The 72089-nt window shown below is 35.9% G+C and overlaps 4 protein-coding genes across 15 annotated transcripts; 3 read left to right on the top strand and 1 right to left on the bottom strand.

Moving 5' to 3' along the window:
• The first annotated feature begins 2810 nt into the window (after positions 1-2810).
• Positions 2811-4556, top strand: LOC135147168 (uncharacterized). The gene is made up of 2 exons (XM_064080021.1): positions 2811-3449; positions 3507-4556. The coding sequence occupies exons 1-2, from the start codon at positions 2811-2813 to the stop codon at positions 4554-4556; spliced, it is 1689 nt and encodes a 562-aa protein (XP_063936091.1).
• Positions 4557-21603: 17047 nt separating this feature from the next.
• Positions 21604-29115, top strand: LOC108227873 (serine/threonine-protein kinase STY46-like). Of its 2 annotated transcripts, none has more exons than XM_064079382.1 (16): positions 21604-22139; positions 22348-22462; positions 22585-22655; positions 22811-22924; positions 23043-23097; positions 23485-23595; positions 23920-23970; positions 24218-24393; positions 24469-24576; positions 25285-25358; positions 25459-25670; positions 25920-26015; positions 27725-27805; positions 27897-27950; positions 28096-28230; positions 28818-29115. In XM_064079382.1, the coding sequence occupies exons 1-16, from the start codon at positions 21895-21897 to the stop codon at positions 28896-28898; spliced, it is 1779 nt and encodes a 592-aa protein (XP_063935452.1). In that variant the 5' UTR covers positions 21604-21894; the 3' UTR covers positions 28899-29115. The 2 variants fall into 2 exon arrangements, with proteins under 2 accessions (XP_063935452.1, XP_017258733.1); XM_017403244.2 differs by having other exon boundaries at positions 21612-22139; positions 25495-25670.
• A 155-nt stretch (positions 29116-29270) lies between these two features.
• On the top strand, positions 29271-33661 carry LOC108227872 (mechanosensitive ion channel protein 6-like). 3 transcript variants are annotated; one of them, XM_017403241.2, is made up of 5 exons: positions 29271-32142; positions 32264-32387; positions 32462-32755; positions 32829-33031; positions 33107-33661. In XM_017403241.2, exons 1-5 carry the CDS (start codon positions 30419-30421, stop codon positions 33390-33392), a joined length of 2631 nt encoding a protein of 876 aa, XP_017258730.1. In that variant the 5' UTR covers positions 29271-30418; the 3' UTR covers positions 33393-33661. The 3 variants fall into 3 exon arrangements, with proteins under 3 accessions (XP_017258730.1, XP_017258731.1, XP_017258729.1); XM_017403242.2 differs by having other exon boundaries at positions 32462-32789; positions 32873-33031; positions 33107-33245; XM_017403240.2 differs by having other exon boundaries at positions 32829-33661.
• LOC108227874 (pentatricopeptide repeat-containing protein At2g17033) lies at positions 33041-37601 on the bottom strand. 9 transcript variants are annotated; one of them, XM_064079390.1, is made up of 6 exons: positions 37435-37601; positions 35703-36048; positions 34328-35624; positions 34158-34235; positions 33952-34068; positions 33041-33411 (listed from the first exon to the last, which is right to left on the bottom strand). In XM_064079390.1, the coding sequence occupies exons 2-3, from the start codon at positions 35991-35993 to the stop codon at positions 34557-34559; spliced, it is 1359 nt and encodes a 452-aa protein (XP_063935460.1). In that variant the 5' UTR covers positions 35994-36048; positions 37435-37601; the 3' UTR covers positions 33041-33411; positions 33952-34068; positions 34158-34235; positions 34328-34556. The 9 variants fall into 9 exon arrangements, with proteins under 9 accessions (XP_063935460.1, XP_063935459.1, XP_063935458.1 ...); XM_064079389.1 differs by having other exon boundaries at positions 34321-35624; XM_064079388.1 differs by lacking the exon at positions 33952-34068.
• Positions 37602-72089: the final 34488 nt, after the last annotated feature.

Consider the following 72089-nt stretch of genomic DNA (forward strand, 5'->3'; position numbering starts at 1 on the left):
TAGCCTGATGCTGATGCTGCAAAACACCTGACATTCCTACCAGAATGTAACATCGCGACATCTCATCAGCCTTTATCCACCGCTTATAATACTCTTTCTCCTCATCAGGAGCATCAGCAGCGGGCTGCTCAGGCTTGGGTTCATAAGTGCAAAACTTGTACTCAGCAATCAACACAATGTCCAAATTATGTTTCCATTCAATATAGTTAGGTCTGGTAAGTTTGTTATCCTTAAGTATGGTAAATAGTGGATTAAAGCCCATATTATCCTGAGAATCATGCATGAAAAAATCACATTACACATAAAGAAGGGTGCATTAAAAATTAAGACCTATTGGTTCCTCTAACAATTATTAAAATTAAATGCACTAACGTTTAAACACCCTAAATTTCTGGTACGTCACGATGGGTGACATGTATACCATCTAAATTTGTTTAAACGTTACTTCGGTGCTATTACTAAACAATAAGCCACGTTGGGGTGGTCTATATTATTTTTCATAGCTAACTGTATACCATCATCAAATCTTAAATTATCCGAAACTTATGGAACTTGGTACGCCACGATGGGCGGCATGTATACGTTCCAATATTCTTTGAATAGAATACTTCAATTCAATATTCGTGTCTGGTTTGATTTTTAGGCAGTGGAGGAGTCACATCGGTCTCACTTAATACCCATAAGCCTTAGAAATCGCCCCAAATCAGAGATAAAGAGAATTTGTATCTATTCGTATTAATTTAAGAAGTTTGTTCCAGTAATATCTATAACATTCTAGACACCATAAATTACATGCCACGATGGGTGACATATACATAATTTATATTCTTCTTTATGTTAAATTACATACAAACAATGATGGAGACCATGGGATTTAATATCATATTAACTCCCTCTCCCACTTAGAATTACTTTGAGTATTTTAATCTAGATGCCTCGCCCTATGTTAGTTCTTTGAAGTCCACATGCATACTATCAGGATCATAGCAACACAAAAACACATAACATGGTAGCATACTATCATGATTAAAGCATTAATGAAAAAATCCCTATGTCCATGTCATTCTAGCATGCGAAGGGTTAGTATCACATGGAATAACAACAAAGACAAGAAACACATAACAAAAATAATCAAGAATTATGTAAATCATAATAAAACACATCCACTATTATGGCCCCGGAAAAATCAGCTTCGAATTCATCCTTCGAAAGATTCCAGAAAACTTCGAGAGCCCGTTTGGAGGCCTAAACGGCCTCAGAATGCCTCGAAAAATTCCGAAACAGCCTCAAAAACATCTCAACCAGGCTAGCCCATGTCTCGTTCTGCCGTCTCCGAAAAGTGCCGTCTCCGAAAAATCCACATGTCTCGTTCTGCCGTCTTCGAAAAGTGCTCGTTCGCCCAAATCGGACATCGTATGCAAAAGTTACGGCCAAAACAGTGCAGCACCCCCGAAATCAAATAGCAGCAGCGGAAGATCTCTGTTTCTTGCAGCCCCGTTGATCAAACAATTACATACAAATTGTACAGACGAAACAGCTTATTCTATTACATCAGATCATAATCTAAAACAATTACAAATTGAATTACAAGATTAAACTATCACGATCAACCCTCTTGATTTACAACAGCCACGATAAACCACGTGGAATCTGTTAGGAATACATGATGCTTGGTGATACAAAGTATTTTATTCTTACTTAGAATAAAATTGCATGTAGCTGATCAATTGATGGTATGCTAAGGCAGTATCAATTGATCAGATTAACCCATCAACGGATGATGAGGTACTGTAACAAAGCTGGAGTATCTTAGCAGTTGATGTAATAATAATGTGTATTTTTAGATTAGAAGTTGATCTATCAATGGATGTTTAGATATGGTGACATAATTGTAAATATGAGAAGTCATGTAATCTATCCAAGTGAAGTGAAGATCGATCGCTAATTAAGAAGTATCAATGGCTAATTTGGAGGAAACTATCAATCGCTACATCAACTCCATTATCCCATAATTCAATGAAGACTATCAGCTGCTATTTTAGAATATTATCAATCGATAATATTAGCAATTGACTATCAGCAATTGACAGCTACAAGTCAGGTAAAAGACAAAGAGCACATGGGTTGATGTGACAAATGCTGCACCAGCTTTGGAAGCTAAAACAAAAGCAGTTTAGTCAAATATTGAGAACCTCGAAGCCTACCATTTCTGACAAAGCAACAAGAATTTCAAGCTGCCAAATGCAGTATCAAGTCCAAGAAATTCTATATTTGTACTAGCTAGAAAGTGAGTAGGAAAATACTTTTGCAGACTAGTTTTGTTTGTAGTAGTATATATTCACTTTGTAATTTACATTTCAAAGTATCCAAACACCAAGAACTGAAGAGCAAAGCATTAGAGAAAGTTAGCAAGAAATTGTAAGCTTCTGCTCTTCATTCTTTTGTAAGCAGCCAAGTATTTTTACTTGGAAGGTTCTTAATATAAAAATCTCTCAGGTGGATCAAACAATCCACCTGAAATTTTTAAGACCCTTGTTCTTTAAATTTCTATTTTAGCTTTTATGTTCTTTTGTAGTTTGAATATAATCTGTTGTGCAAAAGTTGTTGAAGTTTTTGTAGATTGTATTCGACCCCCCCTTCTACAATCTAACTTATTGTTTGTATTGTCTAAATAACAATTGGTATCAGAGCGAGGTTTCTAACATACAAGAAGTTTCAGATCCTAAAGACAATCAACAATGGGAAGAAGAGATAAAGGAGTCAAGATTCCAATGCTGGTCAAAGAACACTACTTTCATTGGAAAGTAAAAATGAGGATGCATCTTCTCTCCTTTGATCCTAGCTACATCAACTGTATTGAAAATGGACCACATGTTCCAGTCAAAATCAATACTGCCCTGAGACTTGATGGAAGTGAAGCAGAAGATGTTGAAGTGCCTAAAAATCCTTCTGAGTTTACTGAAGAAGATGAGAAAGAAGTGCACAAGGATAACAAGGCTATGAACATTCTTTTTAATGGTATTGATGATGATATGTTTGATAGTGTTATCAACTGCCCTATTGCAAAAAAAGTGTGGGATACTATTCAAACTCTATGTGAAGGCACTGATCAAGTTATGGAAAACAAGATGCAGCTGTTTGTCCAACAATATGAGAGCTTTCATTCTAAATCTGGGGAATCTCTAAATGATTTATTTAACAGATTTCAAAAACTATTAAATGGATTTAAGTTGTATGGTAGAATCTATATGGTCAAGGACTCAAATCTCAAATTCTTGAGAGCCTTGCCTAGAGATTGGAAACCTATGACTGTTGCTTTAAGACAAGCTCAGAATTTTAATGAATACTCTCTTGACAAACTCTATGGTATTCTTAAGACTTATGAGCTTGAAATACAGCAAGATGAAGAACTGGAAAAGAACTCCAAGAGGGAGAAAACTGTGGCTCTTGTAGCAGAATAGGAAGAGGAAGAGGAGAAGGCATTAAAGTCTGTGATTGCTGGAAAGGCCTCAAACAACTCTGCTTGTGAAGAAAAGAAGGATGATGGAAAAAAGAAAGCAAAAATCATCGAAGAAGATGAAGAATCTTCAGCTCAAGATGAGCTAGATGACCTTGATGATCATCTAGCATTTCTTGCCAGAAAATTCTCCAAGCTCAAGTTCAAACAAAATGCTGTCAGCTCTAGACTATTCAACAGAGGAAATCAATCCAAACCATCTGGTATGGTTGATAGATCAAAATTCAAGTGTTTCAATTGTGGTCTACCTGGACACTTCTCTAATGAGTGCAGAAGACCTTCTGCTGAAAAGAAAGGATCTTCCTCAGAAAATGTGGATTACAGAAGAAAGTATTTTGATCTACTCAAGCAAAGCAAGGAGAAGGCACTCATAACTGAGGATGGTGACTGGGCTGCTGATGAAGGAGATTCTGACAATGAGGAACATGTCAATCTTCCCTTGATGGCAATTGGAGATGAAGCTGATTCTTCCACCACCAGCAATGGACAGGTAAAAACCACCAACACATCTGATCTGTCTAAGTCTAAATGCAAACAAATCATTGATGACATGTCTAATGAAATCTATAATCTTAGAGTCTCTCTTAAATCTCTAACAAAAGAAAATGTTAGAATTAAAGGGACTAATGATTTGCTTGCCGAAAGAAATGGAAAGCTTCAGACTGAATTAACCCAAATGGATAAAATCAAAAAGTCTTCTGAGCTTGCCAAAGATGAGTTGCTGGCCGTTCTGAAAAGAGAGGAAATTCTCAAGAAGCAACTGGAAAGGGAACAAGAGATATTTGCTAAATGGAAAGATTCTAGGAATGCTCTTAAGAACATGTGCTCCACACAAGTTCTTGAGGAATCATGTAAAAATTCCTGGAGAAGGGACAAAAAATTGTTAGATGAATCTGATCTCTTAGTGGATAGTGATCATCCATTGATAGATACTCAATCAACGGATGAAAGCTATCCATTGAAGAATCAAACAGCAGTTGATGACAACAAACTCAGGAAGTTGGATAAGAGTATGGGCCCATCAATAAAAATTTTGTGAAGGAATCTGGTAGTTCTAAGAAAATTGAAAGGGAAGGAATTGGTCACAGTGAAGTAAGAATGGAAGCTGGAAAAGGAAAGAAGAAGAGCTCAAGGAATGGCAAAGTTGGGATCAACAAAAAGAATGATTACACACCTGACAAAAATGCTGTTAGAAAAACTTGCTCTAAATGTGGTAGTGTTAATCATCTTGCTGTTAACTGCAAGAATGCTCTATCTGATCATTGCATGCCTAATCCTATGATGAATGCTCACATGTCTTATATGCCCATGTTTCCTCATGCTCCCATTCAATATGCTAATATGCCTTTCATGCCTAATCCATTATTTGGTGCATTCAACATGTCTGCTGTGCCCAATCCTCATGATAACATGAATCATGCTTATGTAAATCAATTTTCTGTGAACTCTACCAATGTTGGTTCCTCTAACTCTACTGTGATGCCTAAAGTTAAGAAGATTAATTCTGAGGATGAAGTTGTTTCCAAACCCTCTAAATCCAAGGAAATTAATTCTTCTAAACCAAAGGTTATGTCTAACAAAACTGGACCCAAGACTGCTTGGGTACCAAAATCAACTTAAATTGTTTTGAATCTGTGCAGGGAGGAAGAAAGAATCTTTGGTATCTTGATAGTGGTTGCTCAAGGCATATGACTGGAGATTCTACCCTGCTCAGCAAGTTTGAGGAAAGGGGCTGGCCCAAGTATAACTTTTGGAGATGACAACAAAGGATTTACTCTAGGATATGGCATAATTTCAAAAGGGAATGTCATCATTGACAATGTTGCATTAGTGAAAGGGCTTAAGCACAATTTGCTTAGCATCAGTCAACTATGTGACAGAGGACATCAAGTTTGGTTCTCAACAGAAGCCTGTGTTATCTCTGATAAGAAAGATAACAAAGTGGTTTTAACTGGAAATAGGAAGGGAAATGTCTACATAGTTGATTTCATCTCTACCAATGCAAATTCTCTCACTTGCTTGTTCAGCAAAGCAACTTTGGATGACATCTGGCTATATGGCATAAGAAATTGTCCCATTTGAATTTCAAGGCCATGAATGACCTTGTGAGAAAAGATCTTGTTATAGGACTGCCAAAGTTGGAATTTTCCAAGGATGGTCTCTGTGATGCTTGTCAAATTGGAAAGCAAAGAAAGTCCTCTTTCAAAATCAAACTGAAATCCTCAATTGATAGACCTCTACAGCTTCTTCATATGGATTTGTTTGGACCAGTCAATATCATGTCCATTTCAAAGAAGAAATACTGTCTTGTGATTGTGGATGATTTTACAAGATTTACTTGGACTTATTTTCTTCATACCAAGGATGAAGCAAGTGAAATCATCATCAATCATATTAAGATAGTTGACAATATTGATCCAGGAAGAAAAGTCTCAAGGATCAGAATTGATAATGGAAATGAGTTCAAAAACTCCATTATGAAGAGTTTCTATGAAGATAAAGGCATTCTCCATTAGTTCTCTGCTGCAAGAACCCCTCAACAAAATGGTGTAGTTGAAAGGAAGAACAAAACTCTTATTGAAGCTGCTAGAACAATGCTTGAAGAATCAAAGTTGCCAACTTACTTTTGGGCTGAAGCTGTTAACAGAGCATGTTACACTCAAAATATCTCTCTTATAAATCAAGCACAAGGAATGACCCCCTATCAATTGTTTAAAGGGAAGAAGCCAACATTGAACTTTCTGCATGTCTTTGGATGCAAGTGTTTTGTGTTAAGAAATCAAGGTGAGAATCTTGGTAAATTTGAAGCAAAGGCAGATGAAGGAATATTTGTTGGATATGTTGTTGGAAAAGCCTATAGAGTTTATAATCTAAGATTAAACATTGTTATAGAATCTGTCCATGTGATGTTTGATGACAAGAAAATTCAAGGCTTAGATGATGAAGGATTTCATGATGTTCTTCAATTTGAAAATGAAACTGAAGGAGTAATAGAACTGGAAAATGATGATGATGACTGTGTTGAAAACATGAATTCTGGTGTTGTTCCCTCATCAACTGGTAATAATTTACCAAATACTAGAACATCAGTTGATGTAACTCAGTCTACATCAATGGCTAATGATTTATCCAATACTAGCTCATCAATGGCTAGTAGTTCAAGGTCCATACACTTAGGGGGAGCTTCTCAAAATAAAACTGACTTTACAAATGAAGCCAGTTCATCCGTATCAAATCTTCCCCCACAAAGAAAATGGACAAGAGATCACCCCTTTGAGCTTATTATTGGAGATGCTGCTGCTGGTGTCAAAACAAGGAGAGCAACTATGGATGAATGTCTATACAGTAGCTTTCTATCACAGGAAGAACCTAAAAAGGTTGAAGAAGCCCTTCTTGATCCTGACTGGATTCTAGCTATGCAAGAGGAGCTAAATCAGTTTGAAAGGAACAAAGTACGGAAGCTGGTACCGAAGCCAAAAGATAGAGCAATTGTTGGTACAAGATGGGTATTCAGAAACAAGATGGATGAAAATGGTATGGTGACAAGGAACAAAGCAAGACTGGTTGCTAAGGGCTATTATCAAGAAGAAGGAATAGATTATGATGAAACATTTGCCCCTGTAGCCAGACTTGAAGCAATCAGAATTTTTCTTGCCTATGTTGCTCACGCCAATTTCAAAGTCTATCAGATGGATGTCAAGAGTGCCTTTCTGAATGGTGAGCTTGAAGAAGAAGTCTATGTAAGTCAGCCACCTAGTTTTGAAGATCCAAATTTTCCATAATTTGTATATCTTCTCTTGAAAGCTCTCTATGGACTGAAGCAAGCACCTAGAGCCTGGTATGACACTTTATCACAGTTTCTTCTTGAGAATCACTTCACAAGAGGTACTGTAGATAAAACTTTATTTTATAGAAATGTTAATGGTTCCAGTATACTTGTTCAGATTTATGTGGATGACATAATATTTGGATCTACAGATGAGAAACTTTGCAAAAAGTTTGCCAAGCTAATGCAAAGTAAATATGAAATGAGCATGATGGGAGAATTGACTTACTTTCTTGGTTTGCAAGTCAAACAAGTCAGTGATGGCATATTTATCAGTCAAACTAAATATGTCTATGACTTATTGAAAAAGTTTGATCTTATAAAATGCTCAACTGCTAAAACTCCCATGGCCACTGCCACTAAACTTGAATTGAATACTAAGGAAAAGAAAGTGGACATTTCAAGTTATAGAGGCATGGTTGGCTCACTTTTATATTTAACAGCCAGTAGACCTGATATAATGTTTGCCACTTGTCTTTGTGCTAGATTCCAAGCTAATCCTAGGGAATCTCATTTGATAGCAATTTAAAGGATTTTCAGATATCTCAAGGGTACTCCAAATCTTGGCATTTGGTATCCTAGAGATTCTGGTTTTGACTTAATTGGTTTTTTAGATGCTGATTATGCAGGGTGTAGAATTGACAGAAAAAGCACCACTGGCACGTGTCAATTTCTAGGAAATAAGCTGGTTTCTTGGTTTAGCAAAAAGCAGAACTCAGTTTCTAAATCAACTGCAGAAGCTGAATATATAGCAGCTGGAAGTTGTTGTGCACAGATTTTATGGATGAAAAATCAATTAGTGGATTATGGATTGAAAATCTCCAAAATCCCGATTTTCTGTGACAACACAAGTGCTATTGCCATAACTGAGAATCCAGTGCAGCACTCAAGAACAAAGCACATTGACATCAGGTATCATTTCATTAGGGAACATGTGATGAATGGAACAATTGAGCTCCATTTTGTTCCCAGTGAAAAGCAACTAGTAGATATTTTTACCAAACCACTTGATGAATCTACATTCTCAAGATTAGTAAGTGAACTTGGTATGTTAAATTTCTCTAGTTAATTTTTACTTTATTTAATGCAGCCTGTGATATGTGACATATAGGATATTGTGTTATCTTAATCTGAATGACCACTATCGATCGCTATTTTAGCAATTGATAGTGTGTCACATATCACTAGATAAGTGAATGAAATTTGGACATATCAATGGCTCTTTTATTTAGCCGTTGATATATTAAAATATCAACCGCCAGTTCCAAATTAATTATCGATCGATATATACATACACGTGTGTATATATCGGATGATGACGCTTGGCTACTTCTGAACGGTTACTTCATTTACTTTTTACTGAGAGTATAAATAGTTTGCCTTTAATTTTATTTCACTTTACATCTGAATTTGCAAACTCTTAACTCTCTTCTCTCTCTAATCTCTCTCGAGCCCTAATCCTCTCTTCAAGTTCTCTCATCAAATGGCACCTATAGTGAAAGTTACAAGTGCTACTGGGTTCATCTACAAGCAAAATAATCATGTGGCGTATGTCGACAAGACGGGCAACAAGACTGCAGCCTTTCATACTGTAATGGACTTCATTAAAGAATGCAAGTTCTCGTATGATATGCTTCATGCTCCAACTATCTTCTGTGAAATTGTGGAGCAAATGTGGACCTCTGCCAGGTATGATTCTGGAACTAAAACCCTCACTGTTATGATCAATGATATTAATTATAACATAAATGGTGAGACTGTTAGGGTTGCTCTTAAACTTCCTAGAAATTCCACTGATAAAATGCCTACTGATGATGAGATTGTTAGGATGCTTAGAGATATGCATTATAATGGTGATTTGTCTAACTTAGGACAAATTCTTAGGCGCCATATGCGCAAAGAATGGAGTTTTCTTTGTGATTCCTTTATTAAGGTGTTTTCTGGTAAAGTATCTAATTATGATGCCTTTACTATGTCTATCCAAACTATGTTCCATATGCTCTTAACTGATGAATATTTCAATATTGGTGACTTAGTTTTATTTGAGATTGTAGCTAAGTTAGGTCCTCATGAGGACAGACCTAGGAATATTTATTTTGCTAGATTCTTGATGATTATTGCTAACCATCTTGTCAAGAACTTAGCAATAGCACAGCCAGACAACACTTTAGATTGCTGGGTGCAAAGCAAGAGGGTGTGCAGTGATTTGATGAGGATACTTGCTAATGATCAAGTACCCTTGTCATTACCATCACTGATGCGGGTACCTTCTGTTCCTACTACTCCCTCCAGTCTTCAAACTTCTTCTACTTTTAGTGCAGCAATGGAAGTTGAGAACCCACAACTTCCTACCCAAGCTGTCAAACCCAAGAAAGTTTCTAAATCTAAATCTAAGAAAGCCACCTCTGGTGTCTCCCAAAAGACACCAGTTGTAACAACTACCACACAACCTGAGGGAAATGTGAAGGAGGTATGTGGTGAGGGGAGGGGTGAACATCAAAGAAGCCCCCAGGATAAGGAAGGTGAGGTAAGTGAGATCCAGCCAAGCCATCCCACATCTTCTCAAAAAGATGTGGTGATTAATATGGAAATTAACACATCTCTGGTGACATCTTCCCAAAAAGATGTCACTATTGAAAAGAGCTCTCCTCCAAGAGCACAGAACAAAAGGGGAAGGGACACAGACCAAACACCTCCCAAAACTTTTTCCAGGAGAACCAAAAAGAGGGCACTTGACACATACACCTCTGTACAGTCCAAAATCACAGATTTTGTGACAGTACAAAAGCTTTCTCAAATTCAGTTTGATGTGGCTCCAGCAAATGTGGAGTCACAGCCCCCTCAAGTTGAAACACTTTTTCCAAGCACAGACTTCCAAATGGAGGAAGTTGATTTACTGTACAACTTCCCCCACCCAAATTCTCCAACTCTGCATTTGGAGAAGCCAATCTCTAAAATTGATGATCATCCTTCACAGGATTTGTTGGGTCATCAATCTGTTCCTTCTCTGACAACTAGTGAAGTTGTGGAATTACCAAATCCCTCACTCTTCACAGACTCTCTAGTTGTCACTGCTAATGCATCAACTGCTAATCTTTTCACATCATCGATCGGTATCTCTCACCAATCGATAAGTGCAGTTTTGTCAACGGATGTGCTTAACAACAATCAGTCGTTGATGAATGACAATGTAGCATCAATGGCTATTCCTCAGCCATTGATAGAAGAATTTCCACTAGCAGATGCCACTCAATTAGATCATCTTGCTGTCACAAGAGCTGCTAGTGAAGAACTTATCATTGTTACTGCACTCTTAGGATTGAGAGAAAGTGAGCTAGAGGAGAGGCTGTCTTGCAGACAGGCAAAAGGAGAGGCTGTGAGTGAGGGGCTGGGAATTTCTTCCTCCCAGGCAAAATGAGAGCTTGTGTGTTCCACCTTAGAAGGTGAAGGTGAGCATGTGGTGAGCCAGGGTGAGACCCTGATGCAAGAAAATAGAGAAAATGAGAGAAATGCAGGTACAAGAGACATAAGGTTGGAACCTGCTGTGGACCTCTTGGATGCTTCTCACTTTGTTCATCCAGTGTCAGCCTATCAAGTTATGGCTGGCCAATCCAATGTCCAAGCAGAGGAGACTTTGGGGTTGCTTCACACATCTGAAGCATTGGAGAGAGCACAACTTGCACATGCTGCTGTTCCTAAGGGCATGCTCTCTACACAGGGTGATTCCAAGTATGATGACTCCCTTGCTGATGAAGATGATGATGAAGAAGAAGAAGTAGCTGGGCCTTCTGAAATGCCAGATTGGGTGTTTAGTCAAAGCTTTAATTTTGGTGACACCAAGATGGAAATTCTAAGGCAGTACAAGAGAGCTATGGAGTGGGCAGAAGATGCAGATCCCATCAAGAAAACCCTGTCTATGTTTGTGAAGGATAACTTGAGACTTCATAAATCTCATCTTACTCAGCTCAGGCAAGAGATTGGGGATCTTCACAATGCTGTGTCTGATGTCAAAGAAGATAACAAGAAAAATCTGGAAGCTAGAATTTCTTATGACATCATGGCCAACATCAGATCCAAGCTGCATCAAGAGTCTCCCATGGCCGCTTCCATTGATGCTCTAGACAAGAGAGTCTCAGATGTTGAGTGTCAGCTTAATCAAGTGCTCATCAATCAACACACTCAACAGAAGTTACTTCTCACTCTCCTCCAAGCTCAGAACATTCCTATTCCCAGTGATGTGCTTGCTGATTCCAAAAAGGGGGAGAAGTCTACAAAAGCTACTATCTCTACTACTGCTCCAACTTCAACCTCAATTCTGCCACCACAGGTTTCCACTACACCACCATCATCAACTCCATCTACACTTGTCATTACAACCTCTACAGCTCTGCCATCAACCATTCCTGAAAATCCCACAACTCTTCCTCTACTCTCCAAAGATCAAGTGCCTACAACTAAGGAGGAGCAACTTGCTCTAGTCCCAAAATCTAAGGCTCCTCCAACTTCAAAGAAGAAGATGCCACCTAAGAAAGCCAAGACTGTCATAGTCAAAAGTATAAGATGTCAAGGTGAGTCATCTGAAGTCAATGAGTGTAGACCTTGTCTGATTGATCCTCCATCTCCAAGAAAGCCACATGGTAAGAACAAGTTAGCTGAAGATTTTCCTATGCCAAAATCAGACAAGTCTAAGCTACTTGGTCTTGCCATTCATATGGGTAAATTTGGCAAGAAGTTAGATGAAACCGAGGAGGAAAAGAGAGAAAGAGAGAAGGCTGAGAAGGAAAGAACTGAACAAGAAGCCAAAGATATTGCAGAAGGGAAGCCTGTCAAGCCAAAGCTATTTGTTGGCAAATTAGATCAAGACTCTGTGTGGAGATCTGAATTTGCTTACATTACAAGGAACAATGAAATTATTTGTGTGCCTCCTGGACACCCCTTGTATGCTAAGGCCAAAGAAGAACAAGAGGACCCAAGGGCCTTCTGCAAATGAAGATGCAGATTTTGAAAAATTTGCTGCAGAACTTTTACAAGAACTGGATGAAGAAATTGGTGATTTGGCTGATGATGAGTCCAACATTGCTATTCAGCAACAAATTCTGGATGAAGCCAAGAAGAATCTGGAGAAGAAAGCTAGAAAGAAGTCTAGGGCTGGTGTGAAGAAAAATGTACCAAATCTGACTGTGGTGCATGAAGAAGAAAAAGTCAAGTCTCCAAGACAGGATCCACACCCTACTTCTACTGTTCAACCAGAACCAATCATAAATCCAGAAGAGCTAAGCTAGTAGAGTTTGACATCTCATGCATGAACTTTCCAAAAATATTTGTGACTAGAGAGGATGAGCTGGCAGATTCTTTGAGGCCAAAGAAAAGTAAAACTGGGAGCAAGGCCAAACATATGCCTGGTAACATCAAGAAGAAAGGAGGTAATCCAAAAAGGCATGATCCAGTTGGACCTGTTCAGGTCAAGTCTCCCTCAAGAGAAGTAGTGATTCCTCCTGTGCCAGAGATTGTCAAGGTCCCTAAATCTACTTATGCTTATGCATTTCATATCATTGAACAACCTCCAATTGAGCTGTATCTGAATGAATTGCTAAGTGTAAAGGCCTTGACAAGGACTAAGAAACTTCCAGAAAGGTTGGAATTCCACTACTCATCTCAAGCAAGAATTGCATGGCCACTAGAAAGGATCTTGGATCAAGACTACAATGATTTGAAGACAGTGTACTTGAAGCTGGACAACAGAACCTCATATTCACAAGGAATCAGGAGTGAAATTCTTAAAAGAATTGAAGATATAAAGAAGAAATGGAATGAACTCTCTGATCTCGCTTTAAGGTTGTCTCCTCCTGACATTGGTGATGACTTTCAGAGATGATCAAGGCATTAAGAGATTTTTCAGATTAAAGGATCATGCTAGAAATGCTGATGTAGACATCTTGAGGGCAATGCAGAACAAGCTCAATTCTAAGATCACAGAAGAGGCCAAGTTCATTGAAGATCTAGAGAGGGAGATAAACAAGAAACTGGCCAGACAGAAGAAAAGGAAACCATGAACATCTGCTCAGACTAGAGGAGCAAAAATCCAATCATTGTAAAACTCTTATCTTTCAGCAATTAAAATTTTTTGCTTAATGCAAAGATATATGTTTTCTTTATTGTGTGTTTTGTAATCATCAAGCACCTCAAATTTATATCTGAAATTCTTACAGATATAAATAGGGGGAGATTGTTAGGAATATGTGATGCTTGATGATACAAAGTATTTTATTTTTACTTAGAATAAAATTGCATGTAGCTGATCAATTGATGGCATGCTAATGCAGTATCAACCCATCAACGGATGATGAGGTACTGTAACAAAGCTGGAGTATCTTAGCAGTTGATGTAATAATAATGTGTACTTTTAGATTAGCATTTGATCTATCAATGGATGTTTAGATAGGGTGACATAATTGTAAATATGAGAAGTCATGTAATCTATCCAAGTGAAGTGAAGATCGATCGCTAATTAAGAAGTATCAATGGCTAATTTGGAGGAAACTATCAATCGCTACATCAACTCCATTATCCCATAATTCAATGAAGACTATCACCTGCTATTTTAGAATATTATCAATTGATAATATTAGCAATTGACTATCAGCAATTGACAGCTACAAGTCAGGTAAAAGACAAAGAGCACATGGGTTGATGTGACAGATGCTGCACCAGCTTTGGAAGCTAAACCAAAAGCAGTTTAGTCAAATATTGAGAACCTCGAAGCCTATCATTTCTGGCAAAGCAACAAGAATTTCAAGCTGCCAAATGCAGTATCAAGTCCAAGAAATTCTATATTTGTACTAGCTAGAAAGTGAGTAGGAAAACACTTTTGCAGACTAGTTTTGTTTGTAGTAGTATATATTCACTTTGTAATTTACATTTCAAAGTATCCAAACACCAAGAACTGAAGAGCAAAGCATTAGAGAAAGTTAGCAAGAAATTGTAAGCTTCTGCTCTTCATTCTTTTGTAAGCAGCCAAGTATTTTTACTTGGAAGGTTCTTAATATAAAAATCTCTTAGGTGGATCAAACAATCCACCTGAAATTTTTAAGACCCTTGTTCTTTAAATTTCTGTTTTATCTTTTATGTTCTTTTGTAGTTTGAATATTATCTGTTGTGCAAAAGTTGTTGAAGTTTTTGTAGATTGTATTCAACCCCCCTTCTACAATCTAACTTATTGTTTGTATTGTCTAAATAACAAAATCCAAACATAATAGAATTAAAACACGGCCATAATAGTAGATAACAACCTACATCACAGAACCACTACATACATGCATATATAATCAGGACATGGACTACATATCATAAATCGTAGAACCGCAACCTCGCTCTGATGCCATTGTAGGAACAATCAGACCTTGGCCCTGCGTTTTATGATACTGATTAAAAGTTCGAACAGAATATTAACCTTAATCGCTACGGCGCAAAGGATTCAAATCCACATCTTCTACTGTATTCCCTGATTCTCCTTGGACGAAGTGTGTCCTTCGATCTCCCAAGGTGTGCCTCTCCTTAAAGCTCCGAAGAACCCAAAACCCTAGCTGTCTCCTTGAGAAAAACGTCTGCCTCTCTCAAACTCTAGGATGAATTCGTTTTGGTGTGTTTTTCAGCTTTAGAAGAACGAGAATATATATAGGCTACAGTAGGGATCATGGACCATTAGGTCAGGCCTTCCAATGACATTCCGGGCCAGGCCCAATGTCATTAAATATTAATTCAATCCACTAAAGAATTAATATTTGCACTACATTTCCTAATTCCGTAAATTAATTATTTAATTCGGCTCCCATATTAATTGCTTATAAATTCTCCATGTTTAAGATATCGCATGTCCATTAATTAAATTAATTTCTGACAATTAATTTAATCAATATCTTTTATCCTTGATCATCCACTCAACCTTATAATTATGCAAGAACAAATCTGCCTGCAGGACTAAAGCATGATTATATTTATGAGCTTTCAAGTGGGCATCATCACCCGAATATATTTTTCGGACACGGTTTCCTTCTATAGTCAATATCCCACTCCGTATATAATGTCATTGCCCAATACATAAATTCGTAATTTAAAATAAATTACTTAACTTATTAGTCAAGGCATGTGCATTAAATACAAGTGTCAACCACTATATCCGGATTAAGAACCTAAACAATAATAACATCGTAGAATCTTAATTCTTTATTGTCAAAATAAAAGAAACAATTATTCTACTATTTTGATCCCGTTCAATATACACAAAGTATATAAGTATTATTCAATAGTCAAGATAAACTATTTCCAAATAATACTTCAGTCGTTCCAATGGTTTGTCTAACACCATTTAGACTGTGAACCTTTATTATATTATATAAGGAACTCGACAATCTAATCTTCTGCTATCCCATTTGATACTAGATTGTCTACAATATATAATATACAGACAATGTGAAAACATGCATTCAAGATTCTCAAATAATTGTTATATATTTCAAACGAATATTTCAGTATAACCCTAACACAAGCAATATCAGAGTTTACGATGATCCGAGTTCGAAGGCGCCTGATTTCTAGGAGCAGATCCGGATTAAACAAGGATGATAAACTTAAGGAGACTGCACAACTAAGGACAGCAGGAGATAGCTACTGATTGATAGATTTTAGGAAGCAAATCAGTATGAAATTAATCAGAAGATATCATGTAATTGTGTATATAAACACCTCTTAGGGTTTACTCTAGATGAGTAGAGCATTGAGTACATTATTCTTTGTAACGTAGCAGCTCTTAGTGATAAGAATATAAATCACTAAAAGATTATTTGTATGCTACTGTGATCAAGTGTTTTTGAAGTTAATAAGAGTTACATTAAATTATTCTCTTGTTCGTCAAAATTGTTTTGATTGTGTTCATTATATATAATTATATAGTGTTTATATTCGGCCTAACAGGGTCCGTCCCGAAATCCTAACCAAGTTAAGAATCCTATTTTGAGAAGATGTCTTATTTATGATAATTGAGGTAATCCTGTTTTGGTAGAATTATTAATTGTGGAAGGATTCTATTCAAGATAGGAAAAGATGGTAATTATTATAAATTTGAAGTAAATTAGGATTAGTATTTGGTTGCCTATAAATATAGTTATTTGTAGGAGTTTTATGAATTACAAAAGTTAAAGAGTTGTTTAAGAGATACACAAGAGACAAGGCTTTTGTGATCAAGTTGGGGTGTTTGTATATAAGAGCGTTGAGTGAGGGACCAACTCCAATCTTCTAATACATTCATATTTAGTGGATTGGTAGATTTACCCTCCATTGAGGGATTTCCATGTTAATTGTTTGTGTCATTTACTTTCGTGCTTGTTATTGTGTTTAATTAACGTCAATCTATAGTGGATATTATCCTAACAAATTGGTATCAAGAGCTCAGGTTCGAGGAGTAGAATGATCCTAACAAACGTCAATCAATAGAACATGGCTTAGATGTTGTCGATTTTTCCGGGGGTTGGATGATCCACTTTGTGACCGTGCAAGAGAAATAATCCCTGAGCTTTTGAGAAAAACTAATAAGCTCGAAGCACAACAAAAATAGGTAGATTGCAAGAGAATTGGATTTGGTTCGGAATATATTGGAGGTCATATGGAAAGCTCCGAAGCATTGAGAAGGGTTTTTTTTGGTGTAATGGACATGGAGTTTCCAAAACGATCTAAATAAGAGAAGTGCAGTCACAAGTCCATTTTCATGTTGAAGAAGTAGTATGTGGTTGACCTAGCAACCAACCAATCTGTCTAGTAACTCTAAGTCCCTTAAAATCCTTTTTCATGTTATTCTAGAGGTGCATTACATAGAATCTAATTTCAGATTCTAGGAAGTGTGTCTGAAGTGCATTCACTAGGCCCTTCAAGTACATATAGTACATATGAGTATCACAACCAAAATAAATAAATAAAAACAAATAAAACTATATTGAGAATTCACCTTCTGTCTATATGAGATAAATGTGTAAGTCCCGCTGTTTTCTATCCTTAAGTCTGCCTTTATTGACACCAAGAATCAATTCCACCTATTGTTGTTCTCTGCTTCCCCGTGCACCCAAGCTAGTGGGTACATTCCCTCATTAGGAACTGTACCAACTGCAGTCAATAAAATACCCCCAAAAGGGCATTTTAGATGGAAACCATCTAATCCAATTAGAGGCCTACAACCTTCAAAAAAACCTTTTCTGAGAGGCCCCAAGAAAACATGGAACCTTTTTAATCTACTACCATCAAAGCCATTCCCAACTAGTTCTTTCATCAACTTAATTGTGGAGGTTGGCATTACTTTCTTGAATTCATTAACATACAAATATAGCTTGCTGAATTCTTCTTCATGTCTCCCTATAATGCTTTCTTTGGCCTTTCTCAATGCACTATATGCCATTGTCTCTAAATTGTTGCATTTCAGATCATTAACCAACTTTCAGTGAAATGCTTGTAAAGGCCAACTAGGGTTCATCATTATCTCATGTTCAAATGTTTTGGCCAACCAAGTGGAGTTGATCATTTGTATTTGAACCCATGTAGGGCTCTATATGTATTTGTTGTACAACGTCTTAACCTGGATATTACTTGATCTCTGCTACCTAATGCCATAACACTTCCAATCACACCTCTCCGTGCATATCCACTTAATTTTATCAGAATGGTTTTCCCTCAATTTTATGCCTCTTTGTTATGTAATTGCATATTTCCTCACTACTTCCCTAAATACTTTACGTCTTTACCACTACTACAAAGCTTGCCCAACTAAAAATGAGGATCCTCCATATCAGTATGCTCATTAAATTCTGTATTCTTAAATAACCCCCTCATCATGAAGTATCTAACTCTCTTTCTAGCTCTATATGGTGATTAGGTGGAGGCACCCTCGTCTTCTTTTTAGGCTTAGGATAGTCACTCTCACTGAAATCCAAGTTGGAACTATCCTCGTAAAAATTTATGTTTTTTCTCTTCATCCACATTTGCATCTTCCTCAACCACATCATTTTACAGCTCCTTCAACTTAAACTCTGATGTCTTCTATTCTCTTTATTCTTTGATCTAAAGCAAACTGCGTAAATGAAATATCCCAATTTTCACCATCTAAACCAGGACCATTGGGGGTGGTATACAACTTACTCTCTGCCAAGGTTTTAACTACCTCAAGGTCTTTGTCAGTTTCAATACGCATGATGTTAGAAGCTCTGAACTCTAGTTCATTAAGCAAAAATTAAAAATCCATACTCTGAGTACTAAAACCAACCTCTCCAAGCATAGCATCAATTTCAAACAAGCACGGACCCTCCGCAGAACACATGTCAAAAAATGCTATATCACCCCGAACATAATCAGAAAAATCCTTATTAAACTGACCACCATAATGGAGTTTTATCGAAAAGTATGGACTCATATCTGTATTCAACAATTGTTTTTTCAAAAATTTATCAACAAGGGGACCACACTACTTTAATTAATCAAACAAATTTACATTAATGAGACCCGAAACATATATAAAAACAAAACCCTAAAAGACACAAAAAGACAACATGCATGAAATATGTTAGCATCTCAGTGCGAATGCCATATAAACACAAATAAAAGCAGTCATATATTAAAGACAAAGATCGTGCTTACCACCATAAGCAGATATTTCATCAACACTATTCTTCAATACGCTTGAACCATCATCGTCTTTCGATTTCGCATCTCCTACATCATTTATGGTAAAAGCACTCCTTAAGCGCCCTCTCATTGCTGCTCTTTATTGATTTTATGTTTACGAAATCACGGGATTTCTACTAGTGTAATGTTGTGGAGGAAGAGAGAACGGTGTTAATTAGGAATGGGGGAATTGGAGGGAATTAGGAATTTTACTTTAGATTATTGAATTAAAGGAATTAAACAAAACTACTGGGTAAATGGACAAGACTGCCCATAAATTTTAAAGTTAACTAGTCAAAGCGAGTCAATTTTAGCCCAAAATGATGAACAAGGTTGTACTTGACACGCCAAATGGACCAACAGGGTGCACAGTGCAATTATATAAAAAAATTGGCCATAAAATTCTTTTCTGAATTTCAATGTATGGCGTTTTGCCATTAACTCTTAATTTAAACACTTAAAAATTATTAACCATCAAAATCATAATTTCTTTTATTAATTTTTAAAAGTCAACGAGCAATTTACGAGTTATAAGGCAGTAATGAATTAATTTTAGAAAAGGAAAAGAAAAAGAAAGTAGGCAGCAGAGGTAGGACTGTCAATCAATACGGACTATCCGGTGTCTCAGCTTATATCCGCCTCGAAAATATGATACAGTTTTGTATCCGTTTTGAAAATGATCCAAATCTGGTGGAAAAATTAAGTCCGGATAATATGTGATCCCGGATTTGAGCTCTCCCATCCCTTCTCAGATTAAGCCTCATATAATTTTTCATAATATGATCCATGGTTCACATTCGATTTGAACTCATATACATATTGCATTTAATAAAATTTAATAAAATTTTGATATCTTATTTAAGTTTAAATCTTATAAAATATGATTTATTCAAGTCGATAATGTTTATTTTCTTCATGTATATTTTATATGTTATATATATATATATATATAGATATATATATATATAGATATAGAGGGTCCTACTCCAATACAAACTACTAAAATACAAGCCAACGCGATTAAGTAGAATGGTAAGGGTTTTTGGACCGGGGATGGACCCCGAGATGGGCCTAGACATGGTCTAAGTGGGGCCTAATAGGGTCGAGGCGGGGCCTAGTGAGACCATGGTGGGGTCAATTTTTTGCTCTTTAAGGCTGTCTGGAGCCTGTCCAGGGTCTGTGAGGGCGGGCCCTAGGTGGGTGATGATATATAGGAGGTGGGTGATGTCATTTAAGTATAGTTTCTCTTGGTTTGTATTTTAGTGGTTTGTATTTGAGCAATTGCATATATATAATCAAGTTGTTGTAACAGACAGTTGTGGGAAACAAACTCATACATTAATTTGTTCAGAAACACCGTTGTCTAATATCTTTTGCAATAAGGGTTTGTTGTTTACAAAATGTTGTTTGAGTACTGTTTAAACAACAGTCGTAGCAAAATACAATTGTTTTCATGGAAATTATATACTAGTTCTTATATCTCAAAGCGTTGTACTCATAAACACTATATATATTTATGTGCGTAAAAAACAACAGTCAAGAACCGTTATCTAAACTGTAAACACTAATGTGTGAAATTCTTTCATACATTGGTTTGTTGTGTAAAATTATTATTTGTAGGCCTTTGCAACATTGATTTTACTTTCAGCATTATTGTGTCACCAGCTCTTTGACAATAGTTAGTAATTGTTATTATAGATACCGTTCAACAACATTTAGATTCTCGTTGTTTGATATAATATCATACATCGCCTCGATATTCAACAGAATCTTGATGTGACAGACAACGGTGATAAACCGTTGTATTACCCTATTTTTCTTGTAGTGAGACCAAATGATAAGTATTTGAATAATTGTAATAATAATGATATTTAATGTTAGTGGATCATATCCGGCTCATATTCAATGGACCATAAATTATCCGGTTGAATAGAGAATACGATACCAGATCATATTCGGTTCAAATTCGAATCTCAAATATCCGGTATTGGTTTTTATCCGATTACATTGATCCCTGACCCAAATCTGGACAAGTTAAAAATAATATCATCTCATACTTAGTAGATGAGTATTGTACTCCCTCCATCCCATTTTAAGTGTCATGTTTGACTTTTGAATGGTTAAATTGACCAAATTTTGACTGAGATTTACACATATAATATAATTTTGAAAGATAAAAAAAATTATGTCATTATAAAGCACATACAATATACTATAAAATATAATTTTTAATTTTTTAAAATAATAACGGTTTTATTCTTTATGCTTGGTCAAAAATGGGTCAGTTTGATCGTTGAAAGTCAAAACAGGACATTCAAAATGGGATGGAGGGAGTATATATCACCGGGATCATTTTACAACCCTAAGCGGAGGTAGCAAGTGAGGAGGATCCACGCATGTTAGTCCGTCACTAGTGGTACGTGGTGGTGATGAGTGAGTTAAGCCACGTCGAGGCCTGCCTAACTCACGCCATTACTTAACCTTTTATCCCCTCTTTTTCCTCGTAAATCTCGCAAGTGACAACAACATGTACATGTACATATATATAATACTTACATCTTCTCATCAAAATGAACAACACTCCACCCCACACCCCATCCAGGCGGCGTGTGTTTGAGCTTGGATATGGATTTAGATAGCAGCAGCAGCAGCAGTAGCATATGCTCGAGTATCATTCTACGATGGATGCATTTTATTATATAATCTCATCCACAGTTTTAAAATGTAAAACCCCCATGCTATAATCTATTATTTAATTAGATATTAGATATTAGTTGCCGAGTTGCTGGCCAAATGAACGCCTCCTTTATAAATAGTATACTAGTCTCAACAGACACATGATAAGATCGAGATGGGGAAAGTGGAAGATAATGAGGAGGAGAAGAAGATGGAAAGTAATAACAGTAACAATACTACTAGTATCTTTAGCAGCAGCAGGAGGAGAAGAGCTGGTGTTGCTACGGATTCTTCACAGCAGGATCAGGAAGGACTTAAGCTTCAAGTTTACCATCAAATCCTGCGCCGCCTTCACCACCATTCTTCTTCTTCAGACTTTGATCATCAACTCTGGGCCCACTTCAATCGCCTTCCTACCAGGTCACATCTTTCATTTCTTCTTTCTTTCGATCTACTGTCTCTTTCCTATGTCCCAACAGATTGTTTACGTTCACTGTTTGCACGCATTTTGAGTGGCTACTATGGTTACATAATGTTTTTATCAACCATATATATTATGTGTTCGATGAAATTACGAGTCCTTATGCATTTCAAAATACTTGACGATGACATTGATTTAATTATAAAGGTACGCGTTGGAAGTGAATGCCGAAAGGGCAGAAGATGTTCTCACCCACAAGACCCTGCTGCAACTGGCTCATGATCCTTCCCAGAGACCCGCCTTTCATGTTCGTCTTGTTCAGGTTATCATCTCTTTAATTTGTCTTCCAAATCAATCTTGCATTCGATACATGCTTGCCTGCATCATATATATGATTTACTGGACTTAATGATTATTTTGTACTTTGTATTTTTCTTTATGCAGGTTCCTCCTTCACCTGATAGTAACCAAACAGTTCATTCAAGCTCTCAAACAAAGGATCTTATTGTGCCAAGGTCCAGACCTTATTTTTAATTGTTTGATGCCATTCGATATTTAAATTCTAAGTTGTCTATTGCTGAAAGTGTATGACAATTTTCTGTTTCCATTCGACTCTCTTTGTTTCATATTGGACACCAATATTTTTTTGTTATTTTTTGTCATGTTTCAGCATCCATCCACCACCTGCTTTTGGTTCTTCTCCAAATCTTGCTGCCCTTGCAAGTCAAGCTAATGATGTTCAGAATGAGGACAGTTCTATGAATGCCTGTGTCAGCTTTTCTCGGTATTTTGGTTATTCTTACCCTCTATGCTGTTTCATTGAATCACGGAATATGCCTATGGACACTTTCCAGATTTGCATTCCCGGTGCTTACCTTTATTTTCTTGTTGATGTTATGTAGACCCATGCATGAGATCACCTTTTCAACAGACGACAGGCCTAAGGTGCTCAGTCAGGTAGTTTATTTCGTCTAGATGAATAGAGTTTCAACACTCCTTTTCTGACTAGCAAATAAGTCATCTATCAATCTATAACTACAAATGTAGTTGCATTTTCTGATGTTATTGGTATAGAGATTCCAGCAACACATACCATAGCTCAACAAGTCATTTTACAAGAATTTTGGACTAGGTTGATTGTGTTCTATGAGAGTAAGTTAAAGTAATGTTTATTGTTCTCTAAATGCTAAACAGTGGCACATGACTTCTGGACTATTAGATGAATGTTTTTATCCTTAACTTTTTTTCATTTCGAAGAGGACAGTGCAGCTTATTTGCTCGGTGTTTATACTGAAGTTGAGAGTTTCATCCACTTGATAGTTTTTTTCCTGTCCTAAACTTTAGTTGACTTCGCTTCTTGCTGAGGTTGGGCTGAACATCCTTGAAGCACATGCTTTTTCCACAGTAGATGGCTACTCCTTAGATGTTTTTGTCGTTGAAGGTTGGCCATTAGAGGTACCTATGCTTGTTCCTTTTGTTTTTAGTGTACTATTTGTAACGGCTTATTGCATAAGTACTCTCACTATTTACATTCCATAGTATTTTCAAGATTTTGTACTTTCTAGTGCCTGCTTCATTAGTATTGTCTCTTTAAAATAAATCACCAATTTGAATACTACAGCTATTAGTTCAATGACTGATTCATCGTTGTAAAAATTTCTGAGTTGATATTAGAATCAATACAAATGCCAATAATCATTCTGGTGAAGTTTGATCACGTTTCTTGCTATTTGCTCTCCTACTGGAAAAGATATTAACTATCTTCTTTCAAAAATTTAGGAAACGGAGCAGCTGCGAACAGCATTAGTAAACCAAGTTCATAAGGCTGAGGTGAATTTCTGTCCCCTAAGCTTTTTTATGTGTGAGAATTAATTGATTGAATCTTCCGTTGTCTGTGAAGTTTGCCCAATATTTCTCACCAGAAGTGATTTCTTAATTTCTTATTATATATTTTTAAAAACAGTATCTATGTATATTTCCTGGTTGTCTATTAAATAAAATTTATACCATTATTCCAATTGTTGGCATACAAAGTTCTTTATGCTAATTTTAATCAGGAAACATGAAAATTCTACAGAATCAGTCCTGGCCAAATCAACTACCATCTTCTCGTCTAGATGAGCCTGCAAAAACTAGCTTCAGATGTGAAAATGATCATTTGGAAATACCTAATGATGGGACTGATGTCTGGGAGATAGATTCTCAACATCTTATATTTGATCGTAAAGTTGCATCTGGATCCTATGGAGATCTGTAAGCTTGTCATCATTATGCACAACTTCTGTTTTATACGAGTTTTTAACTCACTATAAGTTGTGACTTATTCAGATACAGAGGTACGTACTGCAGTCAGGAAGTGGCTATTAAAGTCCTCAAGGCTGAGTGTGTAACTGCAGAGATGCAGAGGGAGTTTGCCCAGGAAGTATATATAATGAGGTTTGTCTAATGTTTCTTTCGAGAAATTTGGACTTGTAGTAGATGGTAGCCTGAAAAAAGGTGTGTGTGTGTGTGGGGGGGGGGGGGGGGGGGGGCACTATGTAATGAATTAATGATTATAAAGTAAAGTTAGTGATGAGATATGAATTGCTAGTTGACTTCTACCAGACTAAAGTAGGCAGTTATCAGGCAAAACATTTATATCATTAATTATCGGTAGTTATTAGCCAAACTCATTGATGCAGGACAGCTTTTCAAAACAATGATATATTGGATTAAGCAATACAAAAGATGAAACTGGGTGAATTTATTGCAGAAAATCCACTACCCCAAGGGGTTTCTAAACTGCAGAAGGGGGATAAACTATGGATCACAGTCCATGAAAGCAACTCAAATCAGTATCTATAAAACAATTACAGTATATAAACAAGTCTACAGGAATCTCCGGGGGTTATATGATGTATATATGGATATAAACCTTATAATTATAATGGACTAAGACTGGGAACAGTTGTGCTGAATACATGTATCCTACTTATATATTTCGTGAACTACTAACCTCACACTACATATATAAAAACTAATTAATAACATAAAAGTTCTCCACTATGATCACTTCTATTCCGCCTCAAGTATTCTTTTCTATAACACATGATATACCTATATATGTTTAAATTTGCTTCAAATAATTCTCTTTTCTGCTCTTAGGAAAGTTCGGCACAAGAATGTTGTACAATTCATAGGTGCATGCACAAAACCTCCGAGCCTTTCAATTGTAACAGGTGAATTTTCTTACTGCACTACTTAGCAAGATCCAATTGTGATGGAAAGTCCTTACGGACATATGCTTATTTAGCTTCTTTGTTTCGTCAACTGTTCAAGGTTTATTTATGGTTGAACTGATTGTATTGACTTTAGAATATATGAGTGGTGGGAGCGTGTATGACTATCTCCACAAACAAAATGGTACTTTCAAGCTTCCATCTATGCTGAAAGTAGCAATTGATATATCGAAAGGGATGAATTACCTGCACCATAACAATATAATACACAGGGACTTGAAGGCTGCAAATCTTTTAATGGATGAAAATGAAGTAAGTTGGCTGCTCTCTTTACATTACATATAATAAAATGGCATTTGTGGTATCTGAATTAGTTGCGTAGATTCACTTTCTTGCTTTGCATCACTCAAAATCATTATATATGACAACCATAGATTCAAAGTAAATAACGACAGGTTTAAAGAAAATAACGAAGTTATATGATCAGTTACCCTATGCAAGATGTTTTGATAAAAATTCCTGAAATTTAAGCTTTATATTTTGGCCCATTATATATTTCAGGTGGTCAAAGTGGCTGATTTTGGTGTTGCCCGAGTTCGAGCTCAGTCTGGGGTTATGACAGCAGAAACTGGGACATACAGATGGATGGCTCCAGAGGTTTGGTTTCTTTATTTTTTCTTCCCTAATTCTTAGAGGTGTCAGCATACACTGCTCCAACAACCTTCGGTTGTAAATTCTTTTCTTATAATTTTTGATATATATACATATATGATCCTACATCAATAGAAATCAGTTAAATAAAAACGAAATAGAAAGCCAATGCTTTTGAGAAGAATGCATATGTTATCTTTATATAAATTTTTCTGACATAAAAGTATTAATTAATTATATGCGACATTACTTAATTGACATTACTCGATGCATATAAACTATCAGTTCTTGTACTTGTTACCCATATTATATTGTATAATTTTGGATGTGATTAATATACTAGTCAAATTGTAAAAGCAGTACCTCCTCAATGTTAATAAAGAAAATGGTTAATGATTATATAAGCAAAAATACCGGGTTCATAATGCATTTAGCAGAAACTTAAGGGATGCAAAATTTATATAAATATTTTTTTCAATATGAATTATCTAAAATATCCCCGGTTGACTAACGGTAACGGTCATAACATGAGGAAAAAGTGTCAAAAGGGTCTAAAGTGTTGAAATTAAGGGATGTAAAGTGATTATTATAAAACTATATGGGTCCAAAGTGCATTTAGCTGAAAGGGGTGCAAAATGCATTTAACTTGTGAAATAATAATTTTCCTATTTGCACATTCAGTTTTGGCATTGTTAGAATAATGGATATGCCAATATTGTCTCATTGGAAGCTTCTGTGGCTCCTGTCAATGTTGTGCAGTGGTTCGGAGTTCAGACGACTAAGAGCCTATTTGCTTGAGCTTATGACTAATAAATTAATGTGACTTATGATTTAACGTGACTTACGTGATAAGCTGGAAGATTAAAATATCTGTTTGGGTAATTTTGACTTATTAATGACTTATAATTTATTAGAAATATAATAATAAAAATAAAAATTATTTATAGATAATTTATGTTTTATGAGTAATTTTCTAAAAACATTAATTCAATGAAAAAAGTATCTCAAACTAAGTTCTGGCTTTAAGTCAGTTTATGACTTATTTTTGACATTAGGCCGGCTTTTGACTTATTAAACAAATAAACATTTTTCAATTTAAAGTTAAAACCAACTTTAAGCCGAGACAAACAGGCTCTAAATCTTTGATCTACTTAATGGGGTGTTTCATGTTTGGTCACGCTTAAAATAAGTACTTTCGGGCTTCTTGTAGCACTTTAAGCTGATTCTGCTTTTTACCTAGTGTTTGGCAAAAGAAGCAGAATTGCTTTTTTTGGTTTTTTTAAGCTAGAAGCTGGAAGCCAGAAAAGCTAGCTTTTTTTTAGGCTTTTTTAGTGATTTGCATTTCATTATGAAGTTTTTGAATTTTAATATGTAATAAAATTTATTTATTAATAAAGTTTCTTTTATTTTAATAATTTGATTTCTTTTAATTCATAAATTTAAATTACCAAACACTCAATTGACTTGTAAGTAAAAGTTACCCAAACACTTTTGATAACTTATAAGTCTAAGTTCACTTATCACTTACAATCCACTTCATTACTTTTAAGCAATAAGTCACTTCTTTTAAACTAAGCCAAACGGCCCTAAAGAGTGTCCTTTTTCGACTTGACATTGTGAATTGTCATAGATCATACATGATGTCTTATTTTGGCCACTTGGAGATTTCCTGCTCTTTATTTTCTCTTACATCATTTTTTCTGGTATTAATATAGGTTATAGAACACAAACCGTATGACCACAAGGCCGATATATATAGTTTCGGGGTTGTAGTATGGGAGCTATTAACCGGAAAGGTAATATATATTGACAGATTTGTATTCGTACTACAATAAGATGAAATGTATGTTAATTATATTCAAATGCATTGTCATGTTGTTTTTCCAGCTTCCCTACGAGAACTTAACGCCAGTTCAAGCAGCTGTTGGAGTTGTCCAAAAGGTAATTGCATGGTATTACCTATTCTTCTTATGTGACTTGACGTATCGATGTTCCTAGTATATATTTATATGAAATCAATGCGAGACGAATAACCTAAGTAATTTGAGGATGTAACATGTTTTGGTCTTGATTGATTTTTTATCAGGGGCTGCGGCCAACCATTCCCAAGCACACTCTTCCAAAGCTTGCTGAGCTTCTTGAGAATTGCTGGCAGCAAGACCCAGCGTTAAGGCCCGACTTCACTGAAATAATAAAGATATTACAGCAGATAGTTAAGGAGGTAGTCCTCTCTTTTGGTATCAGAATAGCATTCATAATTATATGTTTATGAACACATATATGAAGTTTTGGAACTACTCCAGCTAATAATAAATGTAATTAATTGTGTTATCAGGCATTGGCATATACTCCCTCCGTCCCATTTAATTCTAGTTCACTATTTGGCACGCACTTTGATGCTTCTATAAAATATGATTCTATTACTTATTTTTAAGATTTTCTTTTTCTAAATATAAATTTAACAGTTTAATTTTTTATCAGGAAAAAAATAATTTTAAAACAAGTTATAGAACTATACTTTAGAGGAGCATTAAAGTGTGTGCCGCTCCCCCTGCATATACAACTCAAGGGGACGGAGGGAGTATTTGTTTTGATTGATCATGCTGGATTTTATGTAATATTATTAGATACCAACTATGTACTATATCACGAATCTTTCTTACAGATGTGAGCTCTTATATATCTATATATTTCTATCATTTGTGACTGAACATCATATAATATTCTGAATTTGAATATAAAGGTCATCTTCGAATGTCTATGTGCAATTGAAATTCATAGGTTGATTATGAATCTGGGCACTTGCAGGTTGGAGATGAAGGGGAGAGTCATCACAAAGAGAAGACATCTGGTAGATTTCTTTCTGTCCTCAGGCGGAATCATCACTAAACGGAGTAAACTGGTGATGATCGGTTCTTATACATTTTTTGGTGGCGGTAATGGCTTATTATGTACTACCTAGTGTTATTTGATTCAATATCTTTCCTGTCCACAGTTGTTTATTATAGTCCTGATTTTTTGTTTAGTTACTACACCATTTTGTACTGAAGGGTGTTGTTATCTGATAATATATATGTTTGATAGTTTGAGTGGTACACACCAGAAATTGCATTTCGCATAGTACTTTCATTTCATTCACTGATACAAATACAGAAAAATCATGAAGACTTTTCACTGTCACTAGTGCTTAATGTTTTTTGCTTCTGCCTCGAAAATTGGGATCTGTTTGTCATAGAAGGCCTGGTGTTATGAATTTGTTGTCTTCTGTGAAAGAGACGGGATAAATTTAAACGGAAACAAATCAAATATTCAGGGGTTGGAAAAGGGGAAGGCGGGCGGGCTCTTGACCGAGATATGAGGTGCTTGGGGCTCATGATCAAATCATGGTGCTGTTGGGGGAGGGGACTCATGCTCAACAAATCAAGTATGAGGTGCTTGCAGGAGGTGTGGGCAAGCTAATTTTTTTTTGAGTTTGACAGGTCTGACCACCTCGGGCTCAGGTCACATGTTTACAAAATTTACAATATTTATATATAGTATATGGGTTAGTCCCAGGCCAAATCATCATGATCCCCAACATACACATGCTATGACCTAATATATCATTTTAATTTTTGGTCATGCTATGACCTAATATATCATTTTAATTTTTGGTCATGAGATGCGGCAGGAGGTGTGGGAAAGGTAACTTTTTTTTTGTTGTTGTTGAGTGTTTGACAAGTCTGACCACCTGAGATCTTAGGGCTCAGGTCACAAGTTTACAACATTTGTAATATGTGTATATACTATATGAGTCGAGTATACTATATGAGTCGAGTTCAGGTAGGAAGTTTATGATATTTGCAATATGTACATATATTATATGAGTCGAGTTCAGGTGGGATACGGATCACCCGCATGTATGCGGGATCGAACATATCATTTTTGGATCGTTGAATAAATATCCGGCGGTCAGGATTATAACAATTTTTTTAACATATTTTAAGGATTATAATATTTTGGGTATTCATAATACTTTAACCGCTAAATTATTGGGAAAGTGTAAAAGTGTGTATAACCAATTGCATGAATTGGGGGTTTCTAACATTCTGATTAAGCAGAAAAGGTTGACTTGTGGCAAATAGATATGGAGACGTGATTTACGTAACAATATATCTGCATGCATGAATCCATAAAGAAAGAGAAAGATATGTAGGCCTAAAATGAAGCACAAGCATGCAATTTCATAATCTCCACCCTCTGTCTCTGATTCATTTCTCAGCAACACCAACAACAGCTAGCACTTGATTTCTATTGCATTCTCTTTCTCAAAACCATCGATTTTATCACATATTTCTGCACCTAAACTTGATGTATTCAATCGTAAGACAATGTTTTATGAGACATAATATGTCTGTTAGCTCTGATTCATGGATTTTTCTATGAAACGCAAGTCGGATGGGCGTAACTCGGAACACCACCACGACTTGAGCCTCGAGCACCTCCCCATTCTCGCCAATCACCGTGGCTCGTCCTCTGCCCCCTCCTCCCCCTCCTACTCCTCCTCCTCCCCCTCCTCCAGCTCTGAAGAACACGGAGAAATCATTGTGGATATAGACGCTTCATCCTCTGAGCCTAAGGCTCCCTCCAACGACCCGTCTTTGTGGCGCCAATCGAGCTATGAATTTTGGACGGATCAGAAAGTAGGAGACGATACCGTAGAAGAACAACCAATGGCTGACTTGGAGAAGAATCAGTCTGCGTCTGCAGGCCGTCCTCCTCGTATCATGGAGAATAATCGCTCTAAAGTCTCGTTTCAAACGCCTTCTAGAAAGTTCTCCGAAGATGAAAATGATAACCCTCGCAGCAACACGCCAGGGGCAGCCGAAGACAGTGTGTCGGGTCACTGCTACTCCAGAAGACTGCCATCAAATGCAGGCGGTGACCGCGATGAGGTGATCAAATGCACTTCTTTTCAGAAGAGGCCTAGTTTCTTATTGTCAACCAAAACTGTCTCCAGGCTTAGTGACCCGCCTGTGTCTGACCGGAGGACTGATCGCGTGCCTGCATCAGGGCCTCTCAAGTCGGGTAAGGTTTCTGGAATGCTTGAGAAAGTGCCCGGTATAGATGATGACGACGACGATGATGACATATTACTTGATGATGTGCCTTCTGACGATTTCAAGACAGCCAAGCTTGACGCTTTGACGTTATTACAGTGGATTAGTCTATTCACGATTGTGAGCCTTTTCATCTGTAGTCTTGTGATTCCCAAATGGAAGCGGGCAGAATTTCGGGGACTGGAGTTATGGAAATGGGAGGTCTTGGTGCTTGTTTTGATCTGTGGTAGACTGGTTTCAGGGTGGGGGATTAGAATCATTGTCTTCTTTTTCGAGAGAAATTTTATGCTGCGGAAACGAGTTCTGTATTTTGTTTATGGTCTACGGAAGGCTGTGCAGAATTGTATATGGTTAGGTCTGGTTTTGATAGCCTGGCAGTGTTTCTTTGACCAGAAGATTGAAGGTAATAATGAATTCTTGTGGTTTATCAACAAGTTGATGTGGTGTATGTTGACAGCTACGTTGCTTTGGCTACTGAAGACTCTGATGGTTAAGGTCCTTGCTTCTTCGTTCCATGTGAGCACCTTCTTTGATCGGATTCAGGACTCGTTGTTTAATCAGTATGTGATTGAGATGTTATCAGGGCCGCCTCTTATAGAGTTGCAGAACAATCAAGATGAGGACGAGAGGACGATGATTGAAATCTCAAAGCTCCAGAGTGCAGGGGCTACTCTGCCCCCTGATCTGAGATCAGCCATTCCATCCCCAGCAGCAAAGAGTGGCAGAGGATCCCAAACCCCTGGTAGATCGGAAACTGATAGCAAAAAGTTTTCAGGGGCATTGACGATTAATAGTAAGAGACAGGAGGAAACCATAACAATAGATCATTTGCATAAGCTGAACCCCAAGAACATCTCTGCCTGGAACATGAAAAGGTTGATGAATTTAGTCCGACATGGCTCTCTTTGTACCCTCGATGAGCAGATACAGGATCTCACGAATGAGGATGATAATAATAAGCAGATCACAAGTGAATATGAGGCTAAACTTGCAGCAAGGAAGATATTTAAAAACGTGGCAAGGCCGCGGTCCAAGTAAGTAATGGCCTCTGCAACTTCATCGTTTAGATACTGGGACTTACTACTTGCTACTCCATGCTTCATTCTACAATCTAGATGAATTGCTGCTGCTAACTTTACTTTTTGTATCCGCCAGGTACATCTACATGAGTGACTTACTGCGTTTTTTGGGAGAGGAAGAGGCGATGAAGGCTATGGCTATACTAGAAGGATCATCTGATTCTGACAGAATAAGCAAGAAAGATCTCAAGAACTGGGTGGTATCAACTTTAACTACTTACTCATATTCATCCCCATATCTGTTTGATGCCATTTCTAATATCTTCGCCTTTAGGTGAATGCATTTAGAGAACGAAGAGCACTGGCCTTGACGCTTAATGATACAAAAACAGCCGTAAACAAACTTCATCATATGGTGAATGTATTAGTTGGAGTTATCATCTTCATTATCTGCATTCTGATACTGGGACTTGCTTCCACGCAATTTTTGCTCGCGGTCAGCTCTCAGATAGTTGTTGTGACATTTATATTTGGAAATACCTGCAAGACTGTATTTGAAGCTATCATCTTCTTGTTTGTGATTCACCCTTTTGATGTTGGGGATCGTTGTGAAATTGGTGGAACTCAGGTACCAAACCACTTTAAACTAACGCAAATCCAAGGTAAGCGTGATTTTTAAATCTGAAATTATCATTTTGCAGATGATTGTTGAAGAAATGAACATTCTGACTACAGTATTCTTAAGATATGACAGCCAGAAAATTATATATCCAAATAGTACTCTCTCAACAATTCCTATTCATAACTACTACCGGAGTCCGGACATGGATGATGCAATTGATTTTTACCTTCATATCGCTACCCCGATAGAGAAGATCAATTTGATGAAGCAGAAAATTTTGAGGTACACTGCTGAAAAAGTCATAATGCTCATTATGTCTAAACAGATACAACTTACAGAGTTTCTTAACTCTTGCAGTTACATCGAAAACAAGAAGGACCACTGGTACCCGAATGCCATACTTGTAACGCGGGACACTGATCAGTTGAACAGGATTAGAATGTCTTTATGGCCAACACATAAAATGAATCACCAAAACATGATTGAGAGATATAACCGGAGATCTCTCCTCGTGGAAGAGATACTTAAAACCGTCAAAGAACTGGGAATCGAGTATCAGCTGTATCCCCTTGACATCAATGTCAAAAACATGGCCGATATCACCTCCACAAGAATGCCCTCTACTTGGACAAGTCCTTCTTGAGAAGATCACCACTGAGTTCCTGCAAAAAATGTAGATAAATTTTCAAACTTCTGTGGAATGCAGAATGAGAGAATTTATAATGTAAAATGTTGAACACGGCGACATAATCTTCTACTTGGCATGGGTGGATTTAAATCAAAAATCATCTGCAGAAACTTTTGATAGTCTATAGGAGCGACTACTGCAATCCTACAAAGGAGCATTGTAGAGAGTCCATGTAGCTAGCATCTTTAGTAAAGTCGCTCTCAAGGATATGTAGTACCATGACATGTTTCTGTGTCTTTCATAATTTCAGTTAAGACAACGTCAATGTACAGTAATTCATTATGCAAAAAGAAAAAGAAGAAGAAGAAGAAAACAGCCAACACTTACAAACCTTTTCTTCTGCAATAGTTAAAAGTTGTACTCTAAATTGGAGGTGATCATAGAATATGTCCATAATTTTCATTCCTTCGATTATTCCATTCTATGCTATTGAACTATATATTTTGGTGGGAATGCTTATTTCACAGCTAATCATGTTCCCATACAATCTACATCATAAAAAATTCGAACTCACTTATATTTAATCATTATTGTCTCGTACTTTCTTCTTTCTTCATAAAACTTTATAAATTTTCCATCCATTCCCTCTTTCATTCCATTCCATCCAAGTGAACACCAATCATACAAAAAACTTTGAAATTTAACATGATTAATAAACCTATATATACAAACAATTCATTGTGCATATATGAATAGACAAAATCCATTTCATCGAAGAACCTGGCTTTTCTTTCAATGTGAGAGGTTATAAACAATCCTTCCTTGAAAAAGCTCCTGGTCTTTCCTCAACGTGATTATCTTGTCAAAAAGAAAAATGTTGGAGGTGAATATTTTACAGCATCATCTAGTGATTGTGCACAATTAGTTAAGTCTAGACAATCACCATGTACCATCACTGTCGATCAAGTTCCTTTGACAGGTACCTGTTTGTGATATTAGGATCAAGGTGGTAGCAATGTATCTTTATGAACATGGTGGTAATAATCTCACAGCATAACTCAGGGAAGCATATATGTGGGAGCTTAAAATAGGACAAGTTTGAGGTCTGCGTGTACACTATTCATTTAAAGAAACTTAACGCTGTCCTCGTATAGTTCTTCGCTGCGCAGAAGAAGAAATTCAACACAACCAACTCTTACAAACTTTTCCTTTGGCAACAAAACATCCAATATTCTTCCTATCAATCCTCAATGGACTTTTTGTGCGTATCATTAATTCTTTAACCAAATGCTTCACAGGGGACTCCCCTCTAACTGTACTGTGCTTGCCTGACCCACAAATAATCCTTACCTCTGCTGGAATGTCTTCTTGCCCAAGTTGAAATCTTGTCCGCACCTCATCAAACCATTGTAAGATTATCAAGTAGGCAGAACCCAAATGCATTCCATGCAAATCCAACTTCAGTTCTAAAGATGCCCATCCCATTGCCTCCACCAAGACGGAGGACACGATCAACTCCTGGACCAACATATTCTCCTTATCATACAAACAAGCTAGCAACTCATTCAAAGAAAGGGGGATGCTTTTTGGATCTTGTAGCATTGACATAATTGATGGGCATGCATTTAAGACTGTATTGTATGTTCGAATTGAAAGGGGAACATTTAGATACTTCATTTGCTGAAGCCATGAAACCATTTCCAAAAGCTCACCGTGAGCTCCCAAGGATGAGAGCACCATATTGAAACTAACAGTGTCCATTTTGATCCCATCACTCTCCATTTTAGATAAAAGTCTGCTCATTTCTTTGAACAAGCCTATTCTTCCATATGCATAAACAATAGATCGCAATTCAAATGCAGACGGTTTGGAAGTGATCCCTTGGACTTTCATCTCTTCCATCATATTCTCAGCTTCACAGGGCAAATCAATAGCGCACAAGCTGCATATCATTGATTCGTAGGCTCTCCGTTTCAAGTAAATCGATGATGAACAAGAAAGAATTTGCTTCAAAGTGGAATATGAATCAAAGACTCCTTGCTTTGATTTGTGCTTAGCATGAAACTCTATTAGACAACAATAGAAGGTACAGAGTTCACGCTCTCGAATATCCAGACTTGAAACTGTTTCAGAAATCAGGGCTTCTGCTTCATCGAACCTTTCCTGTTTGTAAAGCAATGCAATGACATCTGCTACCAGCTTAGGGTTCCAACTGAACCATGGTGCTCTAGTTAACAAGGAATAGAACTGCCAAAAGAATATAATGCAAAAGTTACATAAATGGGTTGATAATAAGTCAAACACATAAGAACGTGATTAACTTACCGGAAATGCAAGTGAGGAGAGGTGGGGATGGGAGGAGTTTGGCGTTAGAAGATGGGAAAGGGCATTCAGAGCTACCGACTTTGAGGAGGATGCAATGAATTTGCGAATAAGGCGATCAGTAACCAACGGATCACCGGTGGCAGATGTTGCAAGGGAAGTAAAAAAGCGTTGCCCTTGCTTGCTTAGTGCACACGATGGCGGTAACCGCAACGGACCAATTGATTTCCCGAGCTGAAGGCGAAACCTTTTACTGTTCCATGAATGCGGCAGTGAAAGTTGTAGAGCTGCCATGACTGCTAATAAGTTAAGATACCTGTGTATTGGCTATACCCAAATTTTGACTTCCCTGTACATTGCACGAGTTTTAACTTCAATTGTCTACACAACTATAAACAATACGATGTGCACAAAAACTGAGTGAGTTGAATAAATATTGTATCTGGATATCATATAGCGGGAACTCTTATATAATGTTTTAATTAGCCCCCTTTTTTGCAAGCAATAGCTCAGGTATTTACTAACGGCAATTTTAAAGATTTATACCAACTGCAAATTTGAATTTAGCCTTTTGTTTGCGAATTTGTTCCTGAAAATTTTGATTCTCTTGTAGCATAAACATTTCAGTAGTTTGTAGTGCTGTATAAAGTTTGGGCTATAAGGACATAGTGTCTCCTGTTTAGGTTTGAATGGTTTACGCTCATATTTATTTTTAAAATGTCAAATATTTAAGGTACTTGTTGTCATTTATTTAAGGATTCCATCTACTGGCCATAAATGCATATCCATGTTATAATGTTCGTCCAATCTCTACTGGTTATCTAATTTTATTTGCAGAGCTTCCTGACTTTGTAAATATTCTGTCCATTCATCTACTACCAAACCTCTTCATGGTGCTATAAATCCCTGTAAAATGATCCAACACTAATGAGAGCTGTGTTTACTTGGATGGAATGAAATGAAAAATAATTTAGAAGTTTTATGGAGAAAGAAGAAAGTACGAGATAAGAGTGACAAAATATGAGTACGTTAAATTTGTTGTGATAAATATTGTAAGAAAACATGTAGAAATGGAACGAGCATTCCTTCCAAAACATGTGGGTTAGAATTATAGTTAAAAAAATAGCAATGAAATGATTGAAGGAATGAAAATTATAAACATTTTCTCTAATCAACACCATGTTATAGTACAAAATTTATTCCATTCTCCCTCCATTCCATTCCATCCAAGTGAACACAACCTAAGTAATTAAGCTCATAAAATAACTTTCAAGTATCAAGTGTCAACAAAATATAAAAAAAAAGCAAATAATCCCCGACTTGTAATCCCTCTAGCCTCGAAACATGGCCAATTATTGGATCATAGAAGTCCAGTATCTGGAGTAGTCAGACTCCAATTTAGGCTATTTCAAGCAATTAGTCATAATAATCTCTTAATTCACTGTGCAAACCGCCTAAACCGATAACATTCATGACCAGTACAAACTCATAGTTTCGAAAATGAAAGGACAGCTCTTCAGGGGTTCTAATATTAACAGTAAACAAGCTACCATGTATTCCAAGGCAAAATCTTGAAATGGATAAACTATGAACTTGGTATATATAACAAGCTCTTAACAGAAGCAAAATTGTTGCCTATCACATTACATCAAAATCAAGAACCGAAAATATCTTAATATACACAATCTTATCTTATTCTTCCTACTATGAAATGAAACAAAGGAATTTGAGTTACCAGATTTTCAAGTTAACGAAGACACCCTTTACTTCTGGTCAGAAATTCAAGAACCCATCCCATGTTTTTGTTATCTGTTCAAATAGCAGAAGCTCTTATCCTTTGCAACTAGCAACTAGCGGGGAAGTGGGCGCTCAAATCACACCCATGTATCATCTATGCAGTCTCGAATTTTAGGTATATTTGAAACATTATTTTCGGAAATTGTATCATTCTTAAAAATTTGTTAAATTTAAAAACAAAACTACAGTTTAAAAAGTGTTATTCATAAGGCTTTAATACCGTAGGCTATAGAGATTACGTAGGTTTAATTAATTGAATTTTCGCGTCCAAAAAATAGGTAAAATTGATGGCGGGAGAGATGTGTTATGAAGAACCCTAATATTTCATATATAGCTATTTTTTGAACGCAGAAATTCAATTAACCGTACCTACATAATCTCTGTAGCCTACTGTGTTAAATCCCCATGAGTAACACTTCCTAAACTGTCGATTTGTTTTTGAATTTAACTTTTTACTTTTAAGACTGATACGATTTCTGAAAACAGTGTTACAAATGAGACCGAAAATTCGAGAGTGTCCCGAATGATATATTGGTGTGAAGTGAGTGCCCAATCAGATAATTAACCCTTATTAAAAGAAAGAATTACTTTAATTCTCTCGTATTTTGATTTTGTATCATAAAATCATCTTTTCTTTTTTTGAAACAAATAAAATTATTTTTATCTAACTATGCTATTCGATAGTGTGTGTGTGTGTGTGTGTGTGTGTGTATATATATATTGTAGAATGTACTATTGATACTTATTTATTAGAGAAATGTTATCGATACTTAAAATTATTATAATAAAAATTGTCGATTTTATTGATTGTTCACAATAAATTATTCAATCTTTAATATCTTATTAATTATTATATATATATATATATATATATATATATATATATATATATATATATATATATATATATTAAAGACTAAAATGCAACATGTGTACCTGTGGTATGGCGAATGTGCACTTTGTGTACCTGTAGTTTGGAAACTAGCAGAAAGCATGCAGTGGTATCCAAAATTGTGCAAAGTGTGTACTATTGTCTATTTGCTTCTAACACCGTCAGGGTAGAAGCTCCATTATTGCAGATCTTCTCTTAAATTCTCCAGCCTTGTCTTAATGCCTTGGTGTTTGAGAGAATCGTCTTGTTATAATCTGTACAAGCCGTCAGAGTGTCCTAATTATAACAGTATGCTTCACCTTCATCTACTTCTTGCAAATCGATTTTTAAGGTTGCATGTTTTAGTGTTGTTTTTCGGCTCAGTATTGTTTATATGGTCATGTGTAGCTTTAATTAAAGTATTCATCTCATGGTGTTCATTTGATTTCACAAATGCTGTTGATTTGTTTACTATCAAACTACGACATGGCGGTGGCTTGCTTCAAGAAGGCGGGGCTTATGTTGGGGGCACTTATAGGTATGTAGACAGTGTTGATATTGATGAGATTTCCATGTTTGAGCTGGGTAGCATGTTAGAAGAAGGGTTTGGTCACTTAGGGTATTGTGATTTTTATTATAAAATGCCTAATATTGATGGATTATGCTCGATTACTAAAAATGCAGATTTAGTGAACATGTGCACAAAAATTGATTCATCGAGGATGGTATATATGTATGTTGTGACTGTTAGTGTAGGAGAGATACAATAGTTCTACCCCTCTCAACAAATGAATTTACAGTTTTTAGATATTCCTAATTTGGATGGTTTGAATGATGGTGAGATAGATCATATGTTGCTTGAGTCCATTGCACAACTTTATGACAGATCACATCCACAAAACATAGATAATGATGTAGACAATGGTCATGTTGAGAAAATAATGGAAGCTGAGATTATTAGTGATGGTGAACAAGGTAGCTTTCATGAGGATTCTTCTAACATAGATAGCACAGATGATGAGGTAAGTGCTGTGAAAGAGAAAAAGAAAAAGAAAGAAGATGGGGGCTCTGCTCATGGTAATGCAGATGATGATTTCATTGAGGGATGTGAGTCTGATATTAGTGACAATGGTTACAATAGTGAGGAAGAAAGAATGGTTGCCAATAGCACTGATGAGGAGGTCAAATCCTACACAGTTTTCAATGAGAAAACTGATATTAATGATCCAACTTTTGCATTAGGAATGTTGTTTTGTACTAGTAACTCACTTAGGGAAGCAGTGCAAAAACATGCCATTGTGAAGAGAAAAGCCATTAGACAATGTAGGAATTTTAGCAAAAGAATCAAGTATGTTTGTAAGGGAGAAGGGTGCAAGTGGAAGATCCATGCCTCTCCCATGCATCTAAGATCATGAAGCAAAAGGTAAGCAAGAGTAAAGAGACTCCAGAGCCTACTCCTACTAATACTCCAGAGCCTATTCCACATATTGAAGTTCAAGGTTATAATCAAGGAGGTATTTTTACATCTTACACACAGCCTTCTAGAGTTAAAAATGCACCATTAGGGATACAACCACAAAGGTTCTTGGTCAGGGGACAATATGTGACCACTTTGAAGCAAATTAAAGCAGAGGCCAGTGCAAGGAAGTCAACATTAGGAAAAAGGCCACCATCGAAAAATTGAATTAGGGAAATAGTGCAGCTTTTTTGGCATCTTATTGGTGCAACTAATGCAGTAGAATTAAACTATTTTTTGCTAGAAAATAGTATAATGCATAATGCAGTGCATTAGCATATTTTTGAATTGGCTTTGTCAAATGCCACTACATGAAATCTGTAGGCACAAATAGTTTGTAAAGCCACTTCAATTTCACAGTAATATTTATGTGGGAACTCCACTTTCTCTGCAATATTCTTATTATTCTCTACTTTCTCTGCATGGTTTTAATTGTTCTTGACTGTTTCTCAACTACCAGCATGGTAACTTGCTATAAATATTCAAAACTGTCCAGTTATTTATAGCTTTGAAGGCATAGAAACTACAAAGCTTGACTCTTTAGGCCAATGCATGTCAAGGTTTATACATGAAATTTAATGTCATCTGCACTATAAAACACACCCTTGCTAGGCAGTTTTCTCATCTAAACACAACACAAACTTTACATTTTACACACTTTATCATGGATGGGTGGAGTAAACCATCATCTGCAAATGTCTTCAAGGTTAACTGCATAGGGGTCTTCGACATGGGACAAATGAGAGGTGTTGCGGTTGCTGTGATGAGAAACCATCAAGTAAGATGAGTGAAGGGCAATGCTGGCATGATGGGGCTCCTTGTGCCTATTGCTGCTGAGCTGTGGTCCATTTTCAATGGACTGAAAATGGCTTGGGAAAAGGGGAATGTAAAGTCTGTGTTCATTGAATTAGACTGTTTGGAGGCTGTCAACCAGGTGAACAACCTAGACCCTCAGTTTTTCCTTGCTAATTTGGTGGACATGATCAAGGCCCGGGAGAGTGAGGGCTGGGACTCATCTGCTATTGTGCATGTGCCCAGCTCTAGCAATGAAGCAGCAACAGCTCTGGCCAGGGTTTATGTTGATGGTGAAGGAAGATTGGTTGATCTCCCTCGTGCCCCTGCTTTTTCCCATCCCATTATTGATGCATAGAGGATGTAATCTCTCTGCTGTGTTTGATTTCTGTGTGTGTTTCTGCTACGCTTTTTATGCTACTATCCAATCAGCTTGTTAAGCTTATTTTGTAATAATTTCGTTTAAATAAAGTTTGGCATTTGCATCATCTATATAATCACTCGAAGCACCATAAAACAGATCAAGAAAATGGCAGATTATATCATTGATTCAACAAAACATTCACATCAAATTGGTATCATTACATCACTACCATTTAGGTATTAAAAACAAATTCAAACAAATCAAATGACAACAACAATGAACACAAACATTTTAAAATTGAGGCATCTGAATTTTTCAACTCGGTAGTTGCTCTTCTCCTCTTGCAAAAGCATCAATTTTTTTTAGCTCTTCTTCATTCCTTTCAATCCTTCTCAGCAAACCAGATATAACAGCACTCTTCATTCCTTTCAATCCTTCTCAGCAAACCAGATATAACAGCACGTCCACGAGCACAAACCGGAGGATCTGTCCAGCGAAAATAGTTGCACCCATTCCAGCCTTTGACGCAGCTAACAAATCTCTGACCAGCATTGTTCTCTGTCCAAGCAGTCCTCTTAACAACAAGCAGTCGACACATACATAATTCGTCCATATTTTTCAAACAAAAAACACTACAAAGGAGAGGGACACAACTGCAAGCTATATAAAGTGTGGGAAGGGGAAGTAGCCGTTGGTGTCACTGTGCAACGTACACTAACGGTGTTAGTCACAAACTAACGGCAGCACACACTTTGCACAACAATGGATACCACAGCATGCTTTCTGCTAGTTTCCAAACCACATGTACACAAAGTGCACATTCACCATACCATAGGTACACATGTAGCATTTTAGTCTATATTAAACTAAGCCTTAGTAAAGTTTGATGGAGTCCAAATATTTATTGGGGTCTAAAATCTAAACCTTTCATCTTCATCAAATCTAACAATTGACAAGTACATGATTTTTTTATTCATTAACTATTTAACGCAGACGGTGTGAAAATATTTTTTATACATATATAACCAGTCTCTTCGTCCCTGATTTAAAACTTTTGCTTATCAGCTTTTATAGATTTATTTATCAAAATAATTACCGATCATTTATATTGTCCAACATACTTGTACAACGTACTTGTATACGAAATTGAAACATTACACTTGTTCCACACTAAATTGTCCTCTAAACAGTTTGTCATAAAAGTACAAACTTCAATGACAAAAAATCTACAATGTGATTTACTTGTCAAAATTATGCATGTTTGTATATGATTTTGAACATTGTAGAACATTCTGCATCTTCTTTTTTTACTATGTTTTTTATTTGTAAATTATTACACAAAAATCATTATCAGACATATGAATGCTTTTACTACAATGATTGTCGAAAAAGAAGAAATGACATTATCAAATTAAAAATAAAGAATTTTCATTATTTTCCTAATATGAAAATGTTCTACAACATTTTCCTATTATTTCAAAATAAATTTAATATTTAATAATATTTTTATTTCCAAATAAAAAATAGGCCGAAAATCGTATGTTAGACATAATTTTGTAATATTTAAGTTTATTATATATCAAGAACATTAAAGTGAAATTATTTATCAAACTCAACATTATACGTCAAAGTGGACATTATATTAATAGAAATATAAACTTATACGTTAAATTGAATAAATAAGTTTGAATGACTATATCTATGTATAATGATAGGTATATAGACTCGTATTCTTTATTGTTATATTGTTACGTGGATAATAAAATATTGCAAGATATTTAATTCACATTCTTCAAAATCTTCTTATTAGAGATTGGTCGTTGATACATACCATGAATATTATAATCATATATATATATATATATATTTACATTTGGATTAATATAAACTTTTCACACTAAACAATTGATAAATGTTATTTTTTTTGAAGTTGTAAGTATTGCTATCAACCACATATAGTAAGAAAGTGTAAGTAAAACCTTTTTCGCTAAAAAACTAAAAAAATAATAATTCATGTTTTCAAAACTTCTTAATAAAAAGACATAGAATTCATTACCCTTATTATTTCACCACATAAGTTAGCTTTACACATATACATATATATATATATATGATAAGTTAATGTATACAAATTTATCACTTACTAAATTGTGAAACTTAAGATAGCTTTTTTCAACTAAAAATTGTCATTCGAAAAAACTGCTTTTAAATTTACCACATAGTTGACAGCAAAGTTAAACTGAGTCTAAATGAGTACTCATTCTCAAAAGAGGTAATGAAATGAGATTAACATATTTTTATCATATTAGTATTACCCACTATAAAATAAAGTATAACAACTTTTGTGAAAACTCATAGTATATATTAAAATAATACTTTCTATTATTCTATAGATGTATAAGATTGACATGTAATTTAGAAGAATTTTTTTTAACAAATCTTGAATACATTTGTGACGACCCCAAATCCGCTTCCCGCAGATCTGGCTCATCACTAGCATTTGACATCAAAACAACACTTGCATAGATATAAATATTATACAATATCCGACTCTCGCCCCACCAGTCCAGGGTCGATCATCTAACTTACATCCAAACTACTAATATGATTACATATAAACAAGGTTGAAACCAAAAGAGAACAACTACAGCTCGAGTTTCTACTATTCTTCGTTGTCTGGCAGCTTCAGCTTCAGCTTCAGCTTCAGATGTACTGTCTGGTTCATCTGTATCTAGTTAAATCAAATATTCTTTGTCAAATAAACATTAAGAAATTGGTTTGTTCGTCGAGTCTTCGTCTTGTAAGTACATCTTCATTAAATGGAATCTTCTGATAAAATAAAGTATAGAAACTTTATATCTTCTGAACTCCTGGACGTGCCACAAAAGATTATTTGTGCACTGAGGCTTGAACATATTAATGAACTTCTTTCAGTGGTGTGCAGCAGCATCCTGGAATTTATCTGACATATAATTCCCATAAATCATTTGACGTTCTTCGTACGGATTCCGATGACTTGCTATTTACTGAGCTTTCTTATCTGAGTTGAGTTGTACCTCTTTAAATACAATAGGCTGAACATATGCCTTTCAATCTCCCCCTATTTGTTTGTTAACATAACATGCAAATTTCCTAGAGGATAACTCAACTAACAGATAAGACAAAGATTTAAACAAAGGAATGTAAATAGCAAAAGTTTATGGCTTTGCATTAAACATTAAACCATGATCATTAATAGATTACAAAAGGATGTTCCTCGAACATATCTAACAAATATCCTAATCAATCTATTCACTCAGAACGAGTGACTTCTCCTTCTTCAGCATCTGAACAGTGAATAATTGGAGTAGAAGGCTCATTCTGAGTAGGCTCTTCAGCTGCAATGGATTCTCCACGCTTCTTTCTTTCACGAGCCAATGAAAGATGATATTGAACTTCTATGTCCACAGGGTCTTCGATGAAATCTGCTGGCTGAGATTGGTTGATATACTTCATCTTTCTGAAGTATTGTTGAATGTTCTTCCTTGTGCAGTAGTTCACAATCTCAGTATCAGCATCAGCTTTGGCCTTAGTAGCGAAGCCCTTGGTACGTAGAATAGTTGAAACAAGAACCATCTGATTAACATCATACTTAAGAAGATGTTGGTGGTCCAGGTAGAAGGTTCCAAACTTTCCCTCGTGAATGAACTTAACACAGTAGGGATTTCTGACAACTTGTGGACTGTTATGAATTGCACAATCCATAAGTCTGTCACGAAGGAGTTCATTCAGATTTGAGCTGCGTCTGATCTTGTTACGAATCACCCAGATTTCAGTTAGAGATAGAAATTTGAATAAATCAATTGAAACCCTGAATGTTCCGTATCTCTGAGTAGAAATAATGATCTCCCATTCATTGAGAAGATTCTTGACACCAATAGTTATGTATTCTAACTCGAGAGCAAGAGCACGCATAAACATATCCTCATTAGAGTTAGCCTCTCTCAGGTCATAGATGAAAGATTTGAACTTACCATCATTGAAAGGTTCCCTTTGAGGTCCAGAGAAGATTTGCCTAGCAATATCCCAGCTTTCACCAACTTTTCTGGAGATATCCTCTCTCTTCTCCTTGCACTTGGCATCCTATATCTTCTGTTTCTCCAGCTTGACCAACTCATCAGTTGTCCTCTTCTCATCCACCAGTTTCCGTAGTTCCTGAAGCTTTGCTTTGCTAGCATCATGTTGAGCTTTAAACATTCTGACCTTTTCCATGTGCTCAGGGTCCACAGACTGATCTTCATTGAAAAGAAAGCCTTCCTCGAAACGACCTTCTTCCTCAGCTTCAAAATAAGCAGAATCAAATGCATCATCATCATCAACATCTTCAGGAATGTTGTCATAATCCTGATTAGTGAAGATGTTCTCAGATTCAGGCATTTTGCCTTTAGACTTGTCAGCTGCAGAAGAATCCTTTTCACTTGCTCCATCTCCACCCTTATCACTCCTATCAGTATTTCCATCCTTATTACTCCTATCAGCAGCATCAGCATTGCTGTGATCATCTTTGTCATCCTTATCATCCTTATCCTTCTCCCCCTTAGTTGAGGGATCCTCTGGAGTAGACTGAGATGTCGACGGTTTAATCTTTAAGTGTTGAACAACTTGAGCCATAGTTTGCTCCAAGTTGTCAAGCTTTGTCAGACAGAGCTCCTGAGTCTTATCAAATTTGTCTATCCTAGAGTGAATGCCCTTTACATGATCATCCAATTCCTTTTTCAGAGAAGTAAAGGAGGGATCAACAACTTTCTCTTCCAGAGTCACCAGCTCTCCACTTCTGAATCTGGCATTCTCAGCATTCAACCTTTCAATCTCAGCTTTCAGAGCAGCCATTTGTTCCTGTAACAGATCTGTGTTGGTGTGTGCACTCACCTCACGAACACTCAAAGATTTTTCACTATCCTCTCGTGCATGTGTTTCGCTCGGTGTTTGTGATGAGTGCATATTTTTATATATTTTAAATGCCTAATTATTGCTTGTTCTCACTTATTTATTTGTTTATTTGTTTTTTTTAGGGAAATTGCAAAAGCTTGAAGAAATAAAAGAATAAAGCAAAAAGAAGAAAAAGATGGAAGAAAAGGATCATAGGGGAATATTCTCATGGGAAGCATCTAGATGGGACACCTACACCCCCCTCTACCCTAATTTCCCCCTATAAATACACACATCCCCATCATGTTTCAACCTACCTAGGATTTTCTCTTTTTAGTAGCCTCCTTTTTTAGTCTAGATCTAGTTTTAATTTGTATGCTCTCTTCTCCTTTTGTAAACACTTTAATATTTTAATGCAAGATTTGATCTTTTGTTCTTACATTATTGTTCTTAATGTTTCTTTTGGCTATGAAATCTTCCTCTAACTACAAAGTTCAAAATTGTTTGTAGATTGGAAGGAGCCTCTAATGTAGTTAATTAGTCTTAAATTTAAGTTTTGAGAAACAACTAAGCTTTAACACAAAATCAATTTGTGTGATAGTTTAGCTTTAAATTTCCAGCTTACCATTCTCTCACATTCGGTAGTTCATTTTATTATTATAAACTGTTAGCAGCCTTTAGATTAAACCCCTGCTTCGTTTTAAAAACCAAAAAAGAAAGGAAAGCAACCTCTCCCCTGTTTTTCTTCATTTCTGTTTCGATAAAACCAAAACCCTTCAGATTTCATGTTGTTTTTAGTTTCGTTTTATTTACTGAGTTATTCCCGAGTCAGAATTTTGAGTCACCCACTGTTCTCGACCGAGTCTGCATTCGAGTTTTGGTCTGTAGTTTTCGTACAAGTCATGAGTAGCTGAGTTTTGTCCGTTTTGTATGCTGAGTTTGGCTGCATTTTAGCTAGGTTCGTTGTGTTGCTTGCTTGTAGTTTAGCTCTGTGTCGATTTATGCTGTTTTCGTTGCTTCTTCTCCGCTGAGTCTTTGGCGATTTGGTTTTCGATTTTCTGATTGAGTCCTGGGTGTTGATACATAGTTTCGAGTTGCGTGAGTCTTCTGAGTTGCTTATCTGCCGAGTTCGTTTCTGTTTTGTAAGATGATGCTGAGTCGACTGGGTCTAGGTCTGTAATTCTGAGTCTTTAGCTGGGTTTTGTTTGAGTTTGTTTATTTAGTTTCTACCGAGTCGTTTTTACTGCCATTTCTTAGTCAGTTTGTTGCGTTTTGTTTTGTTTCGAATTTAGTAGGCTGAAAACCGAGTAGCAGTTGGTTTCCGAGTCCAGAGTACTGAGTTCTGCACTGTGTCGAGTTTGTTTAGCTTTGAATCTTGATCGAGTGTGTTTGTTTTTGCTTGCTGAGTGTTTAGTCTTGCTTCGTTTCGTGATTGCTATAGGTTAAGTTGCTGCTAAATTGTATTTAAGTTTTCGATCGATTCATGGCTGTAGTTCATTTGCAGAGTCTCGTTTCTTTAGTTTGAATGTCGAGTTGTTAAATGCTTTCTGAGTCACGAAGGATTTAGCTGGGTTGGTTTTGAATCAAGTTATTTAACAGGGTTGCTAATAATGTATGCGAGCTGTAGTTGTTCTTTTGGTTTCATTCGTTTTGTTTGTTTTGTTTGTTTTGTTTATTATCTTTGCTGATTTTTCTTTTCCTCTGCCAAGTTTATTTTAAGTGTGCGTTGAGTTATAGTGTTTGATTTTGGTTCCTATTCTTGGCCGCATTTAGTTGATTGCGTGAGATCTTGATTGGCTAGCTTTAATTTTCAAATGAATCGTGCCAAAATTTTCCTTCATTTAGTTTAGTTTATAAATTTTCTAGATAATTTAGAATACTTAATTAGTTAAAATCTTGACAATTAGTAATTAATTAGTTCCGTTAATTTTGAAATCTTAGATTTAATTTCAGAAAAACCCGTTTCTTAAAATCTTTTGTTCTAATTCGCCTAGATTTTAAGTAAAGGATTTGCGAAAAATAATTTAATCCCTGTGGACGAATCTCAAAATATTAAAACGGTGATCGTGCGCTTGTGATTAATAAATGTAATATTTCTAGCACATCAAGTTTTTGGCGTCGCTGCCGGGGACAAAACTCTTAAGAGACAAAACTCCTCTTGTAGAGATCGTCTACGAGTTTAACGGGTTGGTGAACCTAAAATCACCCGTCACGCCTACGAAAAGGAGCCTAGGAATCGCATCTAGTTTTCTTAGTTTATTTTCTTTTCTTTTGATTTTACTCGAGGACGAGCAAAATATAGGTATGGGGAAGTTTGATGAGTGCATATTTTTATATATTTTAAATGCCTAATTATTGCTTGTTCTCACTTATTTATTTGTTTATTTGTTTTTTTTTAGGGAAATTGCAAAAGCTTGAAGAAATAAAAGAATAAAGCAAAAAGAAGAAAAAGATGGAAGAAAAGGATCATAGGGGAATATTCTCATGGGAAGCATCTAGATGGGACACCTACACCCCCTCTACCCTAATTTCCCCCTATAAATACACACATCCCCATCATGTTTCAACCTACCTAGGATTTTCTCTTTTTAGTAGCCTCCTTTTTTAGTCTAGATCTAGTTTTAATTTGTATGCTCTCTTCTCCTTTTGTAAACACTTTAATATTTTAATGCAAGATTTGATCTTTTGTTCTTACATTATTGTTGTTAATGTTTCTTTTGGCTATGAAATCTTCCTCTAACTACAAAGTTCAAAATTGTTTGTAGATTGGAAGGAGCCTCTAATGTAGTTAATTAGTCTTAAATTTAAGTTTTGAGAAACAACTAAGCTTTAACACAAAATCAATTTGTGTGATAGTTTAGCTTTAAATTTCCAGCTTACCATTCTCTCACATTCGGTAGTTCATTTTATTATTGTAAACAGTTAGCAGCCTTTAGATTAAACCGCTGCTTCGTTTTAAAAACCAAAAAAGAAAGGAAAGCAACCTCTCCCCTGTTTTTCGTCATTTCTGTTTCGATAAAACCAAAACCCTGCAGATTTCATGTTGTTTTTAGTTTCGTTTTATTTACTGAGTTATTCCCGAGTCAGGATTTTGAGTCACCCACTGTTCTCGACCGAGTCTGCATTCGAGTTTTGGTCTGTAGTTTTCGTACAAGTCATGAGTAGCTGAGTTTTGTCCGTTTTGTATGCTGAGTTTGGCTGCGTTTTAGCTGGGTTCGTTGTGTTGCTTGCTTGTAGTTTAGCTCTGTGTCGATTTATGCTGTTTTCGTTGCTTCTTCTCCGCTGAGTCTTTGGCGATTTGGTTTTCGATTTTCTGATTGAGTCCTGGGTGTTGATACATAGTTTCGAGTTGCGTGAGTCTTCTGAGTTGCTTATCTGCCGAGTTCGTTTCTGTTTTGTAAGATGATGCTGAGTCGACTGGGTCTGGGTCTGTAATTCTGAGTCTTTAGCTGGGTTTTGTTTGAGTTTGTTTATTTAGTTTCTACCGAGTCGTTTTTACTGCCATTTCTTAGTCAGTTTGTTGCGTTTTGTTTTGTTTCGAATTTAGTAGGCTGAAAACCGAGTAGCAGTTGGTTTCCGAGTCCAGAGTACCGAGTTCTGCACTGTGTCGAGTTTGTTTAGCTTTGAATCTTGATCGAGTGTGTTTGTTTTTGCTTGCTGAGTGTTTAGTCTTGCTTCGTTTCGTGATTGCTATAGGTTAAGTTGCTGCTAAATTGTATTTAAGTTTTCGATCGATTCATGGCTGTAGTTCATTTGCAGAGTCTCGTTTCTTTAGTTTGAATGTCGAGTTGTTAAATGCTTTCTGAGTCACGAAGGATTTAGCTGGGTTGGTTTTGAATCAAGTTATTTAACAGGGTTGCTAATAATGTATGCGAGCTGTAGTTGTTCTTTTGGTTTCATTCGTTTTGTTTGTTTTGTTTGTTTTGTTTATTATCTTTGATGATTTTTCTTTTCCTCTGCCAAGTTTATTTTAAGTGTGCGTTGAGTTATAGTGTTTGATTTTGGTTCCTATTCTTGGCCGCATTTAGTTGATTGCGTGAGATCTTGATTGGCTAGCTTTAATTTTCAAATGAATCGTGCCAAAATTTTCCTTCATTTAGTTTAGTTTATAAATTTTCTAGATAATTTAGAATACTTAATTAGTTAAAATCTTGACAATTAGTAATTAATTAGTTCCGTTAATTTTGAAATCTTAGATTTAATTTCAGAAAAACCCGTTTCTTAAAATCTTTTGTTCTAATTCGCCTAGATTTTAAGTAAAGGATTTGCGAAAAATAATTTAATCCCTGTGGACGAATCTCAAAATATTAAAACGGTGATCGTGCTGTTAGGTCCAAAGTGTCGTAGAAGGGGGGGGGTTGAATACGATACTCACTACAATTTAAAATTCTTTCGAATCTTGCGGATAAACAAATTGCAGTTCTGTAATGGGTTTCGTGTTCCGGATATTTATTGGGTCGGTTTCTGAGGATATGAAAATATTAAACCAACACACAATATTTTCCAAGATATATCTGTATATTGATAAATACCTCGAAGGGTGCTACAAATCCAAACCCGAAGGTTCGGCTACAATGGCCACTACTCTCAATATTACAAACTCTAACCGCTACGGATATTTCTATTACAAAGCTAGACTAGAGTGTATATATAGTGGGAGTAGCCGTGCAGAGCACTTGGCCATTTCATCCCGAAGGATGATGTAAATTGTGAGAACCACAATCACATATTTATAGACTTTCATAAACTAACCATGGTTAACGAGTTCGTCCTGGACGACTTGAGTTCGTCCTGGACGGATTCAGATATCCAAAATAAATCTAACTCCAAAACAAAGTTGCGCCATAGTTGTTGATTAGAGGAGCAACATTTGACCAGGTCAAATGTTGTTCCAATATAGTGCTTCCCTTGTAGAGTTTGTGACTTAGAAAATATTCTAAGTTACAAGGAGTTTGTGCCAAGAGTTGTTGGTTAGAGGAGCAACATTTGACCGGTCAAATGTTGCGCCCGGGTCAAACCTTGCGCCTTGGTCAAATGTTGCGCCCGGGTCAAACCTTGCGCCTTGGTCAAATGTTGCGCCCGGGTCAAACCTTGCGCCTTGGTCAAATGTTGCGCCCGGGTCAAATGTTGCGCCCGGGTCAAACCTTGCGCCTTGGTCAAATGTTGCGCCACAGAGTGTACAAGAGGTACTTGGTGACTTAGAGAAATTCTAAGGCAAATATGAACTTGCTCCACCATTGTAATGCTTCCTTTGTTATCACTCCTTTGACTGAGATTGACTTGAGTTTGCTCCATCCATATATTTATATTATAAACATAATATTATATAGATATATGTATAAATAAAGATATATATATAAATGTATATAAATAATATTTATATAAACATATAGTAATATATATATACATATATTTAAATATATTCTCATATATTTAAATATATATAATATACATAAAATTATATGTAAATATAAATATAAATATATATAGGGATATATATATATATAATTATCTATAGATATAAATATACACATATTTATGCACATAATATAATATATATATATACACACTCGAATATATAAATGTTTATGTAAAATATAAATATATATACTATATACATATATATTTATTTAAATATATATACATATAAATATACATGTACATATGTTTAAAAAAAACATATATACATATATATTATATATATTATATTTAATTAAATATACATATATACATATATAATTATATTTGTACATATACAAATATATAAGTGCACACATATATAAAATGTCACTTCCTGATATGGCTTTCTGTGGAAGCTTTGACATATGGCATTTGAGCAGTAAGCTTTGGCATAGCTGGCATTTGGCTTGACTTGGCTTGGCTTTGGAACAAATGACTTGATATGACTGGATCAATTCTTTGATCGATAAATAATTTGCAAAGCTTCGTACGTGCTGACGCTTAGTGCACTGGTCTGGTTCACAAGCGACTAACACTGAAGTTAAACATTGTACCGTCTTTGTCAGCAAACATTGATCAATCGGTTCCGGGTTAGTTTATGCTTCAGTTTGTTGATTATAAATAACCAACCAAGATATATAGAAATATCTTGCTTTAGGGGTTGCACTGAAATCTTTCGAGTACTTGGACAACATCTTCATTGCTTCCACAATCTTGAATACTTCAATCTTTATTCTTCACTGAGGCATGAACATATTAATGAACTTCTTCCAGTGAACTTATTCCTTCAAGACTGTAGATGGCTTCTTCAACCTTTGTCTTCGTATCTTCCGATTACGGTGCAGGCGTAGTGTTATTTACTTGTCATGTTCCATTGTTGAGTTATCATCCCTATGTAACAGATAGGGTTGTCTTTACATTTAGACTTACAATCTCCCCCTATTTGTTTGTTAATCATAACAAGCAAATCCTTTGGAGGATAACTCAACTAACACTAGAAAAAGTAAAGTCCTGGACTAGTAAATAATGCTACAAAGTTTCTGGATCATATAATACATTTCCAGATTTCATGAATAGAAATAACAAATGTGCATATCACCTTTATTTCTCTGGTTCTTGCTTTCCTGCCAGATAATCCTCATAGTCTGTCTTGAAGAGAATTCAAAACATTCCATTATGCAAAGAACAATCAGCAGCTTCATTGAATTCTTCAGTGGTAATGAATAAGTTCCTGTCTACCACTTACTGAAGAATAGATGTATCACCTTATACTTCTCCTCCCGTTACCTTGATCAGGTTCCCCTTAGTGATAAGTAGTTGTCTCCCCTTAGATGAAAGATCAATCCTCCTCCTTAGTTGAAAGAAGAATCTCCCCCTCAGTAGTACACAACTAAAGAGTAGTTTAATCCCCCTTAGTTGTAGACAATAGAAGAAAGCTAACTTACTTTTTCTTCCCCCTTTCATATATTCTCCCCCTAAATATATTCTCCCCCTTAGTTGTGGAATCCTCCAAGGATATGTGGTATCAAATAGGTCAAGGAACGTGTACAATACTTCCTATACCAAAAGATAATCTCCCCATAGAGAACTAAACAACGCTAAAGCTGGGGTCGAAGAAAGAGTTCAGAAGAAGGGTTTACTTTGATTGGGTTGGTCCCTATGCTGAAAGAATAGGTTCCAAACGGAAAAGTAAGGAATAAAAACTGACATTCCAGTAACAACATCCACTTTGTCTTTAGGTATAAATTTGGTAATTAGTGGGTGTCTCACTAAAATGTTCTGCAGGTGTATCACTCAACACTCAATTTTCTCTCGGTTTTTGGGTAAGGGTGTCACTCACGAGTTCTGTAAGTGTATCCCTCCACACAAATACTGAGCTTCCAAAATGCTGAGTACCTGCAAGAAAATCACCTTAGCCACCCTTAAAGGGGGTCACCGGTGGTGCAATGGGAGTTCGTAATTCCCAGTCCCTGCAGACTCATCAGATAAATCCGAATCATGGTCCACAAGTTGCCAACCACTAAGTGGCTTATCCAATTAAGGATCCAGAGTTGTTTGCTCTGGGAGGTTAGACAAAGACTTTATTATGGCAAAGGCCTAAGTCCTCCTCGATGTCTGTGAAGACACTTGATTCAACAGAATCATCAACCATAGGTTCACAACATGAAATGGAATGAACCGTAGTTGCTTCCGTCAATTCTTTCAACAGCTTGTGAGCTTTCAATACCAATTATTATTATATGTACCTCACAAGTGTTTCACTCTTCTCAACTTCCTATGTGTTTGCACTCACTCATGCTCACATATTTCTCATTTTGATATCCCGCTGGTTCTTCTCAGAATCTCACCAAGTGTTTAACTCTTAGTGTTTGGCTCACAGTGTTTCTCTCAGCACTCAAAGTATGGTCTTCTGTACCTGCATGAGAAAATCACCATAGCCCCTTCAAGAGAGGTCACTGGCGGTGCAATGGGGTTTCGTAAATCCCCGATCCTCAACCGACTCATCAATAAATTGACTCATAGTCAGAGAGTTGCCGATCTCCTATAAATAGGAAATCCATTCCGATTGGATCCAGATCTGTTCTTATCTGGGGAGGGAGACGAGAATCCTGAAGATTTGGCAATTGAGACCCTCGTTTCCTCCTTACACCTATAAAGGCATCAACCATCTTATCTACCGTAAAATGATAAATGAAGAAGTTGCTTCTGGAACAAAACCTTTAACCTTATTGTGCACTCTCTTGTATTGTGTCCATAAGATTTTTGTTTAGGCTCTTCATCAGAGTGATTACTGATGATGTGCTTGACTCAATACAAGATGCTCTGGCTGACGAGCGAATTTCAATGGACTCATCCTATTGAGAGAATGATTCCAGAGACTGTTTTATTGCCTTTTCAGCTCTATATTCTTTTGAGAGAATACAGATGAGCAACAGTTACCTCAAGTTCAAAAACACCTTTTCTTCTTGAGAGGTAGAGCTGTGGGTACACTATCCCTCACATCCTTATTTGCTGCAACAAGTACAGTTTCTCCCTTATTGACCTCTAGTCTAATAAGTTATTCCTTATCACTCCAGGAGGAAAGTTGGGATGTGTTCTGAATTTGGTTTTATAGTCTGGGATAAAGATTGTTGGTTTTCAACCTTATGACTATTTAGGAAAGCCAAGAAGCTGATTAAGTTCCGAAGAACAGAAAGAGATATAAATGCATTTTAGAAAATCTATGATTTTGAATGAAAGCAATTGCATTTAATCTTTTGAGGAAAAATGAATCAGTTGTGATTGTAAAAATGATTTGCATAAAGAATGACAATCACAACCGATGAAAGAATCAAAGTTTTCCATTAAAAACTGGTTTGAGTACAAGAGTCTGAATCTATGCATAAAAGGTTTAAATGAACTTGTCTTTGAAAAAGACACAGACTCCTGTTTCTCACTACAATTTTAAAAAGGAAACAAGAAAATTTATGCGCTACAGTGTATAAAGCACTCGCCACACTAATTAGTGAAAAGGCCTCATATTAGCACATCGTCAAAACAGACGCTGCAATTGACAAAGATCACCAAGTACACAAATACAAGATAATCAATATCTCGTCCTATGACGCTACATGTATAGATGCAAAATATTCTAAGAAGTATTTATGAAATAGAGTAGTGGATACCAATTGTTGAAATCAATTGATAAGAAAATTTCTTTGAAGAAACTCACCACTCCAGAACATAAATATGAGACAGAATAAAGATTATGTTGTCTCCCTTGTACTCAGAATATTAAACACCTAAAATATATTAGCACCAGTGGTTTTAAGAAATATGCAACAATATTTCACCAGTGCCAATACATCACAATCAATTCACAAATAAAACATCAATAAAGTATCAGAAAGAGATACCAATTAAATATTTCAAAACGTAAATTAATCATGCATCTATTATTATATCAAAGTCAATCATGAAACAAATAAGCATATAATTGTCATGGATCACAATTTAACTAAGATAAAATAATAATTACTTATGCAATATCATATAATTATCAGATCAGCATATAACAACTAAAATCATGACAATCATACAAAGATATTCGTAAGCCCGAGGGAAAGTTGAAGAAAAGTTCATAAGTCCTATACATGTAAGCATTTAAGTACAAGTAAACTCACACAACTCCTCGCAGAAAATATTAACAATTAATATTAGTGATCTACATATAAGCATGCAAAAATATCACTAACACTAAAAGTATCACAACTATATGCAGCTAGACATGAAATAAAATATCAATTAATAAATCATCAAATATCCAACAGAAATAGTTATGCTTCAAGTATATACACTAATACAAATGGATTCAGCCTAGAGAGAATCTAAGTAACTCCACAAATACTAGTAAATCATGACTAAATTCTAACTAGATTCTAACCACATACCAATTATTGATACAAGTCACAAGTCTAGAAACAAATAAGTCATGCTTCAGATTATATATCAATATAAGTGAATTCAACCTAGAGAATCATCCTAAGTATGTTCACATATACAGATATATCACAACTAGATTATGATAAATTTCTCTACTAGATACCAATTGTTGAAGAGGTATAGATCAAGAAAAAATAACATAATTAAGTCATGCTTCATGTCATCCCTAATCATTTAAATCATGAACAAATAAGTCACTTAATTGGCATGCACCATAATTTAAGTAATTTGAAATAACAAACACTCATGCTAAAACATATAATCACCATCTAAGCATTCAAAGCAATAAACATGGCAATCACATATAATAGCAAAAAGCACGAGGTACTGGATTTTAAATAAATTCACAAGTCCTATGTATAGACAATTTAATACTCATGAATTCATTCAAGAAATACGATAGACATGCTCATGAAAGAAGTAACACCTTATAGAAAATATAGTATGTGATCTACTTGCAGTTAAGTAAAGTGATAAGTTGAATACCTCTGAGACTTGACATTTCAGTTGATGTACCTTTCTTGTACTGATCAAGTCCAGTGGTTGTTGGCATAAGTCTTGGCAGGTCTAGAATCTTCCAAAATGCGCATATTCAAAAGATCATTGACTTACTTTTATTGCCATCATTCTTTAGGCTAACTAGTAGACCATGAAGAATTGCAACTTTCCAACAAACTCATCATATCACTAATCTGCATTCACTTAGCAATTATCTTGCACAAGTGACGTTAGTCCACATATAATATAATCATGGTATCACAGCACAGATAGTCATATTGTGTCTGCCTTGTATCATGAGAGGTAATATTTTGAATACCAAATATGACTCTAGCAAACAGATATTAAAATAATATGCTAGTCAGAAGTCATACCATGTTCGTGACGATCATCAGGTGTTGGATAGCAACTCATAGAGAGTTGGTGAAGAAAGAGATATACAAATTCTGTTGGATCTGCAACTGTAAAGTCCTTGAAATTTTGTATGAATCTTCATCTTCTAGCTCACTGTAATATCCTGAACCCGAGTCTCGTCAATGGTGCTTTAGTTAAATCATGAAGGTCGTTGAGTCCCCTAAGATGTAGAGTCCTGAACTTGAAGATTCCGTTTCCATCATCTTCATAACCTTCTCCTTTGTAGTAACTCTTAGCAACCAAATTGGCTTGTCCCTCGTAACAGAGCCAAAATTATCCAGTTGGAATCTGAATACCCGACAAGTACTAGGTACCGAATTGTCTTTAGGTCAGGGTATCAGAATCCGCACAATCTGCTTTTCAAATTGATTGAGATCATCTTGCTGTGCAATCACTCAATCTGGATCCCTTTAAGAGCTTCTGAATCTTCCTCAAGTTTCACTTCAGATTGAAACTCAAAGAAATAACATCCTTTCACAATAGCTCTCCCAGTCTTCACTTCACCGTTAGGAACATTTAAGAACTAGAACCCGGGAATGATATTGACTCCAAACCCTTTGTCTAAGCAGATACGTTCTTTATATGTCCTGTTCATCTTGTGTGGTGTTGAGTTTGACTAGTGGATCTACCAAATGCTCCCCCTAAGCTGTTGCTGGGATTTTTTTTAATAATCCTTATCCTTGCAAAGAGATTCTGCTTGGATCTGAATCATCATTATACCAATAATATCACCTTTAACAGCTTGGAGCAAAGTGTTGTTCAACGTCCCATCCAGACTTACAATCACCTTCTGTTGATCAATCATAATCACCCTGTAGACTATAGACTCCATTGAGTAGCTGAGGAAAATATTCTTTGATTTTCAAATGCAAGACTTTCAAAGAGGCATTTTCCTCCAAACACATACCAAGAGTTAGTGTTTGCTTCTGATTGGCCACTGAAAGAATGGTGTCTTTCTGGATTTATCAATGATCAGGGTTCATCTTGATCAACCTTCATTTGTGACATCTTGTCCTTCGAACACATATGAACAACACAAAAGACTCTAGAGTAGTCAACGATCATCACAAAAAGATATCTGGCTTTGTTGTAGATATAACATTAACTGATCCGTAGAAATCCATATGTATCATCTGAAGCGGCTCAGAAATGTTGATCATATCTTTGCTTCTTTGTGATGCTCCTTCGACTTCCCTATTGACATACCTCATAAGCTTCATCCATATAGAATCCCAAATGAGGTAGTCCTCTCACTAATTCTCTTCTTACGAATAAAAAGAGCTCCTTGTTTTGACATACAAGTGTGAGAGCTTCATGTTCCATAGCTAACACTCATCCGATGAAGCTTTACTATCGAAATAGCTCACTTCATCTTCAATTGAAGTTCCATATTAGCTACGAGCAGATTCACATCTTTCCTGATTTGAGATAAAGCACTATTCCATGAACTGACATAATGTCCTTTGTCAGAGAACAGTCTGATACTCAGAATTTGTGTGCTTTGACTCTTTCAAGAAAGATATGTTTCCATGATGACATTCCAGGAAAACAGGCATGTCCCGCAAGAGAATCTTTGTTGTCATCTTTCAAAGATTATTGACGGAACTGCTCACACGATCATATTTGCTGACAGGGTACTTTTGGTAAATATATGATTTCAGCTACTCAGCAAACAGAGTGCACCAAAAATCATATGGAACATATGTAACCTGCAATCACAAATGGAAAGTGTTCTATGGTCCCCAATCATAACTGGGTCCGGATGGATTAGAGATTTTTCTTTAACAGTGGTAACAACAGAATCAACCTTAACATGCTAATTCTTATTTAGACATTGCCCTAATGTGATTCTCAAACATGCTTTTCTAAAATCAATGCAAGTACACGGACATGCATTCATGACAAGAAAATAAGCAGACATGATGTTGAATACACATGGCAAATAATCAAAGATAAGACAAGAGCAAGGTAGGCAGTTATGCAATTCAGAAGATTCAGTACTCTCTACTTAAACCAATTAACACAAGTGCAACAGGTAGCAAGTAGAATTACATATATTCAATAATCTTCGAAAAGCATATGGATTAGACACAAGAAATTAATAATCACATTATCAATTCATACTAATCCCAATCTGTTGTTATATGGCATTATACTATCTCTATTACCTAAGTCAGTTTTAGATCTAACATGAAGTTCTAATAGTTCTACTGACACAAGGTAGACATTCCATCATAGAACAAATAAATTCCTTAACAAACAATTCAGATAAATAAGCAAATCTAGTTGTACTAGGGAATTTGAAACTAAGTGTTTTAACAAAGTTATACATGCTAGGATCATAACCCCTAAAACTAAGAGTCGTGTTCCAAAGGAAAGCTTCTAATCTCACCATTGCAAATAATCAGATCCTAAATATTCATATACATGTTAAGAATCTGCTAAAGACACATGCACAATATTATCATCAATCCTAGTTACCAGATTAGTCATCTAGCATACTAGTTTAACATTATCTAATGTGATGCTATCATGCTTGTGCTTGTGTGTTAAACAATTCTACTCAGAGATTTATAACATGCTTTGAATATAAAGAAATAAGTATTGCATAGTTAGAAAGAATTCATACCTGAGAAGTGCGAGGTGAGTCATCTTCAGAGAATGCTAGGATAGCCAGATAACCATAATCATCCTTCTCATCGGCAATTGATCCATCTCACACCTTTCCTAAAATAGCATAAGAACTTGTTGTGATGCTTGTTTCAAAACATCCACTTGAATTTCAGACAAGCCCTATCATCCTTGTTTGTCGAGGCTTCAATATATATAGCAACCCTCTTTGCTAAAGATACCAAACAAAATTGTGTGCGCTGACCAACTCAGTTTTCAAACAACCTATCTAACTGAACCCTGAAGAGTCTCCACTTGATGAAACCAATGGATTCCATCTGAATCTGACATGACCCTCAAATTCAGTAGTTACAAACTCTTCTGTTCAATCCTAAGGTTCTGACATAAATGCACGAAACTGATTTGGTGCGGTAGTAACTCGATAATTATATCCTTAAACCTCCACAGTTCTCTGTCTTTGGTTCAGCTGATTCCAAATAGATTTAGCATTGGTACAATTCACTGAGTAATTGTATATCCCTGAATCACTGAGTTAGATTGAAATCCCTTGAAGATTCTTCTGCAAAAACTTCTCTTTTCCTACTACTAGTGGTGCCATTCAAAGTTGACATTCCGAGCCCTGGAAAGATGCTTTATTGTAGATGTAACAAATTCCCATCCTGATCTGGTGATCTGATAATCAAGTCAGAGTAATTACTCAGATCAAGGCCTGAAGTACCTTCTTTAAAATCCACTTTTAGTAGTACCAAATTAGTCTTCAATAGAATTTTCTTCGAATCACAATCAGCTTTGTCGAATATAGAAAACTGCTTCTAATAATCCTTTGAGAAATCAATTGGATTGGGTCATCAATGTACTTCCATTACCGGTTCTGAGAATCTGGTATTTGAAAGCCCGGTGTTTGTCTTATAATCTGTCATCCTGATCTGTCTCAACTAAATGTCAATTTGATTTGTCTTGGAGTAGAATAATCAAAAAGGTTACGGGACACTTGATTATTTAAACTAAGTTTAAATTATAAAGAAAATAAATTTAAAAATAAGTTTTAAAAGATGAAAGAAAATAAAGTATAAAATAAACTTAGTTAAATCTATAAAGTAAATTTAATTATATTTAAAAAATAAATTCAAATAAATTCATAATAAACTGAATAAGTTTAGAATAAATTTATTTCAAATTCATTTAGTAAATATATTAAAATTTATTAAATAAATTTAATTTTTGAAAATATTCAAGTGACTCGTCTCCAATTAAATCATAGCTTCCAGAACAAATTAAATTGAACCGTTGAACTTGAACTTATATCCATAATCAGTTAAATCCTCTTAAATTTATATTTTATATTTTAACTTAAATATAAATTATAAACTATAAAATTTAAATAATAAATTTATAAAATTTATGATAAACTTAATAAAGTCTAAGAGTAAACTTTACAAGTCTAAAATAAATTTGAACAAATTTATTAAATGAATTTGATAAGGTTTATAAAATAAATTTAATTAAGTTCATAAAATAAATTCAATTAATTCATAATAAACTCAATTAATAAGTTTAAAATAAATTGAATCAAATTTATAAAATAAACTTATTAAAATTTAAAATATAAATTTATAAGTCCTGGTCCAAAGTTTAGTATCCAACAGATAATTCTTGCTTAGGCCTACAGACAAATTCAGCAACACAAACCGGAAGAACATTTCCCCTAATCAAATATCGAAAGCTAGGTTCTTGATTTTCCGTACGATTAGGATCCTGATTTGTATATCAATCAGCCTGCTCTGATACCAATTGTTAGGTCCAAAGTGTCGTAGAAGGGGGGGGGGTTGAATACGATACTCACTACAATTTAAAATTCTTTCGAATCTTGCGGATAAACAAATTGCAGTTCTGTAATGGGTTTCGTGTTCCGGATATTTATTGGGTCGGTTTCTGAGGATATGAAAATATTAAACCAACACACAATATTTTCCAAGATATATCTGTATATTGATAAATACCTCGAAGGGTGCTACAAATCCAAACCCGAAGGTTCGGCTACAATGGCCACTACTCTCAATATTACAAACTCTAACCGCTACGGATATTTCTATTACAAAGCTAGACTAGAGTGTATATATAGTGGGAGTAGCCGTGCAGAGCACTTGGCCATTTCATCCCGAAGGATGATGTAAATTGTGAGAACCACAATCACATATTTATAGACTTTCATAAACTAACCATGGTTAACGAGTTCGTCCTGGACGACTTGAGTTCGTCCTGGACGGATTCAGATATCCAAAATAAATCTAACTCCAAAACAAAGTTGCGCCATAGTTGTTGATTAGAGGAGCAACATTTGACCAGGTCAAATGTTGTTCCAATATAGTGCTTCCCTTGTAGAGCTTGTGACTTAGAAAATATTCTAAGTTACAAGGAGTTTGTGCCAAGAGTTGTTGGTTAGAGGAGCAACATTTGACCGGTCAAATGTTGCGCCCGGGTCAAACCTTGCGCCTTGGTCAAATGTTGCGCCCGGGTCAAACCTTGCGCCTTGGTCAAATGTTGCGCCCGGGTCAAACCTTGCGCCTTGGTCAAATGTTGCGCCCGGGTCAAATGTTGCGCCCGGGTCAAACCTTGCGCCTTGGTCAAATGTTGCGCCACAGAGTGTACAAGAGGTACTTGGTGACTTAGAGAAATTCTAAGGCAAATATGAACTTGCTCCACCATTGTAATGCTTCCCTTGTTATCACTCCTTTGACTGAGATTGACTTGAGTTTGCTCCATCCATATATTTATATTATAAACATAATATTATATAGATATATGTATAAATAAAGATATATATATAAATGTATATAAATAATATTTATATAAACATATAGTAATATATATATACACATATATTTAAATATATTCTCATATATTTAAATATATATAATATACATAAAATTATATGTAAATATAAATATAAATATATATAGGGATATATATATATAATTATCTATAGATATAAATATACACATATTTATGCACATAATATAATATATATATATACACACTCGAATATATAAATGTTTATGTAAAATATAAATATATATACTATATACATATATATTTATTTAAATATATATACATATAAATATACATGTACATATGTTTAAAAAAAACATATATACATATATATTATATATATTATATTTAATTAAATATACATATATACATATATAATTATATTTGTACATATACAAATATATAAGTGCACACATATATAAAATGTCACTTCCTGATATGGCTTTCTGTGGAAGCTTTGACATATGGCATTTGAGCAGTAAGCTTTGGCATAGCTGGCATTTGGCTTGACTTGGCTTGGCTTTGGAACAAATGACTTGATATGACTGGATCAATTCTTTGATCGATAAATAATTTGCAAAGCTTCGTACGTGCTGACGCTTAGTGCACTGGTCTGGTTCACAAGCGACTAACACTGAAGTTAAACATTGTACCGTCTTTGTCAGCAAACATTGATCAATCGGTTCCGGGTTAGTTTATGCTTCAGTTTGTTGATTATAAATAACCAACCAAGATATATAGAAATATCTTGCTTTAGGGGTTGCACTGAAATCTTTCGAGTACTTGGACAACATCTTCATTGCTTCCACAATCTTGAATACTTCAATCTTTATTCTTCACTGAGGCATGAACATATTAATGAACTTCTTCCAGTGAACTTATTCCTTCAAGACTGTAGATGGCTTCTTCAACCTTTGTCTTCGTATCTTCCGATTACGGTGCAGGCGTAGTGTTATTTACTTGTCCTGTTCCATTGTTGAGTTATCATCCCTATGTAACAGATAGGGTTGTCTTTACATTTAGACTTACACGTGCGCTTGCGATTAATAAATGTAATATTTCTAGCACATCAGTTTGCCTGATTTCACTCGTAGTTTTCACACCGTCACCAGAACCTGTATATACAACCATAGTTCCCTGAGATGGAACTGTAGGAAGTGAAGGAACAAATTGTCCTTCTGATGCCTGTGAAGGCTGATGTACTTGCAGGTTGCCAAGTAGATCCTGTTCCAAAAAGAAAGATTGATCAGAAATTTTTTCATATAACATGTTTTGAAATTCTGTGGAGAGAATGAATCTAGAGACTGTATATTTACCGTTTCAGTGTCCAAATCCTTTTGGGAGGAAATGGATGCAGCTGCAGTTGTCTCTGGTCCTGCCACCCTTTGCTTCTTATGAGACAGAGCTGCGGGATCTCTCAAAATTGCACTCCCACTCCGTTTCCGGGCAACCTTATTAACAACAGGGGTTGAAGTAGTGTTGTTTGAAGTGTTTGATGAAGAATCAGTGGTTGAAATGGAAACGTCAGCTTGGATATGAACCTGGGTGTTTTCAGGTTCAATGCTGGGAGTCTGAAAATCAAATCCAATATCACAATCAAAATCTGCAATATCAATATTAAAGGTATCAATGAGATTAGAAAGTACCTGAGCTACCTGTAAATCAGCCCTGAAGTCCTGTAGGCCTGGATTGATAGCAGAATCAGCAGGCAGTGGCTGAGAGGTAGATTGTGGTTGAGGAATGGTATGTGTATGTGTAGGTGAAGGTGTTGGTTCAGATTGAGAGGGAAAGATGGAGGCTTGTTGGTCTGGGAAGAAGTTGTAATGTGGAGGGGATTGGTGTTGAGATTGGTGAGGAGAACTGTATGATGATTGGTGAGGTGATTGATGTGGTGACTTGTAAGGAGGGTTGTAGGGAGAGTAATGTGAGGATTGGCTGGATGGTTGATAGTCTTGAAGGAGTTGAAGTGGTTGAGGGTTTTGTGGAGGTGATTGTTGTTGCAGTTATTCTGGTTGAATGTCTGGATGAGCCTGTTGTTGTTGTTGTTGTTGAGATTGATATTGTTGCTGTTGTAGTGGTGCAGGAACTTGAATAGGTTGGAATGGAGCACTGAATTGCTCTAGCATGAAGGGAGTCACCACCAGTGGCACATTGTCATGCTTTTTCTTGTTTACCAGCCTGGTCTGGATCTTAGCACAAGTTCTCTGAATAGGAACAACAGGAGAATCAACATACATGTTCCTATCAGCTTCATTCATCTTGTCATTCAGAAATAACATCAGAAATCTTGGATAGAAGCATTCAACTTTCTCGTTCTGATGAATTGATCGTTGTGAAACAGACCCCATCTTTCTGATAATCTCCCTCAGCAATATCTTCCCAAAGTTGATCCGTCGATTATAAGCTATGCTGAATCCAAAGATTTGCAGCATCGAAGATATATTGCCAAAATTCTTTCTGTTAGTGGGAGCAAACACCTTTGCAAGGGTGTCAAAGAACACATCCCATTCAGCCTTCAGATTTCCCTTAGACATCTTAGGGAGAAAAATCTGAGCTTGATAGTGAATATCCTGAAAGAATTGTCTGAGTTCATCATCTGAGGGATCTTGCTCAAAATTGTCCCTTGGAAATCCTAGGATTCTGTTCACATCATCAACAGTGATGACAATCCTCCTTCCGTTAGGTAGATCCCTTATAATCTTGTAGTTCTCCAGGGTCGTAGAATTGACAGCTTTTGAGTAGTAGTCGAATAGAGGTTGCACTTTAATCGGAATATCTGCTGTGAGTGCCGTACTGACTAGACTCTGTCTCGAAAGAAATCTGACCCAAGTCCGGAATCTATCTGAGCAGTCATCGGGGTTAAGGCTAGCACAGTAGTTAGTCTCAGCAATCACAAACTCCCCGGCCATTTTTAATAATTAAAAATTGAATTAAGCGAGAATTTTTCAAATAAAATGTGAATTCTCAAATTTCTCGCAAATTTCAACTAATAATTAAAACTTGATTAATTAATTAATAATTCGAAATATTAGAATAAAATCGAATTAAAAGTTAATTAATTTAAATGGCTTTAGACAAATTTAAATCCACTCGCACGAAGTCCAAACACGGTCTTAGTCACAAAAGCTCCAAACAAACCAAACAGCCCCTAAGGATTAAGAGTTACACACAACCAAACAAGGCCTTAAATTGCCAAGAACCCTAAAATCCCAATTCAAGCAACAACGATCTCGATTCTTCGGTTTCAGTAGCAGATGCACACAATCAACAAAACACGGTCAAGAATCAGCCAAATACGATCTCGAAAAGCTCAAACTCAGATCAACTCAGTCCGAATTTACACAAAAAATCGGCAGAGTTTCGACTCAAAATCGACCGATTTAGAGTAACAGAGCAAGCTTTTATGCTTGAAAAACACGAATCTCAGCAAGTTTTAGGTATAAACTTGAAAACCCAGTACGAATGCGTGTATATATGTATGTATATGCAAGGGAGGAAGACGAACTTTGGGCAAGACAATATAAATTGTCTTGCTCAATTGTCTAACGGGGATATATATACAAACACAGCAAGACAAACCGAAAGAAGTCTCGGTAAGATAATTCAAAATTGTCTTGCCGAGATTGAGTAACGCAGACAGAGCATGTGTCAGTAAGACAATCAGATTGTCTTACTGATACATAAGGCGGCTAATGGCAGACTCGGTAAGACAATGTAATTGTCTTGCCGAGTTGTTTAAAAAACAGCGAAAAACCGGTTCAGCAAGACAATATAAATTGTCTTGCCGAGCCAAACTGTAGACAATGCCATTGTCTTGCTGAAAAACAAATAATAATAATATGATTTTTGATTAATATAAAAGATAAAACATTTTACATATAAAATCAAAAATCTATAATAAAAACAATACTATATATTACACAAATATTTTGTAAATTTCAACTTTAATTAAGTATAAATACTTATGACTTTAACTTTAATTCAATAAAATGAATTAACTTAAAATCAAATATTTATGCTTAATTAATTTTGAAAAATACAAAATATTTACACATAATTATCTAAATGCCTAGAAAATATTACAGGGGAGTATATGAGCACTTAGAAAATTACAGAAATACTTACAAACATGCATAATTACTCAGAATATTATCAGATAAAATACAGAATATCATATAAAATCTAATAATAAAGATATAATTACACAGAAGGTTCACAAAAATTCATAAAAACATATAATGCATATGAAAAATATATACACGAGAACTATGTGATATTTAGCATCCCTAACCCACAAACCAGCTTAGAAAAAGTGGATTCATCCAGTGGTTTAGTGAGGATGTCAGCAATTTGCTCAGTCGTGGGTACAAAATGTAACACCACTGTACCATTCATGACATGTTCTCGAATGAAATGATACCTGATATCAATGTGCTTGGTTTTTGAATGTTGAACCGGATTGTTGGAAATGGCTATGGCACTTGTATTATCACAAAATATAGGAATTTTGTTTACTACAACACCATAATCATTCAGTTGATTCTTGATCCACAGGATCTGAGCACAGCAGCTTCCAGCAGCTATATACTCAGCTTCAGCAGTAGAAGTAGACACGGAGTGCTGCTTCTTGCTATACCAGGAAACCAACCGACGTCCTAGAAATTGACAGCTTCCAGACGTACTCTTCCTATCAATCCTGCATCCTGCATAATCAGAATCTGTATAGCCGGTTAAGTCAAAACCAGTATTCTTAGGGTACCAAATACCTAATCCAGATGTACCCTTAAGATATCTAAAGATTCTTTTGACGGCTATAAGATGTGATTCTTTAGGATCAGCTTGGGACCTAGCACACAAACATGTTGCAAACATGATATCTGGTCTACTTGCAGTAAGATAAAGTAAAGAGCCAATCATACCTCGATAGCTTGTGATATCAACTTTCTTACCAGATTTATCCTGGTCAAGCTTTGTGGCAGTGGCCATGGGTGTCTTTGCTGGTGAAGAGTCTTCTAGATTGTACTTTCGAAGAAGATCTTTGATATATTTAGATTGGCAAATTAATATTCCATCTTCCTTTTGGCTTACTTGAAGACCAAGGAAGTAGGATAGCTCACCCATCATACTCATCTCATAGTTACTCTGCATCAACTTAGCAAATCACTTGCACAAGTTATCGTTAGTAGAACCAAATATAATATATCATCAACATATATTTGTACAAATATCATATCCTTATCATGCAGTTTGTAAAAGAGAGTTTTGTCTATGACACCTCTAGTAAAATTGTTTTCAATTAAAAACTCAGAGAGAGTGTCATACCATGTCCTTGGTGACTGCTTGAGTCCATAGACAACTTTGAACAGGAAGTATACAAAATCAGCAAACTCTGGATTTTCAAAGCCAGGGGGCTGTTCCAGATATACTTCTTCTTCTAGCTTTCCATTCAGAAATGCACTTTTCACATCCATTTGATAAACCTTGAAGTTGGAGTGTGCAGCAAATGCAAGAAATATTCTGATGGCTTCAAGACGAGCAACTGGAGCATAGGTTTCATCATAATCAATTCCTTCTTCTTGTGAATAACCTTTTGCAACCAGTCTGGCTTTGTTCCTTACAACAGTGCCATCACCATCTAACTTGTTACGGAAGACCCATCTGGATCCAATGGAAGATGTGTCCTTGATGATTCAGCAGTATTATCATTGAGCTGAAATGTGAGACTAGTTGATCCATCAGCTCCCCCTGAGTTGTTGCCAGGTTGACTTGATGATCCACTACTGGCACTAGTGGAATCTCCAGTGTTTCCACCATTTCCTCCACCATTGCCTGGATCATTACCATCATTGTTGTCATCTCCTGTTGCAACCTCAGGTGGTATATCATCATCTGAATCAGAGTCTGGATAGTTGTCAAACTTCAGAGACTCTGATGGATCAGCAGATTGAAGACTTGGAAGTTTAGTGTCATCAAATGTAACATTGACACTAACTTTCACTGACAGAGTGTCAATCACAAAAACTCTATAAGCAATTTTGGTATAACCAACAAAGATTGCATCATATGCCTTTGACTCAAACTTACTTAAGTTCTCTTCACCATCTTTAAGAACAAAGCACTTGGCTCCAAAGACATGAAGATGTTTGACATATGGTTTCTTGTTGTTATACAGTTGAAAGGGAGTTTTCATGTGATCCTTATTGATCAAAGTTCTGTTCTGGGTGTAGCAGGCAGTGCTCACAGCTTCAGCCCAAAAGTACAGAGGAAGCTTTGCTTCAGCAATCATTGTTCTAGCAGCTTCAATCAGTGTACGATTCTTTCTTTCGACGACTCCATTCTGTTGAGGAGTTCTTGGTGCTGAGTACTGTCTGTTATTCCCTTGTCAGAGTAAAAGTTGATTAAGGTTTGATTCTTGAACTCAGTTCCATTATCTGATCTTACAGCTTTTACAGGAACACCCTTTTCCAACTCAACTAACTTGATATGATCAATTACTGTCAGGGGAGTTTCATCCTTGGAAGCTAGGAAGTAAACCCAAGTAAACTTTGAGAAGTCATCAACAATAACCAAAGCATATCTTCCTCCATCAATTGAAGTAATATTCACTGGGCCAAATAAATCCATGTGCAACAGGTGCAATGGTTCAGTGATATCATTGGTGGTCTTGCTTTTGTGAGATGCTCTCTTTGCTTTTCCTTTCTGACAAGCTTCACAGAGATCATCAGATGTAAATTCCAGGGAAGGCAAACCTCTCACCAAATCTCTCTTGACCAGAGAGTTTATAGTTTTGAAATTGAGGTGTGAGAGTTTCTTATGCCATAACTGACTATCTTCAGAAGATGCTTTTGCATAGAAACAGTGATATTCATTTCCTGGTCCAGTAGATAGATCAGCTACAAATATGTTGCCTTTCCTGATGCCACATAGTGAAGGACGTTTATCCTTGGTATGTTTGATTACACATATTTCCTTTTCAAAGTGAACATAATAACCCTTGTCACAAAACTGGCTGACACTAAGGAGATTATGTTGTAGTCCTTCAACTAGTGCAATTTCTTCTATGATGATCCTTCCAACTTTATACTTGCCATATCCAACAGTACGACCCTTGCTATTATCAGCAAAAGTTACTGTAGGTCCAGTTGCCTCTCTAACTTCTGTCAGCAGGGATCTATTGCCAGTCATGTGCCTTGACGCTCCACTGTCAAGCACCCAAACAACTCGAACAACTCCACTGGCACCCTGCAAAAGACAACTTGATTAAGCATTCTTTGGGACCCACACTTGATTGGGTCCAGCAAACTTAAGGAACTGATTTCTATCAGGTGTAACAACAGAGCCTCTTGGACTGATACTTGGTTCAGACTTGACTGAACTTACTTTCTTAACAACAGCCTTATAAACCTTAGTTTTAGGCTTTGGAACATAAGTCTCCTTCCTAACACGAGGAGGACTAGCAGTCTTTGCCCTAGCATACTTCTTGTTTGTGTGTTGTCTTGGTGACGTGTTTTCATTTTTAGCATGCAAATTCTTGAAATAAGCAGACATAGTATTGAAAGCACAAAGCATACAGTTATCAACACCACAAAATTTATGGCATGCATCAAATACAGGAGCAACAGGAATATCAGTCACAATAGTAGGAACATCAACAGATTCTACTCTATCATTGTTAACAGTTTTAAAATTCTCAGTAGAATGGCATCTATTGTTTCTGTTCTTACTATTCACAAAGTTATTAGGCTTGTTGAACTTAGTTCTTTCTGAGTTGACACCTAAACCAGCTTTAGGCAACCTAACATTGCCTTTCACTTTGATTGGTTTCAGGTTTGTCAGAATCTCATCTCTCATCTCATTACTCTCTTTCATTTTAAGGACTTCCTGTTTGAGTTCATATTTAATGACAACAGGAGTTTCTAACAGAGGCTCAGCTACTGAGGATTTAAACAAAGGATGAGGGGAATTTTTCAAAACAAAAGGAATTTCTCTCTCCTCAGCACTCTTCTTAAAGGGAGTAATGTTACTAGCCTTACCTACAGATTTGTTATAGTCAAAGCCTATTCCAACAGTTCTCTTGATCTCTTGTTTATCATTAAGCTCTTTAACTATAGTGGAGGCATCCTTAAAGGCCTTACATTTCACTTTCTCTTCGTCTAGCTGAAGTCTTAAAGCAATCTCACCTTTTTCTAGAACTCTTACTTTAGCTACTTGTAACCCTAAATCCATAGTCAGTTGTTCAATTTTAGGTTTCAATACATTCATCTCATTCATCTTATAAGCATGAACATCTAAGACTAACGTATCAATTTTAAGATTGGCAGCTTTCAACTTCTTAATAGCATCATCTCTTTCAAGTCCTAATTGCATAAACAATTTAGGGCATGTAGGATTGTTAGGTCCAGATACGATTGTAGAAGGGGGGGGGGGGTTGAATACAATCGATACAAAATAATCGCGGAAGTGAATCTGATTGAATATGATTTGTTAATCAGAATATAATTAATTAATATAACAATGTTTGAAGTCGTTATATAATTAAAATGGTTCAGTTTTAATGTCCACTAAAGTTCGTAGAATAAATTCGACAGGGTATATTCTAGATTTAGTGATTAAAACAACCGGGTTATCAAAGCACAGAAAACTGTGGATATAACGATCAAGCAAGTTACGAACAACTTGAAAGCTTTACAAATGCTTTGATTTACAAAGTGATGAACACTTGAAATGAAGAATACTAAGCCATATTTATAGGCAAAGCATTTGTACTTGTAAGACAATGCAAAGACAAGACAATCTAGAAAGGAAAGAAAATTTAAATGTCTTACAAAGCCATTTACATAGCAGAAAGACAATCCACAAGAAGGGTAAGACAAATAAACTTCGGTAGGACAATTGCAATTGTCTTGCAGAAGCCATTCGGCCAGACAATCTTGGATTGTCTTGGCAGAAGACATTCGGCCAGACAATTTAAGATTGTCTTGCAAGCATCACAAGGCTTCGGTCAGACAATCTAATTGTCTTGGCTCAAAGCATTCGGTAAGACAAAGTGAATGTCTTGCAGACTTCCTTAACCATTCGGTAAGACAAAGAGTTTGTCTTGGCAGTTGTCTTCACCTTCGGTAAGACAAACGATATTTGTCTTGCAGTCATTCAATGAGGTTCGGTAAGACAATTCCAATTGTCTTGCTGAGCTTGAGTAGGTGATTGAATGTAATATGTAGATTATATTTAAATAGAAAATTATTCACTTAATTAAGTTAATTGAATAAATTCATAAATTAAATCAATTCGCGAGTGAATTAATTTAACAAATAAATTACACAATTAATATAATTATTTGAGAAGTGAACTAATAATCTATTAAATATTTAATCACCCAATCTTCAGTAAAACTGCTTCCGTCTTCTTTGAACATTAATAATTTCTTCTTGATTTGTCGATCGATCGAACTACCACTTCTGCTTGACTTCAAATGTTTAATTTGAATAACTGATACACAGATGTACTGTCTGGTTCATCTGTATCTAGTTAAATCAAATATTCTTCGTCAAATAAACATTAAGAATTTGATTGGTTCGTCGAGTCTTCGTCTTGTAAGTACTTCTTCATTAAATGGAATCTTCTGATAAAATAATGTATAGAAACTTTATATCTTCTGAACTCCTGGACGTGCCACAAAAGATTATTTGTGCAATGAGGCTTGAACATTTTTAATGAACTTCTTTCAGTGGTGTGCAGCAGCATCCTGGAATTTATCTGATATATAATTCCCATAAATCATTTGACGTTCTTCGTACTGATTCCGATGACTTGCTATTTACTGAGCTT

Source organism: Daucus carota, chromosome 6 (assembly GCF_001625215.2).
Source record: "Daucus carota subsp. sativus chromosome 6, DH1 v3.0, whole genome shotgun sequence".
Classification (NCBI taxonomy): Eukaryota; Viridiplantae; Streptophyta; class Magnoliopsida; order Apiales; family Apiaceae; genus Daucus; species Daucus carota.

Excerpts from the sequence above, each read along its gene's own strand:
- LOC108227873 (XM_064079382.1), top strand. The coding sequence starts at position 21,895 with ATGGGGAAAGTGGAAGATAATGAGGAGGAGAAGAAGATGGAAAGTAAT. Across the intron at positions 22,656-22,810 it reads AAGGATCTTATTGTGCCAAG|CATCCATCCACCACCTGCTT; the intron begins GTCCAGACCTTA and ends GTCATGTTTCAG. Across the intron at positions 27,951-28,095 it reads CTGTTGGAGTTGTCCAAAAG|GGGCTGCGGCCAACCATTCC; the intron begins GTAATTGCATGG and ends ATTTTTTATCAG.
- LOC108227874 (XM_064079388.1), bottom strand. The coding sequence starts at position 35,993 with ATGGCAGCTCTACAACTTTCACTGCCGCATTCATGGAACAGTAAAAGG. Across the intron at positions 35,625-35,702 it reads TCTCCTCACTTGCATTTCCG|TTCTATTCCTTGTTAACTAG; the intron begins GTAAGTTAATCA and ends TTCTTTTGGCAG.
- LOC135147168 (XM_064080021.1), top strand. The coding sequence starts at position 2,811 with ATGAGGATGCATCTTCTCTCCTTTGATCCTAGCTACATCAACTGTATT. Across the intron at positions 3,450-3,506 it reads GGGAGAAAACTGTGGCTCTT|GCCTCAAACAACTCTGCTTG; the intron begins GTAGCAGAATAG and ends ATTGCTGGAAAG.
- LOC108227872 (XM_017403240.2), top strand. The coding sequence starts at position 30,419 with ATGGATTTTTCTATGAAACGCAAGTCGGATGGGCGTAACTCGGAACAC. Across the intron at positions 32,143-32,263 it reads GTGGCAAGGCCGCGGTCCAA|GTACATCTACATGAGTGACT; the intron begins GTAAGTAATGGC and ends TGTATCCGCCAG. Across the intron at positions 32,756-32,828 it reads GTGAAATTGGTGGAACTCAG|ATGATTGTTGAAGAAATGAA; the intron begins GTACCAAACCAC and ends ATCATTTTGCAG.